Raw genomic sequence first — 72,089 nt, 5'->3', positions numbered from 1 at the left:
GCACGTTTGCACTGAATCTCTCCTTCACGGAGCTTTTCTTCAACACAGATCCCCGTTACTCTCTTAGCGCAGTGACACGTTCCTTAAAATTTGCCGGACTGATGCTCTCGTTAATTAATCATTCGGGGTAACATGTCCACTCATGGCTGTTACATCTGATTCTCATAACAGGTTCGGTTTAGAATAATGGCGTGCTGAGCACCAAAGCCTGCAGGCGTTCGTTCCTTATCAGCCAGGGGGGGCTTTGAAACCGAGCCGCAGACTGCCAGACAAACTTGTTAATGATGCAGTTACAGGATCTGTCTTGCCTGCAACTGGGGAGTCAATAGCAGTCTAGATTGGTCAGTCAGGCACTAGATTAAAAGGGAATGCACAATCCCCTGAAGATCAACATGGGAGGGAATTCTATTCGGTATCAATCAGTGCTGAACCTTTGTGTGAGTGTGCGTCCGTCTGTGTCTGTCTGCTGGGAGTCTGGGACTTTCCTCTGCAAACGTGTGTATCGAGGGTGACAGAAAGCAAACGGCACGAAAACAGACAAAGGACCAGTGTCTGTGTTAAGGGACTGTGGACAAACAGTGAAGATACTTTGCGTGCAGAGAGCAGTGTCTCGCAGTAGATTGCTTTTCTCTCAAGAAGCTCCTGCATATTCCACAAAATACACAAACAAGAGATGAGAGCACCCTCCTGGCAATCAATGCATGAGCACACCAGTAGATTTAATCAAACTTCCAGGCAGAGGGCTCTGAAATTGGCATATGCATGTCGAAACAGAGCAAAGGTGAAATTTGGTTTTCCTGAAGCAGCTGGAATTAATGCTTTCAGCACCTGGTTTGGGGGATTATACTGTTATCACTGCAGGCAATGGCCTTTGATCTCCAAGCTTTAACAAACACAAGGGCCCTACTATTAGGTCGCCAAATCTGGGCTCGGTGAGAAAAATAACGTTTTTAATCAGGAGGCAGAGGGAGAAACACATTGCTGCTACAAGGCACAGTGACACTTCTGCTGTGGTGTAATCATATTCTCCTTGAAACGCTACATACGGGGTGGGCGAATGCAAAAACACCACCAACAAGAAGATCCAAATAGGAGCCCCACGTGTCTTCACGCTTTTGAACGGCTGAGCAAAGAGAAACAGAAGGCAGACTCTTCTTCACCCCTGCTCTGCTCGATCTCGGCGAAGGTATGACAGCATACGAACATGGCCAGAATGCCTAATACCATGGCGGATGCTTATAGCTTCTTCTTTAGTTAGTATTCACGGCAGATGCTGCTTGTCTGTTTGGACCTTTGCTGAAATCCACTCCAGTAAATAGCAAATAAATTGGGTTTGCCATGCCTCACAGCTGAGCACAGATAACATCTCTCTCTCTCTTGCTTTTTTAGCAACTGGAGGTTTCTCGTTGTCTTTCCCTGTTTTTGTCTAGCACACATATTAGTTGCACTTCATAAAAAAGGCAGAAATTCAGATATAAGAGCGCATCTTTATTTGCTAAACAACTACGGCAATAGGGATTTGAAGGTGTCGATGTCAGTTCAAGGGCATGTTAGGAAAACAAAATACTGTATGTGGTCCACATTGTGTAGGTGTTGATCAGATCTAAGAACGTTAGTTTTACATTTTGAAGTCACAAAGTCATTCAGGTCATTTGAGGCCTTAAGACGAAGAATCGTATAAGTCCATATTTTAAACGTTTTAATAATATCTATATATATTTTTAATTTGGGCTGTGAACAGCAAATTTTTTTATTTTACTTGAAGATGAGCTTAGCTAGACACTATGTACATACGGTTCTTCCACTCAACTCTTTCAGTGGACTTTTTCCTCGTTTAGCTCTCCTCTGCAGTTCACATATGGTTTCCCAGCATCCCTCAAAGACTTCCTTGCTCTGTCCTTCCATTCATTCATGTTTGCTCTCCCTTTTTTGCAGAGGTTTTGCCTAAAGCAACCGGCGTCTTCATTTTTCGTAAGTAGACACAAACACTTTTTCAATCACGAGGCTGCAAGACTTTCTGTTTGTCAGAAAGCGTGAATTTTTCTCTCACAGGTGCTATGGGGAAACGAGACAGCTACAGTATCATTCAACCCGAAATAAGTAAAAAAAACATTCAAATGACTCCGAAGCTGAGCCAAATTAAGCTAAAAAACTTGATAGTTCACCTTTAAAGTTTAAAATACAGAGTATTGGTCGTGCGAACACATCCCCAAACTGCTTCTGTATACAAAGTGGCACACATGCATTCATGTCACGTGGTTATCTCATTTTTTTTGTGTTTTTTTGGGGGGGGTTTATACTGTTGTTCGTTGCATGGACTCATTTGATGTAGTGTGAACTGACCTAAGTTAAGTTGCGCCCAATTAAGAAAGGGTAATAAGGACTCTCTAACCTTTGGCATAATGTCTTTAAAATAATTCTTTTGTATATCTTCTCACATCAGCCATTTTAAAGGTCACTTTATCAGATTTCCTTTCACCTGACTACCTTTGCTTTTCCTCAAAAGGAGTCTTCGATTTATCTCTGTCTTTGTAGAGGGATGCTTGCTGAAAATTGACTAACCTTTGCCTCCAAAGAGGCTTAAAAAGATTTGCCTCTCAAGGGCTGCCCATCGTCGGGCAAAGCCTTGGTCTCTATTGTGTCTAACTGCGTTATTGCTGCGAGCCGGCCTGTGCTCTGGTCTTGTGGGATTGTGCTGGGAGGGGTTTTGGTGAAGGTGGCTGACATGTGTGAGCTCTCTCTGTGGTCACCATGGTTTGGAGGGGTCTGGCCAGCCTTCCCCTAATGAGGTGCCAGCTCTGCCTTTTGACACACGCTGTGGCTAATGCCCCGACCCTAATTGGTAGCAGAACACGGCGTGCACCGGCGGACTTGAGCTTCAGAGGGTGGCTACCTGAGCTCTAGAGGAGGCAAGATTGGATTTGTGTTTGCTCAGTGTTCACTCTGCTGGTAGCTTATTCAAGTATCGAGGTCCTTTCAGTCACATCAACAACATCAAATTCCTGCACTGAATGAGGTTGGCCTAGATGGACCTTTTTTAATCGACTGTGTTCACTGTGGTTAAAAACAACCACAACAAAACTACACCCACAGGCGTTCGTTTCTTGAGGTAAGCTGGTCTGTTTCTGGCCTCAACAATGAAATACGGTTAGGTTCGGAGAGCACGGGCAGTTAGCAAGGCAATACGGTTGTAAACTAAACAAAACAAGCAAGTGAGTATCTGGCAGACGCTTTTATCCAAAGTGACAGGGACTCGCAGTCAGGGGCCGTTCAGAGTTCAGGTGTTGAACCAGATCCAGCCAATTGTTCCTCTGGCAGGACCCGACCACTGCTACACAACACCCCCAGTACGGAAATGCTTACTGTGGAGAACTAACAGCTTGCTAAGATGTTCTCCCACATACTGTAAATCTGTCCTGAAACCAATATTTCAAAGTCATAGTGAACACCACGTTCATGCTTTCTGTCAGAAGAACATTGCCATTGAGCTAAACAGGTAGTTAGCGACTGAGTGATGTTTTCCGGCTTTTAATGCTGAATGCACAAGAAATATACTTGTTTCTTTTTTCTGGACCAGGACCAGATGGTTGGGTTTTGTACACAATGATTTTCACACCTCTAGTGCTTTCTTCACTTTCTTTTTCTCTCATTGGATTTTTCCCCTCAGATGTAACAATCTCCTTTTCCTGCACCATTGATTTTGCTGTTTCCTGTCTCTGAGTCCAACAAAGGTGTTTAACTCTAGAGAGTTTGGATATAGCCTTGCAGTGGTTTTAAGAGATGCCAGGGATGTTTAGTGCTCAACCACCAAACTAGGGGCTGTTTCTGTGGCTGTTATTTTCTCAGTGCCAGGAGGAGTATCTGGCAGAGTTGCGTCATGGTTCTGATGCTCTCCTCAGTGAAGCTGCGCAGCGGGATGGTAAGAGAAAGTGACGTGCGGACAGCTGCTGCAGCTCCTAAACTGAACAAGCTGTGCTCCTCTGCCTGTACGCAGAAGGTAAACAAGCCGGTTGTTAGCATGGCGAAAGCACAGCGTTTCAAAACCCATTTTCTGTAGCCCTCCACTTCTTCAGCGATGGAGCGTCTGAGTGCACTTAAAAAGCTCCTTGCCATGTTGCAGCTGAACTCAGCACAGGATGAGAGAGGTCAAGTGCTTGCCTGTGGGTGCAGCCTTCTCCCCAGCTTTCGAGACAGCATTCAACTTGTCTTATGATGATTCGATCTCCTTATTAGTTAAAGTCAAGTAGGCTAGCTGAGCCAGAAACTCTAGTCACATTAGCTACAAAAGACAACGACAACTCCACCAACTTGCTGTTGAGTCAGGCTGTGCTTTGCGGGTGATTGATGGATACAGATTTCTGCATGCTAAGTGGCGAACAGATAGCTCGTACACGACTTCAGATGTATTTTTTGGTTGGAAAACCTGGCTTTTTAGATTCAAAAGTAGACAAAACATAAGGCAACAAACCCTGAACTTATTTACTTCTGATAGTACAGAAATATTGCCTTCAATGAGTTGGCTCCGCCACTTTAGATACAATTTTCGAGTTAACTTTCAAGCATCAAATGTCTCATCGCCTTCCCTCCGATTGGCAGTCGCTTTTTTGCATCAACTTCTTGTCTATTTTGGCCCCGCCTTGCTCGTGGCAGTGGCACGCTCGTTGCTTATCGCTGGCAAACGGGCAATGAAAATGAATGGCAGCCTGCCGCTTTGTTGCTGTCTCTTAGCTAATATGACGTTATCCGCCATCAGATATAGTGAACTTTAGACATGCCATCCCATTACATCCTCAGGAAATGTATGGTGACTCGGGTATTGCTAGTCTGAAAACTGTATGACCATGGTAACTCGAGTGTTTTCGGGCTGTATGACTTTATCTCTGCCATAAATGTATCACACTGTGAGCAAATAAAAACATTTTGGTGCAGGATAGAGTCAATGGTCTTTGCCTTTCCTAAAAGAATAAAGTTATAATTGTGTTTTTGGCTCGTTGGTCTGCAGGTTATGATGTGCCTTACATCTGCTATAACCTGTTTACGACATAGTTATGGCTGTCCTGATGTATGTGTGAGTATGGAATGTTGTGTGCCTTGTTTTTACATGTTGGTTTGCATGGTGTATGTGTTTATTATCTGTGTTTGCATGTGTATGTTGTGTGTGTTACAGTGTATATTTTGGATGTAAACTTCATTAGGCTAGTTACTGTCGAGGCCCGGCCCCCTTAACCCTTGGGAGTGGTGTATCAGCACAGGCCTTCGAACCATGACCATGGTAATGAACCCATTAGCCATGAAATTGAGTTTGCAAATAATAGAAAAGGGAGGGGATAGGGGAGTGTGGGTACATAGGCTTCATTTTCTTGCCTTTTTTTGTCCAAAAGTAAAATGATCATTTTACTGTCTCATTAACCAAAGATTCTCACCGTAGCTCTCTGCGGGATCTTTCAACTTTACACTTACATTTTTTTCAAGCTCGTATTTTAGTTTATATTTCCTCCAAATCCTCTCTGACTTGTTCCTTGCATTGGCATTTACCTGCCTGCTATATAATCGTCTCTTTTGCTTATGTGCTTTCGTTTAGTTCTTTCTTAGTTCTCTCAATTACTCATATATTAAATTGCTCTCTCCTGCAGCAACAGCAACATCGTACTCTTCTGCATACTTGTTTCATCTCAATAACAACACACTGTGGCCTTTACACTGACACCATAAAAACATGTGGAAAATACTCCGTTCATTCAGTGTTCTTTAAATGTAGCACTTCAGATACTGGGAGAGTATCAGCCTGATTTTCTCCAGCATTGCTGATCCCTTCACCACCCTGTCAGTGAGAGTCCCTGGCCCCTGGACCTGTCGCTGGGAGGCCCCAGGCAGATGCCAGTGGGAGATATCACATGTACTGTAGCCCACTTCTGTGACATGCGAGGGGAACACCTTGAGCGTTGCCACCCAGTGAGAAGGGCTGTGTTTGTGCGTGATTGGCTCAGTGTTTCAGCAACATCTCATCAGGATCTCTCGCCCTGGACGTCTCGCAGCTCCTGGCGTGATTGATTGCGCGCCGGGCGCTCACTCCTCCGCTCTCATCCCAGTCGTGGAAATGACAGGAAGGGCACTGACATGAATAATGCATACAAGTGTGCACCTAGTTTTACCCATAATGTGTGTGTGTGTGCGTGTGTGTGTGTGTGTGTGTGTTTGTGCTTGTCCTCAAGGATGCATGTGTGCATGTGGCAACATACAACACACACACCCTATGCTATACAGTTTGTGTGTTGGGGGTGGGGGGGTGGAGGAGGGGGGCTTATGTGTTATTAGCTTTCATAGCAGTATCCTACACACACAGATAGGATCCATCATCAAGCGAGGAACTCGGAACTCAACCAAATGCTCCTGTCAGCTGCTTGGGAGGAATTCATAATGTCATTCAACACTATAGTACACACTTTATACACATCTACATTCACTTTCACACTTCCCCACTGCAAATGAAGGAACGACAGCTATTTCACACCATGCAGCACTCTCGATTACGTTCTCTCTCTCTCTCTCTCTCTCTCTCTCTCTCTCTCTCTCTCTCTCTTTGCATCATCCTAGTGTAACATCTCGTTTTCCAATCACGACAATCCCGACAGGAACCTGTGGTAGGGTACCATTCCTGGGGGGGGGGGGGGGGGGGGTGCCTTTTGCATACATTTACACCACAGTGGCGAGGAATCCATCTCAGTGGAGCAGTGCGATGGCACATGTACTCAGTGGGGGAATCACACTCGGCCGAGAGGCTGCAGAGATGAACCCTCCCACCTCCCACTACTGACACCCACCACAAACAGGAAATAGGTCAACAGCATGAACACGCTTCCCACACACGCAAATAGACACACACACACACAACTCTTGGCTTGTGGATATGACAGTACAGTTTTGCCCACACAAAGACACCCTGAACAAATGAACTAATAGAAGTGACAAGAAGAACCAGCATTATGAGTAATAGTAAGAGCTTAGCGAGAAGAGGTTCGTATCCCCTTGTTTTTCCCCCCTTCTGATTTTTTTTTAGAGAGAGGGTGCGCAGGCACACACCTAGTGAAAAGCATATCTAACTTCTATATGCTTGGAGTACATATCTGCTGTGTCAATTATTTTGTTATTTGTGAAGCATAACAATCTTTTCATGCTCAGCACATCATGAACATTTTGCACTAAATTTAGGTGTCTTTTTTGCACTCCCAACAATATGGGGGACACACATCTGTGTGACACAGATATCAAAGATGTCGTTTTGTGTTCCAGAGGAAACAAATGGTTCGAAAGATACCACAACAACATGTTCAGATTCACTATGTGCGCTATCACAGAAAATATGCTTTAACTGTGTAGCTGTAGAGACTTAGTTTTTCCAGCTATATCAAAAGGCTTATCATGACAGTTCCACTCACTGATCCTGCAAAAGTGCCTGAAAGGGATATTTCCTTCCACAGGTACAAACATTTTGTTTTTTGGGTCAGATTAGAGGCACTCTTCCTTAATGGTTACATCTAGAGTCCGGAGCGTCTTTCTGACTTCCTGAACTGAACTGGTGCAAATGGATTTTTTTTCCTCAGAGATGCACTTTGTTTTTGTCAATTCAAAACGGAGGAAGCAAAGAAACAGTATCTGCTTCATCCTCAGTCCTCCTTTGTGTCCATGACTCACCACAGGGAGAGAGGGAGAGAGAAAGAAATCGAGGGAGTGCACTAAGGGAGAGAGAAGGAGGCGAAGGAGAGGAGGAGGGGGGATCATCCCAGGAGTGATTACTGTTTGAACAAAGTGCTGATTGCTTGCCGAGTGCAGGGCCATTAATGACCGTCCTCATCAGCACTCATTTTTCTTATTATATCTAATCAGACTGCCATTAGAGCAGCGCGGATGGAAGTTTATGTTATCATTCACTCCGATCCTGTCCTGCGTGGCATGCATCAGGCCTGGGTGATTAAACGGAAGCCCAGCGACAAAACCAATCCCTGCCACTCACAAACGGAGCTGATGGTTGCTTTGAGAGGCTGTGCGACTGCTTTCGGAAGTCAAGGATATAAATGTAGGACCGGTTTAGTAACGCACTCGCTGAACGGGTGGAATGGCAGGATTAAAAAAAATGGGGAAGGGGGGGGGGGGGGCGACTGTTGGAAGAAGAGCTTTTTGGTTGCCCCGACTGGAGTCAATCTCAGAGATTTGAATATGACCTACTTTTTTGGTGCATTGTGCGTCCATTGGCGTCATCAGGCGTACAGGCGCGCTTCCAGTCTGACATCAATAGATTGGGTCTGTGTCCTTGATGTTACGTCACTGCAGATACTGGTTCACAGTTAGCTCCATGGGGTGTATTTTGCCCGTGGGAAGGCATCTTTTCATGTTTACAGTAGCTGGCAAAGCTTGCGATTTCTAACAGCCGTATACATTTGCTCCACACTTTTGTGCACTCCCTTTGGCAAGGTGAGAAGTTTTCTTCAGCTTTAGTTATATGCGCTCAAAGTACACGTTATGTACAAAATCACACTGCAGGGGTGATATTTCAATTCCATAGTCATTTACAACATTTACAATTAGAGCACTCAACAATGACAATGACAAGGGTTTACACCCTGATCAAGTAATGTGCGTGACCATAGGCTAATCTGCCCTTGTACATCGTATTTAGACCATTTGAATGCTTATTCTTATCCACGTAATCACATCATAACCCACCATGCATGGCTAGTTGCTGTGAACTGCTGAACAGTTAATGATTTTATAATGATGTCTCTGTAGGTAGTGCACCTGACTGGTCGTGTGCCTGTTTTGAAACACAGTATATGGTCCACAGAGATTGAAGAGATTACATTGTCATTTTAGGCCTTAATGGTCTCTTTGTCCTGACCACCAATTCCAGTTCTCACTCTCCAATTACTGTATTTGTCTATATGATTCTGTCCCTCCATCTCCCTTCAGTGCAACATAATTCCTCACCACCAATATCATTTTTTTTATTTCCCTCTTGTTAGAGATTTTAAGTACATGTCATTTTTTTTGTCATTACCAGCAATCATCTCGTCACTATCCATCTCTGTAGGCAGCCCAGGCTCTGAAAACTGTGACCAAACAAAGTAGGGGCAGCTTGTCCCCTAAACAAAAAGGACACTCTGTGTGGAGTTTCTCTGGGAATGCCGAAGGGAGGGTGAACTACAGAGGGTGTACCTCTTTGGTTTGTTTCGTTTCGCTCTTGTTTAAAGTATAATTTACGTTGTTTTAGACAAAAACGTCTGCTAATAATTTTAAATATAAACATAAACAAATCTGACTTCCTGTGCAATTTCTGACTGCATCTTTAAGGACGAAATGTGATTAGAATAAGCTTGGATTCAAAATAGAATCCCCACTGAATAATGTTTTTTTTAAGAGACTCTCTTTAGCCTTTATCAAGCTTTGTTTGATTACGCTTGGATTCGAAATTGAATTCCCACTGAATGATGTGTTTTTAGGAACTTAGCCTGGCGGTCATTCCAAGTACATTATAGTATTTCCCCTATTTCTGACCAGAGTTTCACTCCTACTTCATCTTGCTGCCCTGTCCTGTCTCCACTCTGTTATTGCCCCCCTCTGCCTCTGTGTTGCCTCTAAACCTGTCTATGTCTCTCTCCGTGTTGATCAGTCTCTGGAGTGTCCTGACTACCGTCAGACACGGGCCGTCGCCGAGGGCGTCGTAAAACAATAAAAGGTGTATTGATTTTCCAGGAGTCGGACGGCAGGCGATATGTCTGCGTGGAGGCGAGGCCAGGGTGAGGGAGACACGTGCAGCTCTCCGCACAGTGTGTGTTCGGTAACCTGGGACGACAGGCAGACACTGCAGAGTCAAAGAGCTCCCATTTGAAAACTGTAAACAACTGCATTGACAGATGATTAGAAGGTGAAATGTTATGTCTTTAGAGAGGTTTATGAGTTACACTTTCATCATAATGGCCCATTATGTGGTGGTCAACAAACTACCATGCGTTAAATAAATGTTTAACAAGCCTTTAACATAACTGTCTTCCCTATTAACTACCTGCGTCCTAACTGAAGGCTCACCCTAACTCTAAATGTAAATTTGTTCATGTCATTGTCAGAAGATTAAGGTCAATATATAAATGACATATATAAAAAATCAAAACTGGTTAAGGTTTTATGCGTCTCTGTACAACAGAAGAGGATGAACAGCTAGAGCAGTTATATGGGCATAATCTTTATCCCCTATACTGGAAGAGCCGAATGTACTGTATATTTGAGGTATTGCAGGAGCATATAGACATCTTGTGATTTTGTGAAATAGTACCCAAGAAGCAGTTCTTCGCTTTGGGGAATTTGGAACCAGTGGAAGTTTAGTATGTGGGGGGGGGGGGGGGGGGGGGGGGGGAGAGAGAGAGAGAGAGAGAGAGAGATAGAGAGAGAATGATCAATTCTCTGCAGTCAAATGTTGCCTCTTATAATCTAGTCATGTTCACATCAAGTGCTCAGACTGCTGAGCTCGGAATGCCATTGACCCCCAGGACCATCCTCACCTCTTGGGGATTTGAAAGCATGTGTAATGATCTCAGCAAGCCCCCTGAGGGGAATGAATAATTGCCAAATAGAGATGCATGGAGGGTTTAAAGGAGGAGCTTCTTAAGTGAACACGTGTCCATTTAATATTAATGAACGTTTTTAATTATTCTTATAATAACTTCTTCTTTTATTTCTAAAATGTAGGCTACTCAGTACCAACCACTGTATCTGGAGTCTTTTTTAAATAAGTAACTGTGGTGAAGAGTTTTTGAGGAGGTCTGATGGAAACTTCCAGACTACGTCAGACGAGCAGCCCTCACCAATCAGCATGACTTGCCGTAAACATGCCGTTGCTGTGTGTTTGGCATGCTGCTCCTCCTCTTGGCTGTGTGCTCATGTTGGACTGTTGCTGCCAGCTGAGATGACTGTAAGCATGGGGACCTTCACTGCAGCAGTGTGTGTGTGTGTGTGTGTGTGTGTTTGGGGGGGGGGGGGAGGGGAAAGGGGAGCAGCATGCAGTGTTCATTAATGCAGTGGTGTCCTTGACTGTTTGGGGGTGGGTGTGGGTAAGGGGTGTGTGGTGCGATGTGAAGGTGTGCTGAGATACATTAGCATTCTGCCTGCACCCCTGGTGAAGTATGCGGAGCTGTGCAGAGACCCCGGCGTGCTGTGCAGATTTACTCCTCCTGTCCAGACACATTTCGACTCTCCAGCACCGCAGTTACTGCCCACTGTGTCATTACCCCCCACTGTGGAGATTTGGGCAGCATGCTCGTTCAGCTTGGACTGAGCATAAAGCGCAAATAGGCTCATCACCTAAAGACGATCTTGGGTGCATCACTGCGTTTACGCCACAGATGAGGGACTCCATGCTGAGAAAGACAACAAGTCACTTATCCGCAGCACATATCGGATGTGTCATCTTTGTGCACAATCGCTGATTGGTACGCTTCTGCTGCCTGAACAAATGGGTGAAAGGCAGTCCTCTCATGAATTGAGTTGCGGATGACCTTTCAAATCCAGAAAGAATTTACAACGATGTTGATTGTCCACATGGTTTGAAAAAGAGATCAAAAGTGTGTTAGTATTTGCATGATAATCGGTAAGCACTCCGCTGTAGAAATTAGGTTTTAGTTTCATCTTAGTTACCGTACTCTCTCAATCTCTTTATCATAACTGATATTCTGTTGACATTATTGGTAATTATAGCTAATTTCCTTGATGTATTCTTACCAAGATTTTAAAACCGTTCACTGTTCAATTTTAACTATTGCATTGTTATTACCACTGTATAACTATTGCATTTGTAAGTCGCTTTGAACAAAAGGAACCATAATAATTAGAGCCTTTATGATTTGTACAACAAATATTATATGAGCAGGTACCTTCAGGGAACTATGCAGGTTTGGTGATTTCTTCGCCGGTTTCGCTTTTGGTTTTCACTTCCACTTGCAGGTTTCTCTGCAGAGATTCCCCTACAGCTTTAGCGTTTATATTTTACAACACTCTTCAATCGATCAGTCTGCTTTTTCATGAGCATGATCGCGAGGCTGAAGACTTTCTGTTTGACAGTGCCACTGCTCAGAGGTGCTAGGGGGAAGCGAGACAGATGTCATTCAACCCGAAATAAGTCAAATAACCATTCCAATGCCCCGGAAGATGATAATTTAAGGCAAATTAAGATAAAAAAAAAAACTGGCATAGTTCACCTTTAATGTACCTGACTGTAAAGTTATAGCACTCACTAATGAGGATCGTTATTTAGGCCTACCACAATTCCACTGACTCATCCCTGCTTCAGAGGACACATAAACTATCCTTAACTTGTGTTCATAACTTGTGGTTTCAGAATTGAAACCCAACCCCTGAGACACATTTGGATTTCCAGCTGCACTTGCAGCTACTATAAATCTCCAGTGTTGTGAAAAAGCATTTGCCTGATTTCGTCTATTTTTGCATATTTGTTGCACTAAGATGTTTCAGATAATCAGACAAATATAACCTGAGTCAACATGAAATGCCATTTTTAAATGATGATTTGTAGGCTATATCAGAGGCTAATGTGAACACTTGCTTGTTGGTGTCAATCTTGGTGTCATTCCTTCATATCTCAGCAAGGCGTGACATGTATCTCGGCAGATGTTTTTCATGTTGAGCTTTGTCACATGCGGATGTTATAGACAACGAAGCCCTGAGAACTGCCATCCTCCCTTGCGCATGACCATAATGTCAACGGAACTACCGGTCTGTGCGAGGGAGCCCCACGCCACAAATGTGTCCACGTTTGACATCCGCTAATGAGCTCGTCATCACAGGGAGAGAGGACAGTTTCGTCACGGGGACGAGGCAACACTCTGGCTGAATTCACAATGAGGTGCGCAGCCCGCTTGGATGAGGGCTGCAGTGCAAGTGCAATGCAAACTGTTGGCTCAAGCCCGAAGTGACTTGGCTGCAATTATCGTGACTGCAGGAGCAGATAAAGTTTTCACCAGAGAGCCACTGTAGATCCACGCATGTGAATGTTTCTATGGAAACACCATCTTAATTCTCTCACTCCTACAGTGTCATCTGCAAATGTTTTGTTGCTAATTTGTGTGGTGTGGTGTGTGTGAGGGGTGTGTGTGTGTGTGTGTGTGGGGGGGGGGGGGGGGGGGGGGGGGGGCGTGGAGGAAGGACAAGCAACAGAGCACAAGGCTAAAGTGGTTATTTTTGCACCGTTTACACATTTAAAATATCTCAGAGGAATGGTCTTTGGTGGAAAACAGCTTTGAATCTGTAAACATCTGACGCTGTTCAGCATTCCACATGGCCTCCATGATGAAACACAGACCGCTCCCCTCTTACATGAGTTGTTTCCCTCTCATACGCTAATTTCTCTGCGAATCCCTCAAAAGCAGATTAGGGACTAAGTCATCTATCGAGGGGAAAATGTCAAGTTGCGACAGCATTTGCATGTCTCTGCATTCTGCTCAGCCTCCGGCGTTCCCCCCACCTGCATAAATGTTTGCCTGAGAGTCCAGCCACATGCCAGGCAGGAGCTGGAGATCGATGTCCATGCTGCTTGGAGCAGCCCACTGTGTCTGTGAGCGGAATATTTGTGTCGTTATTTCTCTTCCTGCCCCCGGGTCACATATTGAGCCGAACCCAGCGTAATAACTTCTTCCCCTATGTGTCCCACTCCGTCGCCTGCGCTATTGAATCTGTGATTGAGACAGAGAGCACCTGACCCCTCCCGCCCCCGCCTCCTCTCTTGTGTACCCCTCGAGGAGCAAGAGTCTGGAAAACAAGTCAGAATCCCCTGCACCGTGCCAGAGTTAAGTAAAACTCACTGCACACACAGACACTGATTGCACGTTTGAATGCACAGAGCATATATCTGCATCCTAAGCCATGTCTGTGAAGACACACTATTCCATATTAACCCCATACACTCCGTATTAACAATGTCACAATACAGTGAGGGAATAGGGAATCAAAAAGGGTCTGTGATGATTCTCATACATGGACGTGGATAACATATGCTAAGTCGTGTTGTTACCCGTCGGGGTTAAATGACTCACCAGTGAGTTTTGTGAGATGGTGAGGCCTCCTAATGACCTTTGCAATTTAATATGAATCCCTCAGGGGACTAAAAGTCACTATATATTTGTTTTTCTTTATTATTATTAACCTTTCAACAATATTTTCTATAAAACTATGATTATCATTGTTCTAATTTTAGCTCTTCATTCATATCCATTACTCTTATGTCAGAGTCTTTGAATACAATGGATGGAGAACCCTTTACTCTAGCTAGTTAGTTGGTGGACATACATTATTATACAGACATGCATGTGTCACACAGCCTTGCCTGGCTCCTCCTTCTCTCTTTGTGCTGAGTCTGTCTCCCACAGGTGAGCTGGGTGCAGGTTTTTGGAGTCGTGTTGATTATTTCCTGGGCAGGGCCTTTAAAAGCGGGACCGGGACTGGTGCACAGTCATGTTGGAACAGGAAGGGGCCATCCCCAAACTGTTCCCACAAAGATGGGAGCATGGAATTGTCCAACATCTCTTGGTTAATGCTGCAACATTTAGAGTTCCTTTCACTGGAACTATAGGGACCAAGCCCAGCTCAGACATGGCCCCTCCCTGTTCCAACATGACTGTGCACCAGCGCACAAAGCAAGGTCCATAAAGACATGGATGAGTTTGTTGTGGATGAACTTGATGCGCTTCTGAAAGAATGGTCAAAAATTCCCATAAACACACTCCTAAACTTTGTGGAAAGCCTTCACAGAAGAGTTGAAGCTTCAAAGGGTGGACCGACATCATGTTAAACCCTGTGGAGTAAGAATGGGATGTGACAGTTCATATGTGACTCAAGGCAGGTGAGCAAATACTTTTGGCAGTATAGTGTATATCAATGTATGTCCTTTCCCTTCTCTGCTACTTTGTCCTGCAGGCATACCCATAACATTTAAAGGGTTGAATAATTCCATGTTCATGCACTATAGCCCTCTCTATAATGGTCAGCTATCCCCCAAAACATTTAAAATAGTCTCTGAACAAAGCAGTTAATGCACAATTTCCTCACCTGAGGCTTTGATGGTTGATGGGAGCTGTAAGATCTTTAAGTCAGCATAAAATTACTGACACAGTCTCTTTGGTTGTCTAAGTGAAAAAGCAGCTCCTTTGTTTCTCTGCTGCTCTGAAGATTCAGCGCGGAGTTCTTCTGTCATGCTCACTGGCACAAAGAAAGTATTTTTAGCAACGCTTTGCATCAGAGAGAACGACAGACTGCCGTAGACTAACATAAGTGTATGCTTCAGGGAGCACTTTCAGGCACAAAATAGCAGATTTGGTCCAAGTATTAAACAGTTAGTTAATACAGTCTCACCTTCTACTTTTACTTCTCTTCAGAATGCAGAAACCGAAGTTAGACTATGTGTAAGTTAGACTATGTGTAATGAGAGGGCTTTAGTTTCATATGTAGAGGTTCACAGTGCTTATATTCAATTGTCAGAGAAACTGGAAAAGAAAAGTCCTCACATGAACTTTGGCACATTGAAAGACAGTTCATTGTCAGTCAATCAATTGTCAGTAAGCCATTTCAGAATTGGTCTGACTAGTGTGTGCATATCCTTTAGTTTAAGGATCAAATATGTGAGGCATTGGAAGCATATTACACAAGTAACTTCAAGCAAACAATTCATTCATTACAAGTAGACTTGTTTTCTGTCTTACTGTACCTCTGCACAGTGCAGAATTACATTTCTGAGAATTCCTACCTCAACTGAACCCACTCTTGACTATTTGTATTTTACGGTGAGCTCTTCCTCATGTTGATCTGACTCACATGGCATTTAGCGCATCTAGTGCCTACTAGCTGTGTCAACTGTAGCTGTTTGCGATTGGACAGTACCACATTACTCTTCCAGCATGGCCCATAAACTGTAAATGCTTTTCTCCTGTCGTGGGCCACGCTGCAAAATGATTGCACATCGCACATGATTCATTTCGCCCGTGGGTATACGGACAGAGCACATAAAATGATGCTGAGGGTGCACTATCCATCTCCTCGTGAGTCTGTGCATGTCGGCTGCCCCCGAGTTAAACTATTTTTGAGCTGTGGTGTAGAATAGCCTCGGCTGTTGTGTTGTTCATAATTTAGTTTTTTTATTTCTTAAGTGCCTTGCATGGAATAATAATAATATGCTTCCCCTCGCGCCAGACAACTGCTTCCAGTTGCATCATGTTTGGCTTAGACGATGTGATTTGCTTTGCTTTAGGCTTGAATATTCTTGAGTTGGTTGATTTTTTGTTGATTGTTTTATGATGGCTCTGATCTTGTGCACATTAAAATGATGACCCAGTTCTTGATTTAAACATGTAACACATTCAAAGAAATTGAGGTGTCTGATGCAGTCTATTTGACATTGTAGCAAACGATTATGATTCAAAACTATTCACACATCAAATTCAGTTTAGCTTTGAGATTACTGCAGAACACTTACAGTATTTATGTGGTGTCTTTCAAATGACATCTCCCTCATATCACACACACGCAATTTGTAAAAATGTTATGTCGTTCTGTTAAATAGATTCACATTCATTACAGAGCATTTGAATTAGATAGTATAAACCATGTTGCCATGGTTTGTTTCAGAGGGGAATTCACAGTTGTGGAGTGTGAACACCAATGTGTGAGCTCACCTGTGGGACCTAGAACCACCTGAGAGTTGGCTGACAGGTAGAAAAGCTGGCTTGTATAATGGACATTCGTTTACAACCACAGATCAAAACTAGAAAAGCACTCAGAGAGCGCAGACCTCTGCCTGTATTGTTCTTCCTAGGTTGTCATACATTTGAACCTAAACTATTCAGATCGCCACCACGTGGCCATACCATGCCATTATACCACTAAGAGAAAAACATAAACGGCTCCGGAATCCCGATGGTGTTACGGATCACTCCCAAAATTCAATGGTTTCTTCCTTCGATCATTTCTGACCTTCCCTGAAAATTTAATCGAAATCCATCCATCACTTTTTTAGTTATCTTGCTAACAGACAAACAGACAAACAAACAAACTCCGATGAAAACATAACCTCCTTGGCTGAGGTAATAAAGCCCATAATATACAATTGTTTTTGAAGACTATGATGTTTTGACACTATGACAATTGATTCTGCCAGAGTGGGGACTCGAGTCTAGTCAGACTCAAGTCACTCAAGTCATAGTATCTGCCCTTGGATGTGTAACCTTTTGACTGATTTACTGACTTTCAACCATTTTATGGACAGCAATAGCCTGGTCGAACCAAACCCTGGTGAAGGGAAATGAAAATTGAGCGGAAGCTTATGGAGGGCCATGTCAGGCTAGGACAGCAAAGGTCTTTTCATCAGAAGTACAGTACACTGATTGATTGATTGATTGACAGCACCCTGTGTTATACATTAAAAGACATAAATACACGGATGACAATAAAGCCCAAAGACTTATTTTCATCGTGGTCCCTAGCTGATGAAGACATAATCGTGTGTGTATGAGGAATCACCCTGTTTCCCAACAGTCCTACACCTACTCTCAAGGCTCTCACCTACTCTGCATCACTCTCAAGGCCAACACCCACTGGCGGCGTCTGCGGTGTGTAAAGTGATGCCAACGTCTAGAACTCCATTATAACAGAGCAAAGCCCACTGGCCGCGTTTGATGCATGTTGATGCCAAAGATTAGAACATTGTTCTATCTCTTGAGAGTCAAATAGATGCGAATGTCCTCGCCGGTGGGTGTTGGCCTTAACACTCACTGTTTGCTTTGTCAGTCTGCTCTCTTGGGCAATTTTGTCAAATCATCAAAAATAACTTGCTGTTGCTTGATTATTATGCTTCCGTTGTAAGCCACTTTGGATGTTATTTTTTGCATGCTAATGCTTTGATGTAAAGAGGCTTCAGTGACAAGCTAATTAAAGCAACATATGGTCAGCAGCAGCCAGCAGTGCTGCATGGACTAGCTCAGTCCACAGTAATAGTTAAAGGAGAGTTCCAGCACATTTTTCACATAGATGTCTGTTTCTCAGGGTCACAGAACTGTCGATTCATAGGTTAAAAAAAAAAAAAAAAAAAAAGTCAGTAGCCTACTACCTAACCTGAGTTGCTGGAGCCATTGGCTAGAGCAGCTGGGCAGATAAAGTGCTACACTATAGGGGCATAATCATAATCATGCCCCCAGAGTGTAACACTGAACCACTGCAGCACTCTTCCTTTGGAAGGGTTTCATATACATCACAGGTTCTCTTCCATAGCCTTAGGACTATTAGTCCTGTGTCATTCATCCTAAGCGCAGTGTGGTGTCACTGAGCCCCATTACCATCAGCCTCCATTACTGTTTCTCAGTGATTCATGTCTCTCCAGTTCACACATTATTAACACAGCCCAACACTCTCCTGATGCGACAGTGTTCCACTGAACTACCACTATACTGACAATATGCTAGTCTCAGCAGAATCAATGAGCTCAACACATTCATGACCTGTGCCTAACTAATGTATGATATATATACTGTATACTGTATACTGTGTCACAACCACCGGGCTCAAGGTAGCCGTGACATTAAAAATGGGGACCACACTGTAGCTAAAGGTTTAAATATTACATATTTTATTATAACATTAAAAGAGTAAAGTCAGTATATGATAAAGAAAAGCGTAATGCAAAGTGTCTAGGGGTGATCAAACAAAGAGTGTAAAACGCGACGTCTATGTGCAAAGCTGGCAACGGGTTGCGGCTCTCCCCAGAGGAGCAGCCATGGAGCGCAGAGAGCAGGCCCAAGCGAATGAGCAGAGAGCAGCGCCAAGATCAGAGAGCCAGAGAGAACGCGTCCATTCCTCCTTCGTTGTTATATAGCACCACCCATTACTCCAAACACCAATGGGGTCCTTTGCTCTGCAAATCAGGGAATGAGATTCAAGGGGCAGAGCCCACACAGGCATTAGACCAGAGGGCGCAAACCCAGGACTGACCAGCAGGGTCTTAACATTCCCCCTCCCTTAAAGACAGAGACCCACCTAAGTGGGACTCTGTAAAGTACCACCAAACACCCAAGTCAACCTTACTGTGTTAACTGGCGCAACTGTCCTGTGCCACCTAACACAGCTAAACATCACGTTTGAAATATTTCTAAAATTCATCATTTTATTTAAGACTATTAAAAACCATGACTAGCATAACAATGTAACAACATTTGAATTGGCATAATTCTATTAAACCCACAATTCCCATTTTTAGCAGTGTGCAAACCACCAACCACAACTCATCCAGCCATAGGTCTTATGGACTGTTATGTCCAATCACACCAACCACCACCAAGTGAAAATGCCCCATCTCAATTTCCCCACCACCCCTCCCAAACCTCTACTCCTGCTCCACCGGCAATCCAGGTACCTTGGAAAGCATATTTAAGGAAACGATAACAGGAGAAAAGGGAACAAGAGGAACAGAGGACACAAAAACAGAACATTACTCAATGATCCAGGAGTGAAACAATACTGGTGTCACTGGATGTTACCATCAGCCTGCTGCAGCACTGCCCCAGCACCCATCTGAAGTTGGAATGGCCTGTCCAGCCAGGGCTGCCGGCACAGGTGCAGTGCTGAGGAGTGATTTAATGACAAAAAAACGTTTCCATTTAACAGCCCTACCCAATCTTACCCCCCCTTCCAGGAGGTTTGTGATCAGACAAACCAAAAGTACTTCAGCATCCAAAACCTTATTTTTATCTGGCCCCACACGATTGAAATGCTGGCGAAACGGCAAGGCCTCACCACCATGTTTGAGGAGATCCGTGCACCTCAGCGTGTCTAACAGAACAGGAAAAGTCAAAATCAACGCCTTAAACTCATCAGCTTGATCTGATGGAAGAAGGTCTAATAACGTATCCAAGCTAGCCAACACTGCAGAATAATTTAGCCTAGGCTGCAGCACCGCATCCTCAGGGCCAATCTCCTCAACCTCCGCTGCCACCAAAGATTGACAAGAGGGCCCAGTGTCCAAGACAGCCACTGCAACAGGTAACACCTCCCCACCCCCTTGACTAGGACTAGGGATTTGGGGATAGTAAGGCTTTAGCAGATTAATATGGCACAACTGCTTAGATCGTTTCCTATCCGGAGTGTCTAACAGGTAGTCGTAGTCAGACATCCGCCGAGCAACAGAGTAGGTACCGTTCAGTACACTCACATGGGCCTTAACCTCCTCTAACCAGTCCTTTAACAGAAACAAAGGACTACAGACTTCATTATGTGCTGCCACAACCTCCTCACAGGAAAGAGTAGGTAGTAACAGAGGCAAATTTAAACTAGCACAGTCTTTTACAGACTCCAATTCCTGCTCCCCTCCCTGGGTATGACTTGCACCAGTCACCACACAGGGGGTGAGCACTTCAGGAAAATCAGACTCTGGCAAATCAGATGCTGTATTTACTATCGGAGGCGGTAAGCTCTCAGGCCACACACGCCCACCTACCAAGTTATTACCCAAAATCACATCTACACCCTCTATAGGTAGAGACGGACGTACAGCCAAAACAACTTCACCGCTTACAAGTTCTGACTCCAAAACCAGCCGATGCAACGGAACAGAAATGGTGTACATTCCGATACCCCGGATAAGGACACATGTCCCCGCGTCAGACACTTGTGAGAAAGGCAGAAGAGATTTTAAAACAAACGATTCAGATGATCCAGTGTCACGCAGAATGCGCACTGGCACCTTCTGGTCATTTCCAACCAATGACACATAACCAGATGTAATGAAGGGACTATAGCCATCCCTGGCACACACTTGTGACTGCTCTAAAGGAAGCTCCTCTCTGCAAAGATCAGTGCTCTCACTCACTGAACTCAACGAGACATCTTCTCCAGCATTACAATTAGCTATACCCTTTTGACAAACAGAAGGCACAATTCTGGCAGCACAACCCACACTCTTGATTGTACTCTTTCCACATCGCTTCTCCTTTAACTTAGGGCAAGAGTTTTTCCAATGCCCAGACTCCCCACAATAGTTACAAAGATCCTCTGGATCAACTTGTTTATCAGAAAAAACATGCCCAGTATCATATTTAGTTGCTGAATAGGGTTTTCTTCCCGCACTAGAATCATGCCTAGATGTTCTGGAGTCATATTTAAAAGAATTAAAACGACGGGAACAATAATCTTCATCATTTGCACGGACACTATGCTTATGAGTCAAGATATATTTATCGGCCAACACAGCAGCAGCCGCTGCAGTTCCAACCTCATGCTCATTTATGTAAGTGGTAATATGAGCAGGTAAGATGCTCTTAAATTGTTCTAATAACACCAACTCACACAATTGAGCAAAGGTTTTGACACCCTCAGCTGCACACCAGCGATTAAAGAGACTAGACAATTCCCGCACTAGCTCCAAGTGTGTTTGTTTCTCCTGTTTGCGCCAGTTTCGAAATTTCTGTCTATAGGCTTCTGGAATCAATTCATACGCTTTGAGAATTGTCTGTTTCACAATATCATATTTTCTACAGTCTGAATCGTCTAAAGATATATATGCCTGTTGTGCTTTTCCTGTAATTACACTTTGTAGCAATAGAACACAATCTGAATCAGACCATTGATAGTCTCTTGCCAATCTCTCAAAAAGACAGAAAAACAAGTCAGGGTCACGTTCATCAAACTTAGGTAAAAGCTTAACCATGTGTGAAATTTTTGGCTGTGAGGGGGGGCCTCCAGGATTATTGCCCAGTGTCCGTCCCTCTCTCGCCAATTTCAAACGGTCTTCCTCTAGTTCAATTTTTTTGTATTCAAGCTCACGGTCTTTTTCTCGCTGTAGTCGATGTTCTTCTCTCTCTAGCCGTTCACGTTCATGCTCTTTTTCTAGCTCCAACTGTTTGCGTTCACGCTCTATGCGTTCTCGTTCGTGCTCTTTTTCTCGCTCTAACCGTTCTCGTTCGCGTTCCTTTTCTTTCTCTAACCGTTCTCGTTCGCGTTCTTTTGCTAAAAACTCATCTCTTTTTTGTTGCATTTCAAACAATTTCATTTGTTGTTCAAAGGACAAAGCTGAACTTTCACTAGGTGATGCTGCCATAGCACCAAGAGTGCCAAGGGGAGTTGACGACTGAGTTGGGCTCTCAACGTCTGGTGCTGGGTCTAAAGAAAAAATCTCTCTTTCACCCAATTTCTCCATAATGAACTGTAACAAATCGTCTTTTGTAATGCTTTTCGAGATAGCGGAATGAATATTATAGTGCTCGGCTACTTTAAAAAGTTGTTTTTTATTTAAAGTTTTTAATCCACCTAATGAAGGTGCAGCCAAAAACGTACTAACATCCATTCAAACACGATACAAATGCTCAACAGCGAAAAAATTAGGCCACTATTCAATCAAATTATGCCAGAACAAATTACCATTCGACTACAAGCGCTAAAACAGTCTACTCCATCTAAACACGGTAGACTACCAATTTCGTCAATGTAATGCCAAAACAGTCAGCACGCTACAAACAGTAGGCTACAAATATTTTATACAAAAATCTGGCAATCCAAATGCACTTACCTATTCAAAGGCCTACGTATGTGCCAAACAAAACAGCCTGCTGAAACGGAACAGGTGTAACCAAACAAGCACTCGCTCAAATTCTCTCAGCTACAAACAACAAACATTTGCGTTACGCGCAGATCAGACAATATAACGTGGCTCTTAATGCAACGAAGGGCTAAAATTTAGATCTAGAGCTCCCCGCATCTAAAACCCCCAAAAGAAAAAACCTATGTCCACAACCTAAGTCTTCACGTGTCGTAGCGATTAGGCTTCACAGCCCCCCCGCGTTTGACACGCAAACTTAACAAATAAGCTGTAAAGGAAACAAAAAACTTTTGAGCGGTCTCACCTACGGCAGGGTGTTCACGTTGCTCCAGTTGTCCAAATTGTTCTATGTTTTCTCTTCGCTGCAAAAAACCCCACAAAATTCACTAATCCACCGAACATGCACTCAAAATGTTTGTTCGAAGTTCAAAGCGGAAACGAAGCGCTCTTCAGACGACGCGTCACTACTAAAATTACCCAATAGCTACAGGGATTCCCCCAATTACACAATCAGCTGAGCCTATGCATGAATGAAACGCTTAGACTCACCAAAACAGCAGCCAATACTGCGTGCGACGGCACAATAGAACAAACGTAGACTGGCGAGATCAATCACGGCGTCTACTCACTGAAGTATTCTAGGAAAATCGAACGAAATTTCCCAAAATCCAAACTTTTAAACCGGCGAAAAAACCGGACGAGTCGCCCACATGTCACGACCACCGGGCTCAAGGTAGCTGTGACATTAAAGATGGGGACACACTGTAGCTAAAGGTTTTAAATAGAGTATATTTTATTATAACATTAAAAGAGTAAAGTCAGTATATGATAAAGAAAAGCGTAATGCAAAGTGTCTAGGGGTGATCAAACAAAGAGTGTAAAACGCGACGTCTATGTGCAAAGCTGGCAACGGGTTGCGGCTCTCCCCAGAGGAGCAGCCATGGAGCGCAGAGAGCAGGCCCAAGCGAATGAGCAGAGAGCAGCGCCAAGATCAGAGAGCCAGAGAGAACGCGTCCATTCCTCCTTCGTTGTTATATAGCACCACCCATTACTCCAAACACCAATGGGGTCCTTTGCTCTGCAAATCAGGGAAGGAGATTCAAGGGGCAGAGCCCACACAGGCATTAGACCAGAGGGCGCAAACCCAGGACTGACCAGCAGGGTCTTAACAACTGTATATACTGTATATAAGCTGTTCTTAAATGGTCTACATGAGCAAAATGTATAGACTTGCAGAGCTCAACATTTAGCCAAATTCACTTAAAAGTTTTAGGAGAAAAGCTTTGGAATACATAGTGAATGTCTTGTGCAACTAATTTCATCATTTTATGACTAAACTTAATTGCCAAACACACTTTTCACCTGCAAAATATAGTTTTGCAGTTCTCTAATTGTTTCATAAAAGACAGTCATTTTGTCCCAGGGTATCATAAACAATAGGCTACATTTCCTATATTGTACCCATGCATACACTTTGACTATAGACTGACAACAAAAATGGGGCTCATAATAATAGTAATCTTATACAGCAGAATGCATCATTTTGTCTAATTCATTTCAACAAATAACATGCATGTCCATTGTATTTGGTGATTCAGGCAGTTGTGGCTCATATGCTAGAAATGGACATTTTATCCACTACATTTGCCTCTACATCTTGGAAGCATGGGGAGTAGATCTGTCTTTTCCTCTTGGCTTAATATAATCCATTTTTAACATTGTTGTTTTGTCTGCAGTTGTCCATTTGAATTAGGAACGGCTGGCCCTTGGTTGTATTTGTGTAATTGTGTGTTAACCAAACCACTGATTCTGTATAAATACATGGGGAAATCACCCCTCTCTGATTTATACTCTAGGGCCAGAGCTCTCGCTGCTTTTGTGTTGTGTTCTCTCAGCCTTTGTGCTCTGTTGAATGTCAGCTGAATTTCAGCCTCTTTATTGACAGAGTCCTATTTGTTTTCATAGTTTTGTTGACAATAGAGAGAACACTGGCCAAAAACAGGTTTACAGTCTTGTTTACTGCTTTATTTTAGGCCTCGGTCTTCAGGACTAAACAGGACTTTGATAAGAAGACATAAGGACAGGGAGCCAATCCATTAACACACACTGTCTGATATATCTCTCTGTAATATCGCCTGTCATCTTCCCGTGCCCTTTCCATTTATCCTTATTTCATGGGGCATCAACTCTGACATGTTTGTTGGGGAGTAGACAGCCATTATTGCTATGATTGCTGTATTAAGAATAATCATAACTGCATGAGATACACTGACAATATTGACAGTCGCTGGTAAAAACTATTGAGTGTGCTGTGATTTTGAAGCTTACAAGAACTGTCAAAGTTAAGCAAACAGTATAAATTATCAGCTTGGCTGTATAGCGCGACGCCACCAGCTGAACTGTTTCAGGACCCTTACAAGCAGGAAGGAGCAACTGATCCAACAGGAAAGCAGAGCTACAGTACATGCTGCTTGAGAATGTGTCATCTCTGCCAATCAGACGTCAGAGTATTTTTGTTTTTTTCCCCCCACAGCAATGCTTCATTGCAGCCTTAGAGTTGCATTTGTGCCGTCCTTCGAGGTCCCACCACTCTTTTGGACTCGGTGTTGCCTATTTGGCAGACGTGACATTCTCTCTGCGTATCTCTGGGTGGTGAGATCTCGATAGCAGCTGCTAATCACACAGTACATTTGCTGCGGCCTCGACGGCCTCTATTCTCCAGCCACGCCAATGCAGCTCGTGATTAGCAGCTGTTGACTGGTCGTATGGACATGCAGGAAACTGCCCCTCAGATCTCGGAGGCAGCAAGCCTCCCTCGCTGGCTCCTCTGAAAGCCTCCGAAATGAGCAGATTTACATGTCAACCACTGATCCAATTAAGAAATTTGCTCCAGAGAGACCGACCGCAAGAGCAACACGTTAATTAAGACTGGAAAAGCACTTCATCAATGTATGATTCATCAAGAGCCTTGAATTATGCACTGACTCGCTTACTCTCTGTACTCAGACGAAATTGGCATGATAATCATAATGAGCAATCAATCACGTGAGGGATTTATTCGTACATTCATAAATATCTGTGTTGACGATTCATTCCCAATATGTGCCGTGCATAGAACTTGTTGTGTTATTTCCCATTATTTCTCCTCGAGACAAAGAAACATGATGAAACTGTACTATTCACCTCTTGTTGTGTGATAGGTGAGATGTCTGACTTGACTCTTTATGCCGACCCTGTCAGCACCTCCATTAATGTATTTCAGAAAGTAATATGGAACACGGTGGCGGAGAGCTGTCCTGTTTACCCAGGGTACCTGACTAGTCTGTGGCCGGCGTGCCGTCTGGAGAGCCAGGCTGTCCTAATGAAAGGGGAGAGAGGGCAGCACTCGATGCCTCGACTCATTAGGAACATAATTATGTGAACTTCAGTGTGCCAATCGTCTTTCTGCAGAGGGCCTCTCCAGTCCCTGTGGGGGGCAACAGATCCTGTTGCATTAGCAGAAACGAGTTTTCAAGGTGCTGGGTTCCACCAACTGGGGTAGACATATGAGGTTTTTGATATTTAAATGCTTTGCCCCCCCAAAAAAACAGAGTAAGTAATACTCTCTTAATAATAGTAACAAAACCAAAGAAAAACTTTTTCATATTCCCATCAATCCTTGATTGCACACATCAGCAAGTGTCCCACTTCTGTCGCTGCCATCATTCGTGCCGGGCATCCTGAGACCCTGAGAGAGACTGTAGAGGTCTGAGCAGTGTCTCAGTGCTGAAGAGGCTAAGAGGGCGTGAAACTCGTCTACCCCTGTCATGGTGTCTCTCTGATTCCCGTATAATGGGCTACACTGATGCCGACTCATTTACCCTCCAAATAATCCGGCCTCCTCATGCCATAACTAGTGGTGGTCAGGTAATCATGCCACTTGCTATTTGCTGTTCACGCCACCAAATGATTTTAAAGAAACCCTGGGCCGAGGTTGGCTCACACCCTGATGGGTTCCCATTACCTGTAGGTGGGGAATATTACTCTATCAGGGACACAAAGCTGAAAGCTGCTTTACAGGGGTCAATAGTCATCTCACAATAGAGAACCATTTTCCTTGCGATGATAACAATTCATGCACCAGTTCTTCCTGACAACTAAGAGACAGTTTTTGCTATCAAGTCGGTGCCAAAATAGCCTAAATTGGGCTCTGGCTCAAACATCATTCCAGTGGAGGAGAGGAAACAGGTTTTTTTCTTATGTGGCTGATATAGAAAGACAGGGAAACGTAAGAAAGTGAGAGACACATAGAAATGCATTAATCCCTCTTCAAGGTTGAACTCATTCTCTGGGGCATGATTATATAGACTCTCGAACCTTTTAATCCCAAATGAATGGCTCAGCACCACCAGTTAAATCACCCTGTCAATCACAGCATGCATATAGTAGTGCCGGGGACTAAGGCTCGTGTTCATAGATCCATGACCAGAAGTCCTTTTCTGTCTTTTCCCAACACTCTTTTGCAATTGCAATACAGATTGCAATTAGGACTTCTTCATTCTCGTCATTAAACAACTATTCAGTTGCAAAGACCGAGGGTTCTGCCTGTGAAGGCATTGACACAGGGCCATTAGATACTGATGAAATCACAACTCACAGTCCAAACTATATGTATGGTGACAAAACAGCAGTAACACAACAATAATGTAGACGATGAAGATCATGAGGAGGAGGAAGGAATTCGAAGAGGACTATGATAACGATGAAGCTGATAAAAAAGGCTTATTTTGGGGCCAACAATATACTTCCGCATTTCTGAGAGAGACAATACACCTACCTCAGTGAGCTTTATGTCAAACTATGAAACAACAATCAACATTTTACAGTGAAATCACATCATTTGGATATGATCCATGAGAAGAGAGACGAGTGGCACAGCAGCGTAATGAATTGGGTCAGACGATAATTAAAATGGACACCTGTGGTTGCGCTCATGCTCGTCAAGTGTGTGTGTCTGTCTGAGTGCGATGCAGGCCTCAGGGGTGGAAGTCTTGGCAGGAGTGTACACAAGCCTCACATTCTCCGGTCTCTCAGAATTGTGTGCGTGTGTATGTGTGTGTGTGTGTGTGCGTGTGTGCGTGTGTGTGTGTGTGTGTGTGTGTGTGTGTGTGAGCAGGCAGCAGGAAACAGCGATTGGCAGGCACAGAAACTGCGATCCTTCACTGAACAGCGAGTGTGAGTACCTTGGCAGGTTGGATTCAGTGCGGCATGACTCTGAAGTGCATTCAAAGTCAAAATGAGAGGGAAAAAAGAATCTAGGAATAGTTCTAAACGCCCCGTGGGCTTGTCTGAGCATGCATTCATAAGATGTAGAACTTTCTTTCTTTAAAGGCAACACAATTCTGCTCTTTTACTTTAAAATAACCATTTCAAACTCATTCTGATGCAACATTGACTTGAGAATGAACTCTCTGACAATGACAATACATGCCTAGAATGCTTAATATTGCACTATGGAACCTGATCGGGTAGGATCAGCATGACCCTCTCTGTTAGTTTTTCACTGGGTACCACCTTGTGTTAAATGGCATGGCACTGAATATTCACACCAAGGACTAGATATAAATTATTTTATCATGGTGCTTTAAATGTTTGAAACAAGCTTTGATTAACATCCAGTGGGATATTTTAATATAGTTTCCCTGGTCTCCCACTGACCCAACGAACTGCTCTAGATGGGAATATTGACACTCCCACTGACAAACCACGTCAAAGGAAGCCTGGTGTGTGTGTGTGTGTGTGTGTGTGTGTGTAGAAATCATCTTACGATGGGGCTCACGTGTGATTCATGAAACTTTCGTATCACAAATATTGCGGCTGGAAACAAGCGTGATTTAAATATTATGACCCTGTATAGTATGCTTGTTTTAAAAGTTCTTTGGTAGTTCTGGTTAGTGATGTCGTCAGTGTCAAAGGATAGGACAGCAGCCTACTCAAAAAGTAACTGAATGATTGTGCTATGCTGTTGTTGACTTAATGTCGAAAAATCCCCCTTTAATGCAGAGCTCCATTCCATGGAAGTCTATGGAAGTTTTTACATGATGCTCCCACTTTTCCCTGATCTTCCCAAACATGCACATACATGAGTAAGGAAAGTGCTGCTTGTCTGACCGCTTTCCTGTGCCCTGCAAATGCAATTTCACTCATATGTGTTCTGTTTGAACATAATGATGCCATTTCTAAAGGTACAAATAAGCATGAAATAGGCACTATTCTCAAGGTACATCTGGATAAGATTCTGGTTTTAATGTTGACTTACTGAATCATTGTGTAATTGCTTTGTTATTATGGCTCTATAACTAATTGGGTTTACTCTATTCACTATTATTAATGTAAATTGAGCAAAAATGCAAAAATATCGAATAATTAAATGTTCCGAAAATTTGATTACAGTAAGGTGCATTCATTGCTGCTGTATGGCATAAACTGTTGCTATTTCTGTGTAACCATTTGTTACTCTGTTGCTAACGTCACATCTTGAAAGGTTTGAGCAGTTTAAATAGCACCGCAAATGGCCTTAATGGCCTTTCAACAGCAGCACAAGGCATTAGGTTTTAATATGCTTTCAGTCTTGTGGCAGAAAAAAGACATCAACCTCTTTGGTCTGTAAAATGCAGTTTTCCACTGTGTGACTCAGTGAAAGGGGCTCTTCTCACATAGCAGCTGTGTATTTACATCTGTCTCTAGATTGTCACATTTGCACCATTCACAATGTTCTCTCATTCTCCTATAGAGAACAGAGAATAATAAAAGGAGTGAGTCATCTAAGGTGTCGGGGCAGGTGTCCCATACCATGGTGAGTGACAATTGTCAGTTGGGGCTGACAATTCCCACAAAACGTTCCATTTCTGAAATGTTCCCGATCCCAACATTGGCTAACGGGACACTTTTTTTTGCATTTAACGCGCCCCTCTGAGTTGATTTAGAGCTCCCACACCATGTGTGTAGCCATATATGTTAGACTGTCTTTTGAGAATTAGTTTTACTGCTTTATTCTTGATAGCTTATTGATTGTGTTTCCAACACCGATTGATTGACTGAGTGATGTATGTGACTTCTGACATTGCAATAATATTTTAACTGTTCCTCTAGGGTACTTCTTTCCTTGTTGGCTTTCGGTATAAGGGGGCCTGTTTAGCAGGTTGTTGGGCAGAGAGTTTGTTTCTATTGCATGAGTCCCTGGAGACTAAGCCAAACTTAATTTGGAGGGGCATATTGCTGAACTGGTTAGTAAAGAATTGCCTCCATATGTAATGGCTAACCGTCATAGTAAAACTGGTCAGGGGATTATTCTGATTAAAAACAACATCAGTGCAAAGAAGAATACATACAGTAATACACATTAACTGCGAGCCACTTAGGTGAAAACAGGTACAGACCTGGTCATTTCCCCTAGGCTGATGATTAACTGTTGCTGTGCCAATTTTAGCATGTCACCATAGCAGCCTCCCATATCTCCATTTCAAAGTCTCTTTCTTTCTAAAACAAGTGCATCTCCTTTGATCCCTGAAGCGTTTCTTCTCTCTCTCTTATATCAGAGAGGCTGAACTGAGGGCATATATATACTGTATGCCTGTTTTTTTGGTTGAACATTGTGCTCGATAAGATGTCTGCAATATCAACATGGGGCTTTCATCGGCATGGCGCTATACGTCTTCTGGAGTGGTCATGACACTCTGACAGTGCTATCCATCACTGGGTAATTAAGACGCAGCGTCAGCCCAATGAGCTGCTGTTTGCAGGTGTAGGCTGCAGTGGATGACGCAGTCATAACACATTTTCTTCTCTCCCTAAATCTTCCTCTTTTCCCTGGAATCGATGATGGAGAACGAACAAAAGGCTTCAGAGGTAGTAGCAATCTGCAGGGTGTTCGATATCAGCTATAGCCAGATAAAGTCTTATGTTGTTTGTCTCCTCCTTTCCTAGAAGACTCTGGCCCCCTCCATCCTGAGTGGCCATTGAGTTTCAGCGAATAAAGTCTCTATATGACAAAAGGACAGATGGGGCATTTGTTGTATTTCCTGATGCACATCATAAAAATGCCCATTGGAAATAATGGCAGTGGGAGGCTAAAAATACTTGAGTTTGTGTGAGTCATGACAAACTAGCCAGTAGGACATTGACACTGTTTTTCAATAAGTTTGGTGAAGACGATTGAACTTAATCAGATTTCAATTTAATGCATTTCCTTATATGGATAACAATCATCTTAAACTGGTAGCATTACGTTATATATATATAACACAATTAAACAAAACAATCTGACTGGTGTGCCCAATTTCCATTCAAATCTGACAAATGCAGAGGGAAACACAATTGTATAGAGAGGGAAACGGACCAATTAAGACTTCATAAATAAAAGTCTTGAAAATGGAAGGAGGCAGAGCTCCCTGGCCTGAACAGCTCCAGCCACTGCACAGGAAGGCGAGGGGCTATCTCCAGAAGGCACTCACAATTTGCTGAATTAAAAGTACATGAATCTTCAACTGCAGTGCTGGTGTTGGCGTTTATTGATGAATAGCATAATAAAATGAAATTACTGCCTTTTTAAAATATTTAAGCAGGGAGGTTATCAAAGTTTTAATGTTTTGGAAGTGGAACTGCGATATCATCAAGAAGCGGGAAGTTATTTAAAGGAACAGGCTGTCGGTGAGAAATGGCATGTGGGGCTGGAGAAAAAAGCATGGGCTCTGTAATTACAGTGGAGGAAGGAGGTGGGGGGTTATACTGTTCATCAGTGTTAAAGAAAGTGCAAGAACTGAGCTTATGTATTGAGCACAAAACCAATGTACTGAACTGATATAGAGAATGTGATGTTACACAAGACAATTAGATATATTAGGCCTATATACCATCATGGGTAACACTTTACAATAAGGGTACATGAATTCTCATGAACTAATGCATGAATTAATGCATGAATTACGCATTAGTTAATCCATTAATATATCATGAATCATTATGACTTAACATGAATTCACTGATTGTCATTAATGAATTAATACATAAATAACTCATCATCTTAAGCATTAAGTACGGTTGGCACATCATCATGAATCATGATTAATTAAGCATGATCATGATGACTTTTTGTCAATTGATTTGATGAATTTTGGACATCACCGTCATGGAGAAAAAAGAAAAGTAATTACACATGAATTCATGTTAACTAAATGTCATGAATTATCATGAGTTAACTCATTAACTTATGCATTAGTTATACATGAAAATCTCATTAATAAACATGAATTAATAGTATGTCATTAATGACATCAGGTATGGACAACAAATTCATCTTGAGCATTAGGTACAGTGGGTAAATCATTATGAATAATGATCAATTGCACATGATCATGGTGATTTCTAGGTTTTTGAAATGTGCTCCAAGGGGTAAGTAAACTATACATTAACTCATCATGAACTAATTAAGACCATTTTCAGAGAATATCGAAGAATCCACATTGTTCAAATATAGGCATGTCCTCATTAGCTAAGCATTATCTTTTCATTAGTTAATCATGTCTGTGGCCCCTCAGATAAAGTGATGAACAGGTGGTGCTTTAAATGCATGAAGTTTGAAGTCATGCAAAAATGGTCAATTTACATTAATTAATGATGAATTACTCATGAGTTCATCATGTTTGTGGCCCCTCACCTAAAGTGGTAAATGGACCCTTCTTTATTGCTGACGAAAGAAGTGGATTCTTCGATATTCTCTGAAAATGGTCTTAATTAGTTCATGATGAGTTAATGTATAGTTTACTCACCCCTTGGAGCACATTTCAAAAACCTAGAAATCACCATGATCATGTGTAATTGATCATTATTCATAATGATTTACCCACTGTACCTAATGCTCAAGATGAATTTGTTGTCCATACCTGATGTCATTAATGACATACTATTAATTCATGTTTATTAATGAGATTTTCATGTTTAATTAATGCATGAGTTAATGAATGAACTTCATGACATTTAGTTAACATGAATTCATGTGTAATTATTTTTCTTTTTTCTCCATGACGGTGATGTCCAAAATTTTGTCTGACAAAAAGTCATCATGATCATGCGTAATTAATCATGATTCATGATGATGTGCCAACCGTACTTAATGCTTAAGATGATGAGTTATTTATGTATTAATTCATTAATGACAATCAGTTAATTCATGTTAAGTCATAATGATTCATGATATATTAATGGATTAACTAATGCGTAATTCATGCATTAATTCATGCATTAGTTCATGAGAATTCATGTACCCTTATTGTAAAGTGTTACCAAATCAGGTTTAGGTTAGAGTTCGTAACTTCTACTAAATTGCCTTGTGGAGATGTCGTACTGTGACATATGAAGGCCATTTTTGTTTCCTCAATTAAACACATACCTTTTGACTGTCCAGATCCAGATGTATTGATTTATAGGGTACACATAACTATTTGGAGTTGCAAAGATGACTGACACCTGCAAATTATGGACACTATTGGGTTTTTCATAATTCCTGCACTTCTTCACCATTTGAAAATACTGAATAGTTGTATGACTTACAGTAGCAACAGCATCGCATTAACTTTCAATGCATGCCAACATTCTTTTCATCTGTTTTTCTAGCACTCCAATCGATCCTCCACCCCACCCCCTCCAATGGTCCCTCGGTCCCTCGTTTCATGAACAAAGGATGTCCTCTTCACATCTTCACCTTGCCTCATTGTGTGCAGAGAACGTGCTTGGCCCTCTGAAACACTGAGACATTCCTCCATGAGAGTATGAGATGTGCAATGTTAAAGACAACTGCAGGATACACAGCAAGACTGATTGAAATAGATTTCTTTGGTTCAGGTCATCCTCTGTTCATTCCAGTTTAAATCTTTGGTTTGGTTTGGCATCAGGAAAAGTATTTACCAGCCATAAGGTACCAGCCAATGCCTCCATCATGTAAACCGTGCAGATACCAAAGTTAGCTGAATCAGTTCTGTCATCTTAGTCAGTTCAAGGAATCTGGGTTTGGTTAACTTTCAGTGCTTGACAGGCGCCCTCTCAAAGATGCAAAGAATTGGCAGATTTCAGTTTCTTTAAGGGAGGCTATTGGTAACATAGTAATAGGTTTGATAGTACACCCAATAACAACCCCCCCAAATTAAGATTTTTTTAGCACTATTACTCAAGTCTGAGCTTAGCAAAATTGTAACTCAGACCGGCTCCTCAAAATGCGCTTGAGATCCAATCCTTACTAGATTCCTCAAAAACCTATATGTTAGCTACCTTTATTCTTGAGAGAATAAATACCTCAATATAAACAGGTGTATCTCCAAGTGAGACATTTTGCACAGAGAAACGCCTCCTTCCCAAATCTCCAAACAGATAACACCACAATAGACCATTTTCTTTCTTTCCACACCGGAAAGGTTTAATTTCAATTCTTTACAATGATATTTGTAACATTTCTCCCCTTTCACTCCAAGGAGTAAGACAACTTTGGGAGGATGACTTTGGGGAAGCAATGAGAGAGGATCAATGGGAAGCAGAGCTTGACTTAGAATATACCTCCTCTCCTTGCGCCAAACACAGCCTAATTCAACTCAAAATCCTCCTAAAGTAGGGTTCAGGCCAAAGATTCCCGGCGAGACGAGCCGCGACGTTCTAAAACCTTGCAACTGCGACTCAACATGTTTAATGCTCTGCGACGGCTTGCCACTACGTGCAACTTTCGATTCACACCGCTGCAACTCGGTCTCGTCACGTCGGGAATTTTCGGTGTGAATTGGGCTTAAGAGTACACTGGACCAGGGCTAAACTGGCTGAGATTTTCCCTAGTGCTGACCCTGCATGTCCTCGCTGTAAAGGTCTGCCAGCAGACCACATACATTATGTTCTGGTCCTGCCAACATCTCAGGACATTCTGGGCAGACATAGAATGTTTGGTATAAACATCCTTCCAACCCCAGTACAGTATGTGCCATATTTGGCTTTACACAAGAAACAAAATCTCTTAAAGGCAGGGCCTACGCTGTCATAGCATTCACTTCTCTACTTGCTTGTCGTCAGATTTTACTTAAGTGGAAGGAACAAACACCACCCACATTTAGATGGATAAGAGATATTACTGTATTATTTATTTTATCCCTGTGACAAAAAGATCTAAATTCTATCAACTGGCTTTTGTCTTCCATTTTCACTCTCAGGAGGTCTGTAAGGCAGCCAGGAAATGTTTTGCACAACATGATTTCTCTTACTTTTGCCACTCTGCTGCAAAGCATCCAATTAGAGAAGGAAGGAAGGAGAGACAGTGGCAGACTGAGGCAGGGGGAAATGACAGTGAGACATGTAAGTGAGACATGGGGCTGCCATTCATCAGAAGGAGATCATTGTTGAACCGTGTCATGTTAATGAAAAACAAATCCAGACTGAAAGAAAGAGTAAGGGCTACTGTAAAAAAGGGACAGCACCCCCCGCCCCAATCCCTGGAGTCCTCATATTTCCAGTTGCATCTTCCCAGCTGTCCCCTTCTGCGACCTTCTCTTGCTTATTTTCTTAAGATGAGTTGCCCACTGGCGTCTCGGCCCCCTCGGCTCCCCCTTCAGTGCCTTCGCTGGCTGCCTCCTCTTTGTACCTGTCAGTGGCAGTGACCTCTGAACTCAAGGCAATTTGCAGCACAGCTTAAATGTCAGCTGGCTACCTCCAGCCTGTTGATTATGGAAGAAGTAGAGAAGGACAGAGAGAGAGAGTGAGAGAGAGAGATACAGGGAGACAGAGTTTACGTGTGTGAAGGGGTAGAATTCCATGAACCATGTATTACAGTGCACGAAAATGGACTGTACTGTTCTTCCGAGGCTTCTTATTACCAGAGATGGTTGATAAAACAAGACAATTCATAAGAGGGTAATTTCCTGTATCTGTTAGGAGTCAGGAAGTAACTAGGTCCTAACTCCAAAGTGTTATTATTTATATCGTGTCCGAAAGAGTGTTTCATTGACATCACACACAATGACAATAAAATAGTATGCATAATATTTAAAAATCATATTTATCTTCTCTTTCTTGCTTATTCAGAAACAAGTTTATGTTTGATGTAATGGACATGCCTATTAAGGAGTCAGAAAAACAATTTTTTGAGACAGGCAGTGTAGTTGCTGATGTTGTTCAGTGAATGCTTTTGGGCTTGTGAGCTTAAGAACAACAGGTGTATTTATCTGATCTTGTAACCATGTATCATCACTAAACACTAAAACTAATTGAACATAAAACCATACATGCAAAGGTGGCATATTGTCACATAGTGTTGCTTGAAGTAATATGTTTGTATTTGTGAGATAATAGTAAACTATAGAACATCTGATGTGGATAGGATCTGAGACATTTCACAATCAGAACCAAATAGCAGCTTCCCTGCACATTATTTTCATATTTTTCATCACACTATTATCTACCATCTAATTGCCATTGTGTGCATGCATGTGTCTCATTCATCAACAGATGTCAGTCATGTGTATGCAGATGCTTTATTAAAATACTTATGGATGGTCTCCTAATACAAGACTACATCAATGCTACATACATTTGATTATCAAGTGCAACACACACACACACACACACACACACACACACACACACACACACACACACACACACACACACACACACACACACACACACACACACACACACACACACACACACACACACACACACACTCAAACACTGTTTATATTCACTCTGCTCTGCCCAAACTGATAATCAGGGAACAAAGACTGCACCTAATGTCTTTTCCCCCAATTATTACAGCTAATTACTGCTAATGGAGAAGCTTCTGTGAAGATGCAGGTTCTGATTAGTGACATTAGTGACATTCTGTGGAATTTCCCCTGTCTCAGTACCCTCCTGCTTTAATTGTTTCTTTTCATAATCCGTTTATTTTTAATTGGCATCTTTCCAGAGACCGTGCACATGAGTAAAAACTGAATCTGTCTGTGATTCTCTTGCTACTGTGTGATGAAAGGCAGATGCATTTGGACCGATTTTACTTTCACTAACTTGACATCGTTCAACATGGATCCCATCCTGATGAATGGCAGCCCAGTGTCTCATTTGTTCACTGACCACTCCTACAATGCTGAAACAACAGAACATTACATCGCCCACGCAGTGGACACTGGACTATGAGATGCATGACTTACAGTAATGCACCTGCCAGTAGCACAGCACTAGTCTGCTTTCTGTCCATCTGCCACCTGCACCAGCCAACTGCCACCAGAGCAAGGGTGTCCCTCTATCTTCAAGAAGCTTTTCAGATAACCTCTCCTGTCACTTACAGGAGAGGTTACCTAACACACTCTCACAATGCATTTCCCTCTTTACCTTTCTCTACCTCCTTCTACTACAACTCGACTATAACTTATCACTTCTGCACTCTCATACATTAGTAATAGTATTGATTGATGCAGTATTAATTCTTAAGGTCTCCTATATGCACTGTAACTTGAATTATTGTAACTTATTATTCCTCATCTTTTTGAAGTCATGTTGGAAAGCATCTGCTATATAAATGTTATGTAAATTTAAATCTTTATGTGACTATTCTTTTCCCATTGGCGGTATGGTCTGGCGAGGCCTGTTCATCAGAGGCACACGGTGCATATGGTCTTCACCTGACTTGCCCCGCACACTCCACATTGTGGCATGAATAAACATGAGATGCCCACATTCAGACGGAGAATTAACAGCAGAGAACCGCTGACCGGTAGACTGCTGGGGTGTGCACAGCAGGGAACTATGTTAGAGGTGTGTGCATATTTATGTTAATATTCCTCATCATGAATAAAGCGAACCAATGTTGAATTGATGAAATACGGGATTGACTTTTCAATATTTTCTTTGACAGGGCAAACTGTCTGGCCAGATGACGGGAAATACACTGAACAAATATACTTTGCAGAATGAGACACACAATCGCATGACCAGTTAGAACACACACATGTAGCATTACTGTATCTGTGCCAGATGAGGTAATTTGTCTAAGTAGAAGAATACATTAACCTTTCTGTTGCATGTGGATTTCACGCACAAGGAACAATTCCTTTGTCCTCTGCACCTCGTCAGTGGGGAGAAAACATGCGACAGGGGCCACTGGGAGATGTGCTGCTTTTCTGTGCTTTAATTAGAGGATTACACGAGAGCACCCTCCGGAATAGACCACACAGAAAGTTGGTCTAAGATTAGCTAAGCTACAAAGCCAGGTATGGCATTGAAAAAATGTTTTTGCTGTGATCCCGGATGCTACAAGGCTGGTCTCAACATAGTGCTGTGTTGTAGTAATGCATGGTTCTCAAAGTGTGAAGTGGGCCCCACTAGTGGGGAATATATCTTTAATAAATCATAGATAAAAATAAAAAAAATAAAAGAAAACACACAAACACACAAACATTGGAGTCATAGACAAGCCGACATAAGAATTAGAAGGGGAAAAAAAATCGCTTCCAGCAGGAAATGTATCGTGGAACAGAAATGTGGAAAAAAATATTATCGTTACCGTTTTGCAAGGTTGATGGGGTTAGATGAGGTTTGAAAATTCCCCATCTCCAAAGAGTGGGGAGACAGGAAAAGTTTGAGAACCACTGCAGTAGGATGTCTGTTTGCCTGTTGTGTTTTTATACCCACCTGAGCTAAGCATGCCTAGTATGCCGTGTGTGCATCCATGAAGGCCAGTGCTTGTGTAATGGGGTTAATGAACTGTTCCATGTTTGATGCTAAATCCTGCATAAATGGGCCATTGATGGCATTGTTGGTGTCCTGCAGCAGGAAGAGCCATGGCTGTTGTAGGTGGGTTAGGCAAGGGGAGGCTCCGCAGTAAAGATCATTAAAGGTCATGCTGCATTGCATATTTTGCTTATACACCTACGTTGCAACATATACTTGCACATTCATATTAATGTTTGTATGCCACATTATACCTTTTGGAATTTGTTGTGATTATTTCATGGATTCACCTCATACTTCTATATTAGTGATTCTAATTGTAATAACTTTAGGAAGGTTATTAACCACCTTATCCACTATTCATCTAAGTCCATCAGTGCAGTCATGCACAACTACTTTTGCACACTTGTATTATTTCTTTTCAGGGCTTCAGTGTTCCCTGAGTGCTCTGGCTTGCGTTAGAGAGCCTTTGTGGATGGATACTTTTAGATAACACTGAGGAAAGACTGATTCTTGTATCCATTTAAATTTGATGAGGCTTTTACTCCTAAAAAAAGCCCTCTTGGCCAACGCTGTTAGTAGAGAGGTGTACACTCTGCCCCTTCCAACGCTGTTAGTAGAGAGGTGTACACTCTGCCCCTTCCAACGCTGTTAGTAGAGAGGTGTACACTCTGCCCCTTCCAACGCTGTTAGTAGAGAGGTGTACACTCTGCCCCTTCCAAACAGGGTGCCTAAAGCACAGGGAGCCCCTCTGTGACGATGAGAGGTGTGTTCTGATGGACACAGGGACGTTTCTGCACATCCTTATTTGGTCTCTCTCTCTATTCTCTCTCTCTCTCTCTGCATGTGTGTGTGTGTGTGTGTGTTGTGTGTGTGTGTGTGTGTGTGTGTGTGTGTGTGTGTGTGTGTGTGTGTGTGTGTCAGTGTGTGCGGTACTATACATGAGAGAGAGAGAGAGAGAGAAAGAATATGAGCAATGTGTTGAGGACTAAACTAATGTTGCGTAGTAACCCCTGAAAACAGTCTCTAAAAATGTTGCTTTTGCCAGCAGGAATATTTTATGCATGACATCAAATACTATTTAGTTTTGCGCTGATGCATGGAAATTCACAGCCACCTTTCTGTCTCTTCAGTCTAAGATGCCCTTATATACAAGGATCTACAAAACAAGCATATATAATGGGATTACAGTGATAAGAAAACAGGCAGGGTGTTTTGCTTAATGGTAATGGGGAGGACTCCATGTCACTGTCATAACATGTTCATCCTAAAAAGCAGAATATATGGAAATGGGAGATATAATAAATGTTATACTAGTGTCCCCTACTGGTGATATTCAGACCTGTATATTGACTAAACAATTATTGGGTGATTTCACAGTACAAATGAAGGGAAAATGCAGACCCATACAGCATTTTCCATGAATGGAATGATCACTTCTACTGAACAATTGCACTGATGCATTGTACATCCCATACTCAACTCGATTAATAGTTCTGTTTTCTCTTTTTTTTCTCAGAAAACCTCACAAAACGAATTTATGAATTTAGAATTTTCTTTCAAAGCTTTTTTTTTTTTTTTTTTGACAAATCATTTGTGTTCTTTCATCTCCAAGGTAGGTCTTGAGTGTTGCAAAGATTCAATTAAACCTTCAAAGAGATCACAGCTCATCAGGAGATTCACTGATGTGGAGCACAGTGCGATGACTTCATTTGAGTTCTTTGTCTGCAATTGTTTTTGATGTGGCAAATTGGAGAACAAACACAGATTTCTTCTGTCCGTCTTTAAAGTGAGATTGAGCAGACAACCAAATGTTTTCTTTGCGGGCCTTTTAAGAGGATCACAAGAAGATATGCAGATCAATTGTGCACATGCTTCATCTCTCAGTTTCCCCCCCCTCAAATGGAGACAAGTTTAGGAAAAAATAAGTCTGACTTCACCAACAGCACCCATAGTGAAAGTGAAAACACAAAACTCAGATGACCTCACAAGTGATCTCTCCCACCTTCTGAAAAATACTGATAACAGTACACGTAAGATGATAGCAAGTTCAAATGTTTATTTATAATACAAGAATAGTTTGTGCAAGAGTTTTAACATGGAACGTGGACCTGTACAATATCAACAACGTTTTTATAAATGCAATGCAATGGCAAACCTGCAGAGCACAACATTGAGCTATACAGTTTGGCCATGATTGTGTCAAAAAAGGATATATTTCAGCTAGATATATAAAGTTTGTATTTTTTTAAGCACAAAAGTTCAGGCTGTATACATTTATTTATTTTTATGTAAGGTTATATGTATATAAAGTGCAAAAAAACAAAAACACTTACAGTGATGGCATGACCCTGAAGTGCTGTGTGAGAATGTGTGTGCATCCACCCCATGTATGTAATAATACATCGTCTTATGGCAGAGTGGTTAATCACACACAAGTATATGGCCTATGCTGAGCAGGTATCTCTTACTAATACAAGAACCTGTCAGCCCGTCAGAGAATACAAAGTTTAACGGGTTACCAAGTCAATGTGCAAGATATTGAGTTATACCAATATAATTAATATGAACAGCTGCAACAAAAGCTATCTAAAATTTCCCCTTTTTACATTTAAAAATAGACATTTGTCTGACTTCTGTCCTTCAGCATCTATAGTAGCACCACAGGATCTCAGGTTTCAAGCCTAGAAATATGAATTTACCTGAAAAAAGTACTGAGCGATTTCTTACTTTGGAAGTATAAGGCATTTCTGTCACTGAAAACATAAGAAAATATATAAGCACTGTTAGTTACTAGATTACATGTTTTCTTAATATGGTTTGCATTTGATTTTCTCTTTATATAACATTTTATCGGCATAATGTCTGGATTAAGTTGTTTTTTCTTTTTTTAAAACAAAGCGGGTGTATTCAGCATCACAGTTAAGTCTCGTCGATCGTACAGGAGAGAGGGGATCGGTTTATTGTTGTCCAGTTCACGTTTCCATGGTGATCTCCTGCATATGGGCATCTAGTTCTGCTGGGAACCCTGCAAAAGAGAAGCATGAGAGGAGCCCACAAAAGCGCAGAAACAGATCCTGTTCACTCCTCCAGTAGACAACAGCATGCAGAACGAATTAATTACAAAACTGATGTGGGACCAGTTTACTGAGAGCCACAGGGAGGCATTTGGGGGACCCAGATAGTATTTCGGTGTCAGTTCACTTTAGTCCCTGCATACAATAGTAGTCTCTTGAATATAACGGCTTGATAATTAAAATGCTACTAGATACTGCATGTTTTGACACATAAGTAGCAGGGTTCTTACCGAGTTGGTTCTCTTGCGTTTCCAGCAGTCGGGATTCAGGCGTTTCTGTTCCTCCGCTAGAGCCTTGGCCTCCATGGTGTACATCCTCCTCTCCTCGTTCTTCATCTTCTTCCACTTGTCCCCAAGGATCACGCTAATGGCTCTGTGGGCCAAAAGGGGAAAGGTCAGCAGTCAGAAGTGTGCATAACAAATGTGCTTCTTCTGCAGTGCACTCTATCTGTCTCTCCCTGAAGGTCCATGTGGAAACAGTTTGATGCATAGGCCTAATAGGTGAAACAGTCAAAAAACAACATCAAGATAAAAAATCTTCACATTAATAAAGATCACTTCTAATGATGCCTTTTAAGGTTAACATGCTGCCTTATAATAGCACCACTATATTAACATCTAGTGAATGTTTCTGTTGAACGTCATACTGAACCAATGGCTACAGTCTAAATCCTTAGTAAGACCTTGTCATATACTTAATAGTGTATTGCCAATGTACTGAAAACATAAACAATAAACGTGTGGATTCTCAGGATTAAATAATGGCTGCACAGATCAGTGGTCTCTCTCTTTACAGTCTGTGTGTCTCCATTACAAAGCCCAGCTACTAGGGCTCCAAGTTTCTGTTTACTGTACAGTCTCAGGGGTCTTTGACCAAGCCTGCTGTCTTGGCTTTGTGAGCTAATGGCCCTGCAGCATTCCACACATACAGCCCTTCATAATCAACATGTCACTCTGGCTTTCCCTGTGCCGACAAGCAGAGCAGACATGTGCACGGCATGCACACACACATACACACACACCAAGAAAAAAAAGAATTGGTGTATTGTATGTCTAAGGGATTGTGGGACAAACATATGTGTTGCTTGTTTGCTATGAGCAGCCTTCCTAAATATCCACATGATGATTCTTGGAAAACACCCGCTCCCTCAGAGGTGGTATGAACTCTCGAAGAGCAATGAATGAGGGACCCCCCTCCCACACACACACACACACACACACCTGTTGACAGGGCATGAATGGCCCCCAACGACACCTTCTGAATAGCTGTGAAGCCAGTCTCTGTTATGCGACTGACATGCAATGTCTTTTGTTTGTTGCCATTTATATGCCACAGCTAATGCCTGCTAGCAGGTGCAAAATCAATTTTCATTTTGGCCCAACAGCAAAGAGGGTACTACTAAGTTCATTATGAAATGGGCTGTTTAGGTCTAATATTCCATTATAACAGGCTTTGGAAAGAATGATGAGAGGCTTGCTAATCAAGTTAGTGCTAGTCAGAGTTTTGAAAAATGTCATCCCCTGCTGCCCTTAGGCCACTGACACCTATCCATCAATTTGACATCTTTGAGGTTCAATACTCTAAACAGCCTCTCTCAGCTTCTCACTGGTCAAAGGTCATGGCTCGCTCTAAAACTTCAGGAGGGTAAATGTTTTTCTGACTACAGCTCAGTGTCAGCTTGGTTTAGAGAACATAAAATAAGAAGACATTCTGCATTAGTTTGTCGTTCATAACAATACAACAATCTGCTTACAATAGCTTTACCTATGAGATGGGATGAGAAGAATAAGATACGGGAACGGGAAGAAGAATATACCATGCCCTTCCCATGTAAGAGTATTACGAGTACGACTACACAGGGCAGATTCTAAAACCCACCTGAGCATTTTGCAGGGACTACCATAATATCACCAGAATCTCCAACTCAGTGGCCTGAGGTGACCCTCTCTGACACACCGACACACACTCTTCTAAGATAAACGATCTAAGTCAATTTGGTCAATGATGAGGAACACTTTATTATTAATACTAATATTACAGTGGAAAATGGCAGTCATCTTCTTTATGACAAGGTCTTTGTTTTATGGTGCCCTAGCACAACGAGTTTTCAGTCATTGTCTTCTAATGGATGTAGGGATCATTTTGAAACCACTGGCCACTAAGAGATTTCTTTGCTTCCTACTTCGTCACTATCATTGGAAGCTCATATACTGTATTAGGCTTATGCCAAACCCTGTTGGCAGTAAAGCAACAATGTGTTTTTCCCTTAAAAAAATATTTTAAGCTTTATTATTGCTCTTGCTTCAATTCTTCTAGATGTGCTTGCATTGCTATTACAGTCTGTATCGCTAGCTTTAGCACCATCCATTGTTGTAACTTTAGAGCAAACAGTAAACTCATCATTTCAACGCAACTCCACTTGGCCACCCCTACTGTTCACTGATAGATGGGCCTTTCAGAATGACTAATTTTGCAAACATCTGTTCCAAACTGTAATCCCAGTGAGCCGAGAGAATGAAGCAGACAGAGCCAGTTGTTTTAAATAACAGAGGAAAAAAAAACTGTTGTTGGGCTGGGCAAAACTCTGAAAAATATGAAAAGTGGCATGACTGTTGACAAGCCTTGTCAAACCCCTTCTAAATGAACTTATGATTATGACAACTGGGAATAATGTTTCCCCTCAGGCTGGCATCCTCTCCTTTGTTAACTGTATCTCCACGAAGGTGCAAATGAGCTCCCCGCGGTGGTTAGAGTTACTTGCCTGTTGTCCTTGCCAGGATACATCTGGGTGTACTCCACACGATACTTCTTGGCGAAGAGCATGAAGGCGTTCATTGGCCGCTTGCATTTGGTGGGCGTGGTGTTGCTGCTGCTTGTTCCTGAGTTGTGGCCGCGATTGGATTTGCTGTGGGAAGAGCCGGAGGGCTCCTGGTCACGCCCCAGCTTGTCACAGTCTGGGCTGACAGCGCCCCCACTTGACTGGGAGGCCCGGCGCTGGCGAGCCATGCTACTCAGGACATACACAGCTGATGAGTCCAGAGGGGTGAAGTCATAACTGTAACGAGACACACACACACACACACTGTTATGAACTGTTACATAAATTCAGGAATTAATTGTTACTCACATGCCTATTACTGAATGGTAGTACATGGCTTGTTGCTGTAATGAAATGCCCAGAACGAAATGTAAGTGAAATGTAATGTCTTGCTCTAGTATAGCCTGTACTCTATTCATAACATACACAAACAAAACAGGTTATGATCAGATAAAATGCTAATAGCAAACGTAGCCAAACATCAAAATCTCAATCTCACTCTCTCTTACGGACACACACACACACACACACACACATACACACACACACCCTTCATTCCCCAACCCACCTTCTGAATGTGTCAAAAACAACAGAGTCATCACAGTTGATGGCATCTCTGTGCCCTGGAGGTAGACACAGGTCTCCCACCTGCATGTCATAGCAGGGGATTCCATACTGCACCACAGTAAGGCTCGGGTAGAAGGAGGACCATCCTGTACAGACAAAGAGCACTCTCTGTTATTTATTACCTACTTACATTACTTATATTCTGCATTCAGCACACTTGCACGTCACACTTGCGAGTCAGACACTAAACTAAATAATTTATTTACGTTGCAAACTCCTTCAAATTTGCCTCTTCAAAGACAAAACTCCCATACCTTTTTTTTTCACATAGAAGGGGTGGTCTAATCTGCACTCAGTGGTTAAAAGGCCATGTTCTGATGAGCCAGGATCAAAGGTCAATTTGAGTGCAGATTGGCCGAAGGACACAATCTCCTCAAAAGCCACCAACTTCAGACCTTCTGAACCATAGCCCTGCAAAAAAAAAAAAAGGAATTATAACAAATGTATGAGGGTGAACGATTTGCTCTCAAGCAGTACAGTAATTTCCTGCATATAAGCCGCATTGTGTATAAGCCGCATGACAGTGTTTTATGCAAGTTAAAAGAAACAAAACCATATTAAGGCCATATTAACTGCCCTCCTGTATTACTGTAACCTCATAGCTGAAGAAATTTTGCAAAATCAATGTATAAGCCGCGGCTAATAGTCGGGAAATTACGGTAGCAGTGAATGCGATTTGTTTGGTTCTTTCTCTTCTCTCCGAGTTTTGACTTTTCAATAGACTGCTCTCCTAATGGCACGTCATGAACAGTAATACATCAATGAATCATGCCTGAAGCTAATTTTAGCCGACAGCACTTTCCCACAAGCCTCTTGAGACATGCACTCTCAAAACAATGGCCATTTATTAGAAGTCTTCTTCAGCTGCTGTTTTTTTTTACCTTTGGAGAGATGGATGACATTCCTCCATCGTCATCTGATTCGTCGTCTGAATTGCTTAAGTCATCAACATCCTGCCACTCTATATTGGAGCCCTTATGGAAGCGCAAGCGAGTTCCTGACAAGGTCAAAGTTCATATGTGTTATTATCATATAATCGCAAACACATGTGTTATTATCATACAATCGTAAACCAGAATGGTCGCAACTGACTACAGTCTTTGTTTGGTGGAGCAGATGACAGTTGTCTAAGCTAAGCTACATATCAAATGTAAGCATTTTCTGCCTATTTCAAAATAAAATCTATGATTCCATACATCGTTGTCTCTCTGCAATGCACAATGACAATTCAATTTAATCTAATCTAATAATAAAGAAAAAAACATATATAAAACACACATTACATTTTCACTTTTAAGAAGTATGTCCTTAACATTCCATCAATATCTATATTTTGCAATTATTTCTGGTTGTTAAGACTTTAAAGACTTGCAGAAATGCATAACTTTTAGAAGTATTTCCATGTCAGCCCTCTCCAGGCAATTGCGCAATTCATGTTTTGAGTTGCACTATGCGTTGCAGTACCACAGCTACTACAATAGGGGGAGCCATTTCTATTAATATGATATCAGTTCATAAAATGGCTGATGTTCATTCAATCACACCCAGTGTATTGACTACGAGACACAAAGAACAGATCAGCACATTTCCTATGTTCTTTGGTCTGATATGAAATGCCTCTGATTACATGCACACTTTTGTTTTATCAGCGCAGTTTTTGAAAGCAGGTTTAACCTTTAAACCTTTACGTCACAGGAAGATCGACGCTGAGGATTAAATGGTACTAGTGAGTAGCATAAAGGCGAGTAATGCTATAGTTGGCCTGGATATGGCCTGTTTTTTCCCCTACATCTGTGAAAACATTTGTACATTTAGAGTGGAATTATCAGGATAAGCTAGGCTTATTTGGTTTTTACTAGAGACACCCAATTTACACTATGAAGTCAATTTCATTTTTTCGTCAGTGCATTATTTCAAAGGCAATGTTCCTTGTGAATATTACTGTAGGATGATTTCAAGGGTCTGGAAAGTTTCAATGTATAGGTAATACAAGTATTGTAAACATAAATGTAGGTTAAAAGGTAAAACCTTCAATTTGTTACTACAAAACACCTCTGTCAATTTAGTGTGTCCTCATGTGAGTACTGTATACGTTAGAGAGGGCCCCTTTGTTGTGCCATTCAATACCTTTCAGGAAGCAATGCCAGACTGTGGAGGGCCAAGAGTGAGACCATCCCATGTCATCATCGTCTGATAATGAGGACATGCAGAAGCTACCAGACTCTGACTCGCTGCTGGCCTAAGGGGTGGCATTAAAAGGGACACAAACGTCACATTTACAGCACAAATAGTGTGAGAAGTGTGGATGTGGGGGTGTTGGTGAGGGGATGAAGGCTTGTACCCTGACACGCCTGCGCTCCCTCATATGGGTCCGGGCGGGACTGGGGGCACTGGAGGCCTGGGGGGGCCGGGCGTAGGAATGTAAACTGTTACTCGTTGCAAAGATGTGCACAGGGGAGGATCTGAGGAGGACAACAAACAAACAAACAAACAAGTGGAAATGAGGCCAAAGGTTTGATAGACATAACCCTATGCTTACCGCCATACAGTACCAGCCAAAGACTGTATGTGTGTGGGCATGATATCTGCCTTAATCATCTTACTTTATTAACTGATGTAATTAGAAATTATAACTAATTTATAACTGCATGTATAACCTATATATTTCTGCCTGCTACAACAGAAACCTGTGAGATGTTTCTCAATTTCTTTATTGACAAAATTGACATCATAAAATCTCACATCTCACCCTCAATTTCTGATTCTGCTCTGTGCCAGTCTGTTATTAACCGCCTCCAACAGTTCCAACCAGTCTCCTCCTCACAGCTGTCTGATGTGGTCTCTCATATGAAGCCCTCTTCTTGCCACTCTGATATTCTTCCATCTCACCTTTTCAAGGAAGTTTTTGCAGCCATTTGCCCTTTTGTTTTGAGTACCATTAACAGCTCTCTGGCTAATGGAGTGGTACCCTCTGGCTTTAAACACGCTATTGTACAACCTCTCCTGAAAAAACCTAGCCTTGATCCTATTGATTTGAAAAATTATAGGCCCATATCTAAATTGCCCTTTCTATCAAAGATCTTAGAAAAAGTTGTTCTGTCTCAGGTCTCTTCCTACTTAAACACTTCTAATATCCTCGACAAGTTTCAATCTGGTTTTAGACCACTTCATAGTACAGAGTCTGCATTACTTAAGGTCCATAATGATTTAATGCTCTCTGTTGACTCTGGTTCCTGTGCCCTTCTGGTCCTATTAGATCTTAGTGCTGCTTTTGACACTATTGACCACAATATCCTTTTAAAACGCCTGGATGTTGAAGTCGGTCTGCAAGGCACTGTATTAACTTGGTTCAGATCCTATCTAACTGATAGATCTTTTTCAGTGCATTTAGGTAATGCTTTGTCATCATCTGCTCCCATTAAGTGTGGTGTCCCCCAGGGTTCTATTTTAGGGCCTCTGTTATTTTCTTTATATATGCTTCCCCTGGGGTCCATTTTTAACCGTCACAATATTCGTTACCACTGCTATGCGGATGATACCCAATTTTATATACCAGTGGCACCTGAAAATTCCTGTTCATTGACCAACCTTTTTCTTTGTCTCAGTGACATTAAGAATTGGATGGCTAACAATTTTTTACAGCTTAATGATAATAAAACAGAAGTGATCATTTTTGGACCATCAAACTCTGTCAACACTCTTAGCAAGGCGCTTGGCCCTCTGTCTGTTAACCACCACAGTGTTGTTAAAAACCTAGGTGTTTTCCTAGACTCTGCTTTGACTTTTAACAAGCAAGTCAACAGCGTGGTCAAAGGGAGTTTCTTCCAGCTTCGATTAATAGCCAAACTTAAGTCCTGTCTTTCCAACAGTGATTTAGAAGTCCTTATACATGCCTTCATATCATCTAGACTTGATTACTGCAACTCATTGTATGTAGGTTTAACTAAGTCAACCCTGCACAGACTCCAGGTTGTCCAAAATGCTGCAGCAAGATTGCTAACTGGATCTAAGAAACGTGACCACATTACACCTGTGTTGGCTAAACTTCACTGGCTCCCTGTTGAACAAAGAATTAATTTTAAAATTCTGCTCTTTGTTTATAAAGCCTTACATGACTTAGCACCTCAATACATCTGTGATCTCTTAATTCCTTACTGTCCTCCTAGACCTCTTCGTTCTTCCTCACAATGTCTTCTTTCTATTCCCTCTGCTTCACTTAAATCCAAAGGTGACAGAGCTTTTTCTGTCTATGCCCCCCAACTCTGGAATAGCCTTCCTGATACTGTCAAATCTTGCCCCACTATTACTAGCTTTAAATCCAACTTAAAGACTTACCTCTTCTCCCTAGCTTTTAACACTCCCTGACCTCTCCACCTCTCCCTCAAATGTTTCCTTTTTGTTTATCTCCACTGTTGTTTTAATCTTCTTAACTTTTCTTTAATTTCTTATTTGTTTTTATTTTTAGTTTCTATGTTTCATTAATATTATCACAATGCCCATCCTTTTGCCTACTAATATTGTATTATTATTATTATTATTGTTATTATTATTGATGATTATTATTATTGTTATTTATTTGTTCTATGTAAAGCACTTTGGTGCAATGCTGTTGCTTTTAAATGTGCTATATAAATAAAATTTGACTTGACTTGACTTGATAACCTGTTGTGGGGGGCATTCTGCAGTAGGGGACTCTGTGGGCTGGTAGCAATGTTGGCCAGCTCTGCCAGCCAGTTGGTGTTGGTGTGAGGGGAGGAGGCTCCATCCACCCCTGTGCCCCAGGCCTCCCCAGGGCCTTCCTGGTGTGACACGCCTGCTTCGACCTGGAACACGCCTGTAGAGGCCTGATCCTCTTGCACCTCCTGCAGCTCCGGGAGATCATCTGTACAGTAAACACAGAAACAGCTCTTCAGAAGTCCATATCCACAACATTCAGTTATCTTATAGAATCGGCGTCAGACTAGGTTATTGCACATACAGAGAATGGAAGGGTATCAACAATCTAACTCTGGGGTAGATGGCAAGCTCATTTCCCAAAAAGTTGATGTATTCATTTAACACAGATCAAATATTGTTTTCCATGATTAAAAACTGTATGATGAAACATTAGACATGCAATAATGTGCAACATTCAATGAATATCAAGAATGTTATGCAATACATGTGCATAAGTAGCCTACCGTATTCCATGTGACTCTCAGTGGAAGGGCATCCTGGAGAGGAAGGCAGATCTTCGTTGCACTTTAGCATGTCGAAGGCCTCATCCATACCTACAGTCTCCAACTGCGATTCCAAAACTCTCTCTGGCACCGGTTGAGTTTTCATTTCCCACACCATATTACGCCATGTCAGTTTGCCTGACTGACGGAAAAAAGACGTGTGAAACATAAGTATATTAAAAGTTCGCGTATTAATTTACTTATGAACTGTATTATTCTGTCATTCTGTCAACAACGACTGGACCACGAAAAAAACTGCAAGAAACATATCGAAATATCCGTGTTGTTCAGAGAATTGTATTATTGCTTAGACAAATATATTTGTGGGTTATGACTTCAAATAAAAGAATGAAAAGGGTTTCAACGACGATTTGTTTGGCTAAAAAAGGGCAAAACTCCGTGAATAAAGTTCTTTGTTTGCGTACTTTCTGTCTCCGTTTCGTAAAGAGCTGTCATGTGACCTCTTGCATGCAAGGCTTGTTTATAAACTTTAAGAACTTCGCGCATGCGCTTCCCTACTCATTCATTCATAACTGCGTAACAAGACCAGATCAATAACAGTCGGATTAAACTGAACATTCCAGTGAAATGAATAAACCAAACATATTTTTCGAATATATTTTTTCGAAACAATCTTTTTCCACAGTCACATTTTACACGTCGGTTCCATTTCTAGCGTCAAAAAAAACTGAATTGATTCTGGGCAGGTCGAATCCTGTCGAATGAAAACATTCACATCTGTCAATCGAGATACAATGGAAAAACAGACAATACCGACGATAACAGTTAATATTCTCGTGTAACACTGAGAGATGACTGGGTCGATGATAACATTCATTCATACATTGCTAGTTTTCACTGAGCAAAGGGTGATTAAATAAATATATAACGTAGCCTAATATACGAACATATAAGCAGTCCACTCGTAAATTCAGCGGCGGTGTCATGTCTTTTGTTCGCAAAATACAGGACTGCTTGAAATCAATCCAAACCTCATATTAGATTCAAACAATAAAAAAACTATTGTTGCTCCCCGGACAGGCTACTGACAAAAAGGAACGCTGAAATGTAGGGGCGAGCTTCTAACTTGTAAACAAAAGAATGTCAACAAGTTGAGACATGAGCACTCTATAGTCCCTTCGTTCTAAGCCCTGAAATGAATGAAACAAAATGTCGAAAGACATTTTAATGGACAGCAAAACAAATCAACGTATTTTCGAGATTGCAGGTCGATTAACTACCTGTCCAACGAAGTCGCTAGCAACTAACTAGCTACAACCAAAACAACAAACGTCACAATGAAAAAAATCGATCTTAAACAACTTGTCATTTGCCATCGACCGAAAAAATGGCAATCATTACAAGCAACACATTTGTCACAACCTGTATCTTAAATTCTGATTTCTCATTTCGGTTAGGATTGTCATTCTTTTGTTTCAAAGAGATCTATTGCTAACTTTCTTACTTACCAAACCTGTCGCCATTACCGAGTATCTCTGGCATCCGCTGAAGGGGTGGGACTGATTACTTTTAGAAACACTACCCCATTGGAGGACTTTGGCGTCAATAAAAAAGCTGCGATGGCGATTGGTTTGTCCTTGATACACAACATAAGACATGCTGAGGTTTGTTATTGAAACCGTCATTGGTTGACTGTATACGCCCGTTACATTCATTGAGCCCTTTATTGGATGATGGCTTCTGCAAGCTTTTTCTTTGTTAGATCAACCAACTATAACATCTTTCTTTTAAGGTATTCATATAAAATGCCTGAGGACAGTTGAGTGTTCTGAATTCTGCCTATACTATAATAAACAGTAGGCCTATAGTTGTGATGGCAGCCTCCTGCATGTTGAGAGAAAATGTGAGACAAAGGGGCAATGCAAGAACAACACAATGCAAACATATTTAGTGTCCATCAGCTCCATAGATAATGATAGCTGTCATAATTTGGAAATTGTCCCTATAAGCTTGATGGCCAGCATACCACTGGTTTCTGTCTTTGTTATTATCCCATGGCTATAATACATTGGGGTTAAATATGTAAAGAAAGGGTTTGGATAACAGTGGGATTACAGGCTAAAAATATGTTTTTCCTCTATACGTGACTTGACTAAGGTGTTTCCCATCAGACCATTGCAGCAGTGTGACAAAAGAAAGTTGTTGGCTTTTTTTTTTTTCAATAGAAAACAAGTTTATTTTCATGGAAAGTTAAATGTAACTGACAACATATTACACTCTGGCATTATTAAGAGACCTCTGTAGACCTTTGAGCTTCATTACATTAAATTAAACAGCACTGCCAACACAAACCTACAGTAGTTCCATTGTAATAACAAGATTTCTGACAGAAATTGGTGGTTCAAAACAAGTAAATAATAATTTCAAAAGTCAGTTAAGTTTTAGGTTTCAATTCAGTGGCAGATTAACAAGCTAAGTTCTAAGGTGACATGACAACTGCACATAAAAATAATGAAACAGTTTATCAGTGGGAGTTGCTCTTCGATGAGACGACATGCCCTGAAAAGCCACACGTGAAGGTGTTGTGTGTTATTTATGTAGAGGTAGACGATAATAAATAACCTTAGCAATGTCCTTGAATGGAATGGCTACAACTACAACTGCGTTTTTAAGACTGGCCACAGAAACGTCATAATTTAATACACTGAAGACAATGGGCAGCAGTACTGGTTGAAAGCACAGTAGAAATGAAAACTAACAACTCTACAGTATTGCAAGTAAGAAGCAAGGTAATAATACCTCAAAGGCAAAAGGGACACACTTCATCTTTATGGACAGATATGTTCATTATTACATGAGACAGAGATAAGCTATATTAGCTTGTCATATCCATCTCATGCTTGTCTGCAGAAAAGTATTGACAAACACTGAGAGTAGTGTTTAACATATCAAATGTTCCAAGTCCTGTGGTAATGTGTGTGTGGTAATAAAGAGGTGTGTAAAACATAAAAAAAACCTAACAAGGTCAGGTGATGACAACACTACGCTATGCCCTTATATTAAAATGTAATATGAAATATCTTCACATTTTTAAATCAAACTATCAACAATAACAACTCTATACTGGTGATATATGCTAAACTGGCAATGGTGAGTCAAACATGACATTTTAAACATAAGAACTGACTAAAAATAATGTGCAATCACAACAAGTATCTGTCTATGAGGCTAGCATCAAAGTGCAATATAAACATGTTCACTTATATCTCCCAACACCATCTTTTACCCTTTTTGTTAACTTCTTGAGCATTGTTACTACCAAATCTCTTTCATGTCACATAATGTGAAACTGTTTTGCAGTATTCTTGTTCAGATATGTTGGAATTCATAAGTGACAATTCAAAGTATAATGGGCTCAAAAGATGAAAACAAAATATTTACTTAACTGCATTTGAGGTGCTCGAGATTAAAAAACCACAAAGCACAGTGTAATGCACTGCAGGTAAAGCATTTTTTTCTCCAAATTAATACCTCACCCATAAACAGGGATAGCATATTTTCATACATGGATGTTATATCAAAATGTAAGCCATAGGGCCCTTGTAGATTTATATCTTTGTAAGGACAAACTGTTGCAATGAAGATTCATCCCCAATGCAAAAAGCTTGGCAGGCAAACTTTGAAGCATGAAGATCACATAAAACAACAAGCATTTCACAGAGTTCACAACCTTTGGCACATGAGTTTGGAACAGAAGGGAAAAAAATGAATATCAATCATGAGAATGAGTAACACCAACGGTTCTGAAATACAGAACTGCCCTTATATTAACAAGTGTCATCAGTTAACAGTAACATAGTCGTGTCTATGTGATGTTTCATGAAAATAATAGTGTGAACTGTGGACAAGAAGTGAAAACATGAGCATTACACTGTCATACAAGCATGGTGGTTATGCTCAGAATGTCAAAATGAACACTGCCTTGTGAGAAAATTCCTTTGTTTTCTGGAAGTACACATACATTTTGAGCTTATCATTATCACTTTTAAATCGCTATCTTTGATGTACACTGTTTCACATTGTGTGAATGTAAAACAATATTTGCAAGAGTAAGAGCAATTACAAGACATCTGGGACCCATACTATGGCCAAAATCTTCACCCACCAATCATCGTCAGCTTCTTTGTCCAGGTTCATCTCTGTTTAAACTCATGCATCTTGTTCCGCAATTTCTGTGTTACTTCCAAACAGGGTTACCAGTTGCTCCTCGTAGTTTGCGATATTTCTTTTCATGATATCCATGCAGGGGCCAAGCAATCTCTCAAATGCCTTGACATCCAACACTACAGAAGACGACGAAAAATGTGACACATTTAGGACATTAATGAATTTGTATTTAGAGCTCCCTTGTGTTAGGAATTGCATAAAATACACCAATTGTTTTAGCAAGCAACTGTATCTTTGATTATCTATAATAGTCAATATAGAGATCTATACAGTGGGGGGACTAAGTATTTGACCCCATGCTAAAGTTGACTAAAAAGAGGAATATAAAATCATCTTTTGACAATTGATCTTAAAGGAACACTTCACCGTTTTTTCATATTAAACTATGTTATTTCCTTAACTAAAACGAGTCTCTACATACCTCTCATGTTTCAATGCGTGCACTCACTGGCTCTGGCGCGAGGCGCTACTCTGATAGCACTTAGCTAGCACTTACAGTAGATAACACTTGGGAGCAATTCGACTCGGCGCAGTAATATCATCACTCTTGCACTTTCAGTTTCACTTTGGAATGAGGATATTACTGCACAGAGTCTAAGTGCTTCCAAGTGTTATTCCGCCACACAATATAGTTATCCCTCTTACCTGCTTAGAAATGCACCACGTTTTATTTTGTCTCACCATACTTAGTCGTGTGACTACTCGTGTAACTGTATTTTAATAGGGAAAACATGGAGGTGTTTGAATGAATGAACTGGGCTAGCTAAGTGCTATCGTCGTGCGCCAGAGCCATTGAGTGCACGCATTGAAACGTGAGCGGTATGTATCAGCTCGTCTTAGTTAAGGGAATAACATAGTTTAATATGAAAAAACGGTGAAGTGTTCCTTTGATGCCTTATCTAAAAAAATGAGTAAAGATCTGACCTTTAGGACACAAATTTTCTTTGTGATTGAAGAATGTATCATAACAGGCTAATAGGCTAACTGGTGTCCTTAAAGGTTGGATTTTTACTCATTTTTTTTATTTAGGCAGTAAGATCAATTGTCAAAAGATGATTTTATAAACCTCTTTTTAGTCAACATAGCATGGGGTCAAATACTTAGTACCCCCACTGTAGTTCTCCGACATCCCTTATATAAAAAGAGAGGGTAAAAGCAGAAGAAAGTAACATGCACTATACCTAAGCATTTAACATTCTCCATGGCGTATGCAGAAGCTGCTCGTGGCTTGTTTGTGACTAGAGCTAATTCTCCGAAGTACTGTCCCCTCGAGCAGGTGGCGATGTTCACTTCTTCCTCTTCTGTGTCCTTTTTTGTCTGGTGGGAGAAAGAGTGACCACAGAGCTATAAAAACAAGTTTAACATCTACAAAGATTAAAATATTGTGAAACATGCAATTTAGACTCCGGCCACTTTTCAGATTTAGAAGCATTTGATAGAAATTCTTTTCAGGGGTGGGACCACCTGTCCCTTAATGTGACAACTCTATATGACTCTAAATGTGTGTGTGTGTGTGTGTGTGTGTGTGTGTGTGTGTGTGTGTGTGTGTGTGCATGGATTAAAGTGAAAAAAACTCATCTGACTGAAATTTTTTTGTCCAAAAAAAAAAAAAAAAATTGACACACGCAAGTGAGGCAAATCAAAGGGCCTTAGCGCAGACCTACATAAAATAGGGCCATACAGACTAATTGTACCCTCCGTTTACAAGTAACACATTTTAAAGTAGGCCTAGCTATTCAATACTGCACACTGTTGCTTATTAAGAGTGCTCCGAGGGCCGGCCATAGCCCGTTGCCCCCCCCCCACCCCCCCACCCCCCCCCAAAAAAAAAAAAATAGGGGGTTGGGGGGAGTCACTGTCACCCCTGAGAAAATTTATTAAATACTGTTATGTAAATGCATAAATTCTGTGCATTTTCAATCAGAGATTAGGGCCAGCATTATGCCTAAAATGCATGCATGTCTCCAAAACATTCCTCACCAGACATGCATGAAAACAATTAAAACTCACAGCCATAGGTTAACCGTCAGATAGGCCTCTGTTATTGAAGATTTTGAATAATTGATTTGAAATGTAATATGCTAAAGAATTCTGATGTTTGCTGATGTCAGGATATAATTTGGTGTAACTTTACTTAGTGTGATTAGGTGACATGTTGTTTAATTAAAGGTGCATGTCGCTTTAAGACGTTTTAGTTGTTGGAGAACGTGATGCACGGCAGAAATGTTAGGAGTTTCACGGTATTTCTGACCGTGTTGGTCGTGTCAATTGTATGAGAACTGTGCTGTTTGTTACAATAAACATCCAAGAATATTAACTGGAAGACAATACGTTTTTATAAGAACACGCGTCAGTCATAGGACTCCTAATATAAAAGTTTCGTTTATTGGAAACGGACCTACGACTTTCTCTTTGAAGAAGACAAATTAGGCAAACTGTATAGACATAGCCTAAGCTACTGGATCCTTTTGAATTGTATAAATTAACCTTGTTGGCTTATTATAATTATTTTTAGAGAAATTAGCAGTTAAACTAAACAGTAGGATAGCCTAATAGTGGCGTGGCGCAGACACACACTTTTCCGTTGTCTGTCTCTGCGTTTCGGGCGCACCCGACTCTATTAATATTAATAATGACCGAAAGTAGGCTATAGCCATGTTCTTTTTGACTATTCATCTTTAAGCTCCCCAACACTGCCGACCTCTAAGTAGTCTAATTTGATGAGATCGGGGAACTAGCAAGTGCGGACAAGAAGTCATCGCAAACAACGCAGAACTTTGCGCAGCTAGTGCGTGGATGTCTGTCCTGAAGCTATTCTATAGCTTACTATTACAACTGGCGAAACTACTGTTTATTTTCATTTTACTTTTATGAAGAATAATTAGCCCAAATCATAGACTAATTAAACCGAAAAAACGACAGCTTTCCTGAACTTCTGCAACGCTTGTTTAACCTACAAAAGCCTAATAGGCTATGTTAAGCATGCGGCTCCAAAGTAGGCTATAAATCAAGACTGTTCTTTCATCTGTTTCAATTGGCCTTTTTCTCGTTTATTATTGTATCATTATGATGATGATGATGATGATGATGATGATGATGATGATTATTAGTAGCAGCAGCAGCCTAATAGTAGTAGCCTAGTAGTAGCCTAATGTTCATCAACGCAGTTGCACGACCGCATTTATTTATTTATTTATTTTGCGCACAACGAAGATTTTAACATAGGCAAAAACATAGGCCTATCACAAAACAGGGTTCAACAAGAGGTGTAACCATCACTGCAGCTTGCAAGGGAGGTCGCGCCGCATCCCCCCCCCCCAACGCAAATATTTTCTCCCCGGATCTGCATCAATCTCATGATTGACCTCTAGCGCCTCCAGTTGACGGAAATCCGTCATATGACGGAAAACTTTAATCCATGTGTGTGTGTGTGAGAGAGAGAGAGAGAGAGAGAGATAGAGATAGTTTTAATCTTCAACATCACATCATTAACCTGAAAGTAACCTTTAAATAAAAGAGAGAAATCAAAACATAAGATCTGTACAAGAAAACATCACATTTCTAATATGGCTACAACCAGTGTGTGGCCAAATGTAGGTCAATGTTTTACCTGAATTAACCTCTTGGCAAAATACAATTTGGTAAATGCTGGTAAGCCTGATATTTGGCCTGAAATTAACTAATATACAGTTTTATACATACTCGATAATAGTGAATAGATGTAATGAATAATGATTACACACACTGGTACTATTTCAGTGTGCTTCACAAATATTTGGTTGGTGCCAAACAGAAAAAATGCTTTTTGTCCTATTCTTTTCAAGATTTAATTCTCATTCTGTCAATATACGCACAGTTAGAGACTTTCAGACTTACCCTACTGTGCTTCATTGTGATTCTCACACGGCCAGATTCCACAATGTAGAAACTATCAGCCATATCACCCTACAAAATAATGTATCAGTTATAAGCCACAAGGTTTCCAATATTTACAATCCATCCATACGTCTGTTTTACTCATCGGAACACTAACACAAGCAAGCACCTATTCCTAAGCATGAAAAATGCTAGGAACACAATATTGATGATGTTCATAATGTTCACGAAGTGGAATTCAATTGATGGAGCTTCTAAAAGTTCCTGGGATGTCACTCAATGGTAAAATCAACACCACTTCATCATACCTGAGCAATGATCCGCTCTCCACTGCTGTAGACTTTAGTGGACAGAACGTCCACCACCTTCATCCTCTCTGATACCTGCCACAGACATCATCATTCATGACATACATGGCAGGCAAAAAACATAATATGTGAACAAAACAAACAAGACTTAAGGAAGAGACCAGCAGCCATACCTCCAGAGACGTGAGCAAAGGGAGAGTCTCAATGAAAGCTTCATACATTCTCCTCTTCTTGGCATTGTTCTTCACAATGATCCTTCTGAATGTTAACCGGTCCTGCAGAAATTATTAATCAATCACAGAATCAACATGGTAGTGATAAGATCCACGAGAGGGGGCTGTGTTATAAAGGAGTGATTGAAAGATTACACCACACTATAAAGGAGGCTACTCGGGAAGCAAAGATTAGTCAGAATTATATTACAGTACATTGAATTGTTCTCCAAATTCTATAAAATGACCAATGATTAGATGACACAACATAATAAAAAATCAAATCAAAATCCCTAACATGTCAAATTGCAATGTAGCTACATTTAACATTATCTACAACAGCGTTTCCCAAATCTTTTCTCTTGCGAAACACTGTTTATTATGAGAAAATCTCACAGCACACCGCCATAATATTATACATAGAAAAAATGCAACATAACAAGTTTGCTGCTGTTTATTGGCCCTGCTGCAAAAAAGCTAATGATGCATAACGTGATGAAGCTCTGCATGAACCCATAGCTCAAGAACTATTGTAGCCAACTGTCTGTCTGTTGCCCTGTTTTTTTATTTTTTATTTGGGGTGGGTCAGGTTCATGCTCAGGCAGTTTTGCCTTTCAGCTATTAGCATGACATAACAAGCAATTTTGCTACTTCTGAATGCATGCAGCTATGTTGTTGTTCCCTGTTTTGAGGTGTTGAGGTGTTTGATTGCCAGCTAGTTGGACGCGAGTATAACATTCCTTGACCAACATGAATGGTATCAAAAAAAGATGTCCAAATATGCAACACGGCAGATTGAATACAATCAGGTTTAGAACCAATCTTTTCCTCTGTGGCACACCTTCTCAGCCCTAACGGCACACAGTTTGGAAAACACCGATCTAAATATTGCAATTACTTTAGCTACTGCATATCATGGGTGAAATATGAACTGCGTTCATTTTAAGAGGAGAGGAATCTCATTGCTGTGACATGACGCATGCTAACTAAATTGTGTGGACAACTAAGGACAACACAGCCAGCAGGGCAGACGGCCTCACCATGCACCAGAGGGCTCCAGGCGACGTGGCGATGATGGTGGCTGCCCTTGGGGTGTTGTACATCAGAGCCAGCTCCCCGAAACTTCCACGGTTGTCATAGGAGCCCACTGTCCGCTCAGCGCTGTCCGCTCTCACTACGATGTCAAACGTCCCTCTGAGACAGGACACAAGACAACAGGGAAACAAATGAGTGAAATAACAGTTGAGTTTGCTTTGAATAAAGGACAGCCCATGAGTCTCAGACAACAGCATACTGCTTTACATCAGGTTTGTTTTGGTGTTACACAACGTGCACACAACACAACCACACACACCTACCTTTCGATGACGTAAAAGTTATCCCCGTCGTCATCTTGATCGATGATGTGTTCTCCTACTTCCACTCTCTTCTCAAACATGGCGTCCAGGACTTGGGACATCTGCTCCTGTAAGCGTGAGACAAAACCCAGGCATCAGCACTGAGACGACTGTTTATTTTCTCTCCCTACAGGGAAACCATGCAAGTCAAGCCCTGGCACGGCAACACTGCCATCAAACAAACAATGCACTGGGGAGCACGCAGACGGTTTTCACGGACGAACCCAAAATATGCAAACAAACCCATGGTTAATTAAGCACGATGTCTAGCGTGAAAGCAAAATATTCCAAAGGTTACACAGGTCACTGAGCCCTGGTCGTTAGCCGGCCTCCACTTCCCCCCCACCCCCCCCCCCCCTCGCCATCGCGCTCTACCTTTAATGCTCTTTCATCATGTCTGAATGTGTAAATAAATACGCATCGGGGGACGAGAGAGTCCTCCGGCCTCTAGCTGTGTTTGGGAGAACACTGGGTCACACATCACACTATGGACGAGCTCTCACCGGGTCGAGGTTTTTGAACAGCAGGATGTCTTTGCATGCCTCCTGCAGCCTCTGCCTCTGTTCGTCTGTTTTGGGGTGCGTGGTCTGGGAACAACACAAAGCATTTGGTAAAACATCTTGAAAACTCAGGAGGAAATTCTCTTGTTAACATATCGTGTGAGGATTTGAATTGTTTTAGCATGTTTTCTGATATTCATTTGCATGTAATACTCGCTGCCAAGAGAGAGAGCCCACCCTTGGTTCCTTGTCATCATCCTCCTCATCCGGATTGAAGGCCTCTGCACAGACTGAAGGATAGAAAATACAGGCTGTTGACTGTAATGCAATGACAGGGAAACTAAAGCCTTTTTATACAAACTAACACTGCTTCTCAGGTCTATATGGTGCAGTAGCACTGCGTTGCTACAATGCTCCACATCACACCAAAACTAAAATTGGGCCCGATTCATAAAAACCCTCACTGGGTTTAATATGCCCATTCAAAAAAAAACTTCCCTCTGCCACAGACCACCCATTAGTCCATAACAGAGAGTACAGTGGCCCCATGCTGCAGTCCCTGCTTAACATGCTGGCCTCATCTGCCCCCTCACTGTCACTCGGGCCGGAGCGGAGAGACATGAGCACGTTGCATCATCATCCACTAGTGCACAGGACAGGCTATGCAACGCAGCAACACTAGGGATCACCAGTCCCACAAACAGATGGGAGACGACCTAGTTGTCCTCTCCAGAGTTGTGTGGCTCTGCAATTTTGCTGACTGGTTAACTCTTGCAAGTGGACCCATATCTGAACATTCTGATTCATCAATATTTCTGAGACAAAGGACACTCTTTTGCTTCTGTTAGAAAAAAGATCTGTCATACTATCACTACATGCCTATGGAATCTACAATTCTTTACAGTAAGGATTGTCCACTTACAGTATGAACTGTGTCAAAAACAACAACAACAATAAAAAAGAGATATTACAGCATATAATAACACAGCGGGATAGTCAATGTTGTGCATGTTTGCCACAATATAGGTCTTTTCCTATACTAAACAATGGACAGATTTCAAAAGCCTCTGACATGATGCCCGGTAACCATTATTTTGACTTACGCTACACAAAGCATGATGTTACAAAGATGCAATAAATTAATTAATCACTGAAATAACATTTTGAACTTATTGTACACACATGTTGATTAAACATGCCAATGTGTCTGCCAGTGTGTTTATATTTCTGTCTACAACTTGTTTTACATGTTTTACAGAGCAGGAAACATTACAATCAATTCGCCTTTCACTCCATTAACTGAACGCTTCATAGTCATTTGCCAATTTGTCATTTGTACATTTCCCAAACACTTTCCTCATGTGTAAAAACTATTGCTACACACAAAAATCAGTATCCATTCAGCAAGTTACAGCTATCACTTGATATCATTATCTTAAAAGCACAACACATGGTCTGAAAACCTTCTTTTCTGTTTGAACATGGGAATGCATTGTATCAAAAAGTATGATTGAAGGAAACCAATATAGCTAAAAGCAAGCAAGTCAAATACTAAGTATGCAGAAGAAACCTGGGAATGCTTCTTCTTAAAGGTACTGCAGAGGTTTACACAGTTAGAAACCACTGTAATATAAATTAACTTTCTCTAATATCAGCTTAATATACTGTTCATTCTAAAGCCCCATAATTAAAAGTGATTACAGATCTTAAGATAGTTCCAATAATTCTAAATAATTACAGAACTTAAAATAGTGATGGTTTTAAAAATAACACATGCAATTATCCGAGATACTAGTCCTACTGGTTAGAGTCTGATGTAAGCAATTGGAATGGGATGTGGTTAAGTTGACATAACCTATTATACTGCCGTGAAGAATTAAACTTCTAGCTACTGTTGAAATGCTATTATTTTTATTTCAGACAGACACTGAGATGTTGCACACTTAGTCTAAAATAACAATAACAACTCGATAGTCATAGAGGGTCACTGTCCACCCACACAAGGGCTGTCATCTAGAGGCTATGAGGATGACTGACAGAGTGACAGTGAACACCAGTGGGGACATTTGAATATGTCCTTTAAACCTGTCCTTACCTGACACTATGGATTTCACTGATATCAATTACTCCAAAAATCTGAAAAATGTCTGACAAGTTACTGTCAAACTTGATCAAATTTGTAATGTCCTTTTAGCAGTTTCCTTTAAAATATATATTTTTTAGTGGCTGCTGGTGTTAATAAAAATAACATGTTTAACACTTAATTACAGTATATCTTTTTTAACTAACCTATTATTACCACTATAATACAAACTGAAAATAAATAAAATAAAAAAATAACTTCAACCATGCAAATGCATTAATGTTAAATAATATAGATACTAATTCATTTCACAGTATCTGAACAGGGTTAAGAAGTCCAGAGGGACTACCTGCACTGTTTTTCATAATACGGAAACAAATGTGCGATCATTTTTACGTTCACAATGAATGACAGTGCCCACTCAAACACCTGTAAGCTTACTTTTTACAAATAAGAAAAAAACTTTTTACAAATAAGGGGCCATACTCAGACAATGAGAAGAAAGGGTGCAGCATTCTAGCCTGGAGACCAGACTCTCTTCTTGGCAGAGAGTCTGGCCTAGATCCATTGGCAAATGTTTATTTCCTGGTTTTAGTGGACGCTTGTCTGAAGCCTGAATTCATTGGAGTTCAATCACTAACGTTTGGTAATGACATACAGTATGATCATCATCACCATGGGGGAAACAACGATAACGTTAGGCTTGAAACTTCCCTCTGTTCGCTGAGTTTGCTTGCCGGAGTAAACAAAGCTGAATCAAGCTTTACCAGACGGAGTATGAAGAGAAATGTAAATGAGAGGAAGTACTGTACGTAGTCAGGCGGGGGCCAGGCTGGCAGCATTCAGTAAAATGGCTCAAATCTGTCAATTCAATAATTAGGTTACGTTGATATGATTAGGTATACAATGACTGATGAAAGGAAATGTTACCCTTTTTCCTGCAACAACACATTGTCTTACACATTTATGAAAGCGCAGATATAAGTGCTTTTTGGGAACCCTCGAGCAGTCAGTTTTCGTAACTGTGTGCCTTGCATATCGATGGCGTCGAAATCAGTTTGTGCTACGTTGAAATGCCCTTGAGTTCTCACGGATGACACCCGTTCTTCCACTATCACTACCATTGCTAAAGATGGCAGCAGCAGTAGCTGCACTGTCTCAGGCAACTCCCTTTCTGTATAAAGATTAGGGGCCCCAGCCCAACAAGTACTCTGTTTGATGCCATCCCACAGCAGCCAGCATGAATGTGCTCCCAGGCTTTGCAAAGGTAAGCGGTTTTGCTGAATATTCAGTAACGGGTCAGGATTATGGTGATTCATTTTTTTTATGAGCGAACGGAAGTGTAATCAAAGGAGAGGATGAGAGTGAAGACAGTCTGTGGCTAATCTGATTTACAGTTCAAATGAACAGAGCTTCCTCTGTCCTTCTGTGAAGGGAGAAAATAAGACTTCCCACTAATAATGACTTTTATGTGATGAAATGATGATTTCAAGTCTATTCACACACACTGCACAGAGTTGTGTTATGTACAATAAGAAATACTGCAGGATGATTCAAATCGAATGAGTATGTCAGCCAAAAATTTGGTTCAGAGTGTTGGACCCCTGTTACCCCTGTCTCCCAATAAACTTACTTATTAACTGTGTAACTGTGTAAATCCTGCACATTTCATCCCGACACATTTCTCACTATATCCTCTGCTTTGTCAGTAGAATTGGGAACAAATGTTTGTTTACTGAATAGACAAGCAGCAGGTCATATCACAACAGCAAACAGCAAATTATAAAGGTCTAACATTAAGAAGTAGAATTTGAAAAACAACAGAAATAAAACTGAACAAGCATCATAGATGTCTTAAGCAGTTTCTTTACTTGGTGTAAGTAGCTCTTGGGTACACTATTGAGAAACAATGACTACCCCAACAGGCAATATCCTGAAAGACTGTAATAGTCCTCCAGCAAATTATGTTGATCTCAGTATTATGGGAATGGGTGTGGCAGGACATTCCTAAGAGGCTGGCTGGCATCATCATGGAGGAAAACTAAAATTGCATATGCATCATACATTGTTCTTTGTTAAATCTAAGGTGCATTACCATCACTTGAATAAATAAAGCATAGCTGGTGTTGTCTCTTCCATTATTTAAAGATGTCAACTTTTAACTGCCAACTCGGTCTCATAAGACTTTTCCCCGCAGTGTTTAGCCTCCATTTAATCACATGAGTAGTTACAACTAAATAAATGCAGCCACTTAAGGGCAAACATGTCCTCAGACCCATTACATGGTCATCCAACCTTTCCCCAAAGCAGTTCCTTCAGTTCCTAGGATGCCTCCACGTCTAATTCTGTTCCCAAGTCTCAAACGTTGCATCTGCGTCGCATTATGTTGCACATTCTTCTTCACTCACAACTTGGTAATCCATCCCAAAGTTGGCAAAAAAAATTAGGCTCCATAAGATTGTTTTGTTTTTTTGTGTATTATTTGTAATTTGTTTGTGCTTTTGTGTTACACCCCCAAAAAATGGCATATAAAATATTTAGCACTTCAAATCCAGTGTAGTGATGGCATAATGTAAAAGGGTATGATCTAACATTAGCAAGCAAAAACAAAACAAAACATGCAAAGGCTTTGCAAATACAGACAACACCACAGAGTTTTGTCACTTTTTCACAAGTACACAAGATTCATATCTTGGAGCACATAGCTATGTATTGCATACACTAGACAGTAAGTAGAATTGAGAGGTATGTCTTCATGATATGACAATATACCATGAACATGATTTTCAGGAACATACAGTATCTAAGCTTCACAGCTAGAAAACAAAGCCTACCTCGGGAAGCATAAAATGTTGTGTAACGCTGATACAAACACCTTTCCCATGACATAACCACAGCCCTTCCAAGCCTGGCTCACCAACCACCAACTATATCGTAGTTATCCAAGCAGCACACCAAGTTACCACCAGTCACAACCCTTCTATGTGGTGGTAACTGGGCAAATATGGCTAGCATAAATGGTGAACACAGCTAAGCCTACAACTGATTCACTTTTGCTGATGTAAATGTCTCAATTTAGTTAGTCGAGTACATTCTATTATTGACTATTCTTATAATAGAATAATATAATTAAATTTTCAAATCTTTTTTCCCGTGGATTCACATTTCATGGTTGGCTTTTTCCTACCTACCATAGGTTTTCCATGCCAACTAACCATCCTCTTTCCAAACCTGGCACTTTCAACTTTCGCTGACTACATTCACATACAGTAGGCTCCTGCTTCACACACTGCTTTGTTTCTGACCTCACGGGTATGCTCATGGTCATACACGTACATGTATGCACACATGGAACATAGGCAGAACAAATCAACACACAGACACACACACATTCTTCCCGGGGTGCATCAGATAAAGTATGCATATTTGCACACACATACATGTATGGTGTGTTCTGCTTTTGAGAATTTTGTAAATAAATGCATTTCATTATGTGTGTTGTTTCTATTTAATACATAGCACACAAGCCAATCAGAAAGCAGTCAGGACTGGTTGAGGATATGATAAAGAGGTCCTGCTTTCATTTGAAATCCAATGAACAAGAAGCAGCTGCTAAAGAGGGCAAGACTACCTATCACAATACTCAAACTAGTAATGAAACGTCATTCACCATCCACCTTGCCCAATTTTAATCCAAAAAGATAGCATAAAATGCAACGTGTCCTGACTTAAACAGGCTACTACAGATGCTTTCCTGCTCACACTCCAGTATTGTTTGACTAACCTAATAACTAATAATGTGAAATGTTCTGTCAAAAAAAAAACAATAATTCACAGAGATATATTCAAAACATATGCGCCAAATGATAACAATGATCTTCTTTTGTGCCTTTTAAGACGTGCACTTCCTGATTTCCCACTTAATACCACCTCATAAATGCAAGTTTATATAGTCCCAAATTGAAAGAATACTTTACACAGGCAACAAGATGACAAAAAATGAAAACAAATATGCCTTAAGGCTTAAAGTCTCACCTGAAGCTCTTCTTGTAAACCTGTTGATCACTGGTGCTGCAAATACAGAGAGTGAGAGAAATGAGCCATGAAAAGGAATTCAAAGAGCCTAGAATGCGTGTTCTTTGTGACAATTTTTGTAAACATATATCAGTAACAATTCTGTTGATCACCCTATGGATAAAGAGTTTTAATGTTTGCACAAGTCACAGACAACTTCTTGCAATATCTGTAGTATGTATGCATTTGGGTGATGGATAGCAATCCACAACTGCCATGTAGGGAGAGAGGAAAAGACCTGTGAACTTGTGCGCCAAATGCTGGTTTGACAGTTCAATAGTACTAAATGTTTGGTTGATTGGTCAGTCAGACCATCAAAGATTGTTCATAAAAGCACCAAATGGTCACTATAAGGCAGGTTCCCTCAGCAAGCGGACATTCCCAACTGTCTTTGCAGAAAACAGTTGCCTGACCGTGCTATGCCAGGTAGTTTCCTTTGGGTACAAAGCTGACACAGAAATGGAAACTAAATTCACAGAGGTAACTCCCTGTTGAACAGTGCAGTAATGCTATTTTTATATCAAGCAGAGATTCTAACATAATTGTCTGCACACATACATGATTTGATCCAGTGCAGAAATGATAGTGAATGCACTGACTGTGTGAATACAGACTATAACCTGCTGGACAGAATACAAGACCTGATTGCCAGAATATAACATCTGCTGCTGGCCAAGTCAGTTATTAGACAGAGGCATACTAGACAACAGTTATCATAAGCCTTGCAGCATTCCTGAATATTGGCTATTTCATGATTCACTGTGGGCTGATACCAATTTGAATAATCATGATGAAACACTCCACAGTCCTTTTAAGTTGATATGCTTTTTTCTGAATTACAATGTGAATAATTCGAAGGACAAACACACATCTGATGTAATAAGGCACTCAGCACTGAGACAATGCCCCTCTGCATGAAACATACATGAGCCTGGTAGCTATGATGTGCTCGCCAGATACGGTAGCTCCAAACATGTGCAAATGCAAACGCTATCTTAGAAATGGTCAGGCCTATAGAAATTGCATACTGCTAAAGCCCAATGTGGTGTCCTGTCATTCAATTTAAAATATCTAATTGTCAAGGAGGCAAAGCCTAAGTCAGGCCTGCTGTTCATGGCTGAATGGCAGCATCAAAATCATTTGCAGATATTAACAGTCGTCGGAGCCTAAATATGACAGTCCAGTCTGGTAGTGTAAATGTAAGGTTAACATCGCAGCCATATTTGTCCTGCTGTTTCCGATCTCTGGTTATAGCATTGTACACTGCCTATTTTTCTACAGTAAAATGAAGAAGTAGTCTGATGAAAGGATGCGGTTGAAGGTGGAAGGAGGAAATGACATGCTCTACAGATGTAATGTTAGCCGTGGGGGTTTTGCTACTGCCACTGTCAGTCACCTTGTTCACAATGAGCCATATGGAATTCAAATGCTTGGTACGGTCACATATGATGCAAATCAGAGAAAGCAGGATTAGCCCGAAAATACAGCAATTACTGCTGGTATAGTATTACATTTACGAATTAATCCGCTTAGAGAATCAAATTCAGTTAGGTCAAAAACAGGGCCTAAGCCTGTATCTATGCATGGTGCATACTGAAGGAGGCTATGATACATCGGGCTGCGGTGACCATCGATGATTAATGCTCTCGCTCACGAAGACAGTGCCAAGACCCAAGTCTAGGCCAAACAATGTTCTTTTAGAACAACAAATGCTGGCTTCGTGCCCACCTTGTATTATTGGCATAAATGCTTGTATTTCATGGCACCGCGCACATGCAAGGGTTAGACAGGCGAAGCACAATATTGAGGAATCAGTCGGTTGCAGTGATCTTGAATGGACCTGGCACATATCAATTTTGAGGACCCAGCTTCAGAGGTCTATGCATGATAGCCAACGATAGTCATAGTATGAATCGTGGGGTATTTGTTACCTACGAATTCCTCGTCGTCATCCTCCTCTTCCTCTCCATTTTCCGAATCGATTTGCATGGCTTCTTCGATAAAGTTGACTGCTTTCCCAGATCTTGAGGCCGAATTTTGGTCATTGTCAAACGCGGCCCCCTTGGTTTCACTCTCCTTCAGTTGCGTGAAATACTGCAAGGCAAACTCTAGTAAGTCCCTTGGCTGATTCCTTAACACTTCCACGGTAAAGCTCTGCAACAGCTCCGTCAGTCCTTCTGGGATTTCTATACTCATTCCTGATGTGAGTCCAGAGAAATCCGAGTGAAATACAGTGTCGGTGTCAAATGTAATATTGTCTCGATTATCCTCACGACAAGAGTAGAGAACGTAATTTACGACGAAATGGAATCAGAACACAAAAATATATGCGGCGGAATTTTCATCATTGCCATGCAGCTAGTCCCATTTGCTCAGCGATATCCCGCAATTTGCTAAAATGAAAATGGCAGTGAATTCAGTAGCTAGCATCTTTTGCTGCTGGCTACAGGAAACCCACGCATGTGACCTGCGAAACCATGGCAACCACCCATCCAGGGATTGCGTATGCAATCCGCAGCAATGGTAGAAGCCGCTGCTGCAAAAAAATATTCTATACGAGTCAATGTAGCAAGTTAAATGCACAGGGAGGGTGATTCTACATGGGAACGCTACGTGCTGCCAGACATCATATCATCATGCTGTGAGTGCATTGGCTACTGAGCAGCTATTCTTTCTTTGAGTGGATAGCAAAGATGAACAAATGAGCATGCATTTTAGGCCTATCGCATCTCCCAGTGCTCTTGACGTTTCTCTAATCTGCTCAATTTCAGATGTCACCTAGCCTATTACATTTTGCTCGATTTTTGCACAGTAATAATAATACACAAATGATAGGCCTATGGAATTTATTTAACCAACAATATAATTCAAGTTATAGCCTAGCCCTAGGATATGAAGAGTCTTCTCTGATTGGTCCTTCAGTAATTGCTTGACAGACAGCATATTCTAGGAGGCTATATTGGTCTAAAAGTAAACTTCAGACAAAAAAACTCTTTGAACCCAGATGAGTGGATAGACCTAGGCTATATGAAATGGACAACAGTTGGCATTTTTTAAATCAACTAACAACACCAAGTAGCCTGTTTGATTGTAGGCTATCATATCTCCATGACTGAAAACACATTATTACATTATAATAATGCTATAATTCATTATGCATGGACACTTTCAGTCATATAGTTTAGAGACAAATGGAGGCATCTTGCAACTGTTGAACTTTCGGGATATAAATGCATTAGACCCAAAAGCAGAGCTGTTAACAGCACTGCATGAGTGTGTTGTTTTGTGTGTGTTCTCTTACCAAGTAGGCTATTCACCAAGTCACTGTTTAGCAAATCACAAGTAAGTCCCAAGTCTTTAAATCTAGAGGCTACCAAGTCTTAGCAGGCAAGTCCAAGTCAAGTCCCACGTAAAGAGAGAAGGGCAAGTCGAGTCCCAAGTCCAAATCACATCAAAGCCAAGTCGAGTCCAAGTCCAAGTCCCAATCTTTTTCAAGTCCTGAACAAGTCATCATTTAATCTTCACTTAAAATGTACATTTATAAATACAGATGAAATTATGTTCAATGTTTCTGTCTTGAAATCTTTTTTACACATGCGTCCAGAGACCTTCAAAGTATTGTGTGTTGTCTCAGAGAAGAAGTGAGAGTGAATGGTCGGTTTGAACTGTATAAGTAGCCTACGGAATGCCTGTGTGGATGCCTGAAAGCAGTGCTTGAGTGGATGCCAGTTACAGTATGACAGGGCAAAACCGAAACAGAATGATCTGATTAAGGTCATTACCAAACTTTTCTCAATTGATGCTATAGTGCTTTTTCGTGTGGAATCCATTTCTGCTTGGGACATTTTTATACCATGCACAGTTAATAATATAATACGATAATTAGCATATTATTTGAATACATTAGCTAAATGCATAATAAAGAGATGTATTGATAATATGGCTGTAAGTAGATAAGTTAATGGCTTTAGGACCAAGTAATGTTAAAAATCATATAAGAAATGATCATACAAGTATGTTTTTAGATGGGATATTGCAGTTACATTATGCAAATTAGCTTTTTTGTTCATGTGCAACTTCACCTTTACAACATCATGACAAAGCAATGGATGTTTTACTTAGTTATACACTCTGTGCATCATTTTGTGAGGGCCAATTTGCATACAGATATAATTTTATTCACTAATTTGCATGCAGAAATGGGTCTGTGAAGAAATATTGTTCTCGTGTTCATTCTGTGTTGTAACTGATGTAACAACTGTTGTAACTTCCCTTGCAGTTGTCCACATGTATTTAGTAATAGTAAATATCATAGAAATAGTGTACAGTAATAGTAAATGTCTATTTTTTTTATATATCAAGCATTAATGAGCTATTTTGCATATTTCAGAAATTAAGGGTATGGCTAAGTTTGGGTGACATTTTATGATATATATATATATATATACACACAAGTAAATGTACATAAATAATGCATAACAAAAATGCCACTACGAAATGTGCTATTCTTTCTGTAATTAATTAGTCGGAATTAACGTTATTTTGACAGCCCTAATTAATAGACGTTATTGTATCTACATTTTCGGCCGTGATTGGCTAAATGACAACAACAAACTAGAATTTGCAAATCCGAGGAACTGCAAGAGTTTGATCAGGTGCAGATCACCATAAGGATCACAACAGTACCTCATTTATGAAAATCGGACACACGGATCAAAAGTTATCCGCACTATGAACAATAGTGGGATTGCTGGATCATGGCTTTGCCACGCTGTGGGCTTGCTGGATCAATCCCACTAAAAATTATACTCTAGGCAGGCACGCCACCCAGAGCAGAGAAAGATGACGTTGCTGGTCCAGATTGACCACTGTAGTGCAGGGAAAAAATAGCCTATAGGCCTACGAACATTAGGATATAGGCAAAGATCCTCTTGACCATCTCTAATGTAGGCTAGCCACTAGTCAGGTGGCAAAATAGGACCATATCTTATAGCCATGATTTATTTAGCCTATGCAGACCGATGGACAGCTCTCAGCTTAATTCTTTTCCTCGAAAGTGAATGCGTCTCTGGGGTGTCTGGTCCAAGATCAAGTGAAAGAGGCAAAGGCTGAGTCAAGTCTCGAGTGAATTCAAGTCCAAGTCAAGCCGAATTTTATCCAGTTGGGTCTGAAGTCGTTAAACTCATGACCTGAGTCCAAATCGTAACTAGAGTCCACATGTCTGCTGCAAACCCTATTGGAGCTAAACACATCTCCCAATCAACTATGAGACATTTCATGTTTCAAATGGATGCACATCCTCCTCAGAGTTTCACAACTTTTCAGCCTTATTTCAGCCATAAACATTT

The 72,089-nt window shown here is 41.2% G+C and overlaps 3 protein-coding genes across 4 annotated transcripts; all 3 read right to left on the bottom strand.

Moving 5' to 3' along the window:
* Window positions 1-18,647: 18,647 nt before the first annotated feature.
* On the bottom strand, window positions 18,648-20,830 carry LOC134094065 (uncharacterized). Its single transcript, XM_062547447.1, has 2 exons — window positions 19,422-20,830; window positions 18,648-18,955 (listed from the first exon to the last, which is right to left on the bottom strand). Exon 1 carries the CDS (start codon window positions 20,660-20,662, stop codon window positions 19,580-19,582), a length of 1,083 nt encoding a protein of 360 aa, XP_062403431.1. The 5' UTR covers window positions 20,663-20,830; the 3' UTR covers window positions 18,648-18,955; window positions 19,422-19,579.
* Window positions 20,831-40,401: 19,571 nt separating this feature from the next.
* Window positions 40,402-51,674, bottom strand: hbp1 (HMG-box transcription factor 1). 2 transcript variants are annotated; one of them, XM_062546850.1, is made up of 11 exons: window positions 51,573-51,674; window positions 50,065-50,245; window positions 49,547-49,766; window positions 47,226-47,346; window positions 47,012-47,123; window positions 45,766-45,881; window positions 45,139-45,295; window positions 44,826-44,970; window positions 44,201-44,494; window positions 41,670-41,811; window positions 40,402-41,390 (listed from the first exon to the last, which is right to left on the bottom strand). In XM_062546850.1, exons 1-11 carry the CDS (start codon window positions 51,585-51,587, stop codon window positions 41,373-41,375), a joined length of 1,521 nt encoding a protein of 506 aa, XP_062402834.1. In that variant the 5' UTR covers window positions 51,588-51,674; the 3' UTR covers window positions 40,402-41,372. The 2 variants fall into 2 exon arrangements, with proteins under 2 accessions (XP_062402834.1, XP_062402833.1); XM_062546849.1 differs by lacking the exon at window positions 51,573-51,674 and having other exon boundaries at window positions 50,065-50,517.
* Window positions 51,675-52,280: 606 nt separating this feature from the next.
* LOC134094280 (cAMP-dependent protein kinase type II-beta regulatory subunit) lies at window positions 52,281-69,188 on the bottom strand. Its single transcript, XM_062547754.1, has 11 exons — window positions 68,673-69,188; window positions 66,703-66,738; window positions 60,822-60,874; window positions 60,588-60,671; window positions 60,046-60,152; window positions 59,728-59,881; window positions 58,649-58,750; window positions 58,476-58,550; window positions 58,168-58,236; window positions 55,473-55,608; window positions 52,281-54,407 (listed from the first exon to the last, which is right to left on the bottom strand). Exons 1-11 carry the CDS (start codon window positions 68,935-68,937, stop codon window positions 54,274-54,276), a joined length of 1,215 nt encoding a protein of 404 aa, XP_062403738.1. The 5' UTR covers window positions 68,938-69,188; the 3' UTR covers window positions 52,281-54,273.
* Between the last annotated feature and the right edge of the window lie 2,901 nt (window positions 69,189-72,089).

The sequence above is a fragment of the Sardina pilchardus genome, chromosome 10 (assembly GCF_963854185.1).
Source record: "Sardina pilchardus chromosome 10, fSarPil1.1, whole genome shotgun sequence".
Classification (NCBI taxonomy): domain Eukaryota; kingdom Metazoa; phylum Chordata; class Actinopteri; order Clupeiformes; family Clupeidae; genus Sardina; species Sardina pilchardus.
Note: the sequence above shows the minus strand (reverse complement) of the source record. Positions and strands in the feature narration are given on the sequence as shown.

What these genes read in the sequence shown, in the direction of transcription:
- LOC134094065 (XM_062547447.1), bottom strand. Translation starts at nt 20,662, where the DNA reads ATGTACACCATTTCTGTTCCGTTGCATCGGCTGGTTTTGGAGTCAGAA.
- hbp1 (XM_062546849.1), bottom strand. Translation starts at nt 50,272, where the DNA reads ATGTTTCACACGTCTTTTTTCCGTCAGTCAGGCAAACTGACATGGCGT. An exon ending in TGAGAGTCACATGGAATACG is followed by an intron (nt 49,767 to 50,064) that starts GTAGGCTACTTA and finishes TTTACTGTACAG; the next exon opens with ATGATCTCCCGGAGCTGCAG. An exon ending in CTGGCATTGCTTCCTGAAAG is followed by an intron (nt 45,882 to 47,011) that starts GTATTGAATGGC and finishes TGACCTTGTCAG; the next exon opens with GAACTCGCTTGCGCTTCCAT.
- LOC134094280 (XM_062547754.1), bottom strand. Translation starts at nt 68,937, where the DNA reads ATGAGTATAGAAATCCCAGAAGGACTGACGGAGCTGTTGCAGAGCTTT. An exon ending in TGTTCAAAAACCTCGACCCG is followed by an intron (nt 60,153 to 60,587) that starts GTGAGAGCTCGT and finishes TCACGCTTACAG; the next exon opens with GAGCAGATGTCCCAAGTCCT. An exon ending in GAGAGCGGATCATTGCTCAG is followed by an intron (nt 58,237 to 58,475) that starts GTATGATGAAGT and finishes ATTATTTTGTAG; the next exon opens with GGTGATATGGCTGATAGTTT.